At 55.8% G+C, this 64,420-nt stretch overlaps 19 protein-coding genes across 19 annotated transcripts in view; 10 read left to right on the forward strand and 9 right to left on the reverse strand.

The window, feature by feature from the left end:
- The window catches only part of N656DRAFT_826474 (uncharacterized protein), a 2,465-nt gene extending 1,605 nt beyond the window's left edge, over positions 1-860 (forward strand). Inside the window, exon 2 of the mRNA XM_064818483.1 lies at positions 1-860. This exon is cut by the window's left edge and continues 1,217 nt beyond it. Within this exon, the coding sequence (XP_064674269.1) occupies positions 1-710 (710 nt within the window). The 3' untranslated portion in view covers positions 711-860.
- A 130-nt stretch (positions 861-990) lies between these two features.
- Positions 991-3,332, forward strand: N656DRAFT_834498 (uncharacterized protein; the record flags this gene model as incomplete). Its single annotated transcript, XM_064818721.1, has 5 exons — positions 991-1,454; positions 1,527-2,798; positions 2,887-2,981; positions 3,062-3,142; positions 3,240-3,332. The coding sequence occupies exons 1-5, from the start codon at positions 1,160-1,162 to the stop codon at positions 3,330-3,332; spliced, it is 1,836 nt and encodes a 611-aa protein (XP_064674270.1). The 5' UTR covers positions 991-1,159.
- On the reverse strand, positions 3,242-5,313 carry N656DRAFT_266258 (uncharacterized protein). The gene is made up of 3 exons (XM_064809058.1): positions 5,088-5,313; positions 3,900-5,007; positions 3,242-3,820 (listed from the first exon to the last, which is right to left on the reverse strand). The coding sequence occupies exons 1-3, from the start codon at positions 5,169-5,171 to the stop codon at positions 3,648-3,650; spliced, it is 1,365 nt and encodes a 454-aa protein (XP_064674271.1). The 5' UTR covers positions 5,172-5,313; the 3' UTR covers positions 3,242-3,647.
- Positions 5,314-5,966: 653 nt separating this feature from the next.
- On the reverse strand, positions 5,967-6,838 carry N656DRAFT_794977 (uncharacterized protein; the record flags this gene model as incomplete). The annotated part of the gene is made up of 3 exons (XM_064817369.1): positions 5,967-6,616; positions 6,691-6,714; positions 6,778-6,838. The coding sequence occupies 3 exons, from the start codon at positions 6,836-6,838 to the stop codon at positions 5,967-5,969; spliced, it is 735 nt and encodes a 244-aa protein (XP_064674272.1).
- A 491-nt stretch (positions 6,839-7,329) lies between these two features.
- N656DRAFT_775022 (RNA-binding domain-containing protein) lies at positions 7,330-8,424 on the reverse strand. Its single transcript, XM_064814383.1, has 3 exons — positions 7,936-8,424; positions 7,453-7,858; positions 7,330-7,394 (listed from the first exon to the last, which is right to left on the reverse strand). Exons 1-2 carry the CDS (start codon positions 8,200-8,202, stop codon positions 7,616-7,618), a joined length of 510 nt encoding a protein of 169 aa, XP_064674273.1. The 5' UTR covers positions 8,203-8,424; the 3' UTR covers positions 7,330-7,394; positions 7,453-7,615.
- A 185-nt stretch (positions 8,425-8,609) lies between these two features.
- Positions 8,610-9,945, forward strand: N656DRAFT_266710 (uncharacterized protein). The gene is made up of 3 exons (XM_064809060.1): positions 8,610-8,876; positions 8,929-9,572; positions 9,634-9,945. Exons 1-3 carry the CDS (start codon positions 8,754-8,756, stop codon positions 9,707-9,709), a joined length of 843 nt encoding a protein of 280 aa, XP_064674274.1. The 5' UTR covers positions 8,610-8,753; the 3' UTR covers positions 9,710-9,945.
- Positions 9,946-13,086: 3,141 nt separating this feature from the next.
- On the reverse strand, positions 13,087-15,201 carry N656DRAFT_765615 (uncharacterized protein; the record flags this gene model as incomplete). Its single annotated transcript, XM_064813418.1, has 2 exons — positions 13,087-14,928; positions 15,169-15,201. The coding sequence occupies 2 exons, from the start codon at positions 15,199-15,201 to the stop codon at positions 13,087-13,089; spliced, it is 1,875 nt and encodes a 624-aa protein (XP_064674275.1).
- A 2,516-nt stretch (positions 15,202-17,717) lies between these two features.
- On the forward strand, positions 17,718-18,767 carry N656DRAFT_702133 (uncharacterized protein; the record flags this gene model as incomplete). Its single annotated transcript, XM_064810996.1, has 2 exons — positions 17,718-18,212; positions 18,276-18,767. 2 exons carry the CDS (start codon positions 17,718-17,720, stop codon positions 18,765-18,767), a joined length of 987 nt encoding a protein of 328 aa, XP_064674276.1.
- A 1,527-nt stretch (positions 18,768-20,294) lies between these two features.
- Positions 20,295-21,715, reverse strand: N656DRAFT_765617 (uncharacterized protein; the record flags this gene model as incomplete). Its single annotated transcript, XM_064813419.1, has 3 exons — positions 20,295-21,326; positions 21,388-21,521; positions 21,580-21,715. The coding sequence occupies 3 exons, from the start codon at positions 21,713-21,715 to the stop codon at positions 20,295-20,297; spliced, it is 1,302 nt and encodes a 433-aa protein (XP_064674277.1).
- An 897-nt stretch (positions 21,716-22,612) lies between these two features.
- Positions 22,613-25,848, forward strand: N656DRAFT_266760 (uncharacterized protein). Its single transcript, XM_064809061.1, has one exon. It carries the CDS (start codon positions 22,917-22,919, stop codon positions 25,479-25,481), a length of 2,565 nt encoding a protein of 854 aa, XP_064674278.1. The 5' UTR covers positions 22,613-22,916; the 3' UTR covers positions 25,482-25,848.
- N656DRAFT_724341 (uncharacterized protein) lies at positions 25,653-26,576 on the reverse strand. The gene is made up of 2 exons (XM_064812536.1): positions 26,335-26,576; positions 25,653-26,256 (listed from the first exon to the last, which is right to left on the reverse strand). The coding sequence occupies exons 1-2, from the start codon at positions 26,430-26,432 to the stop codon at positions 26,079-26,081; spliced, it is 276 nt and encodes a 91-aa protein (XP_064674279.1). The 5' UTR covers positions 26,433-26,576; the 3' UTR covers positions 25,653-26,078.
- Positions 26,577-26,851: 275 nt separating this feature from the next.
- Positions 26,852-29,348, forward strand: N656DRAFT_266784 (class II aaRS and biotin synthetase). The gene is made up of 3 exons (XM_064809062.1): positions 26,852-26,968; positions 27,176-27,555; positions 27,612-29,348. The coding sequence occupies exons 2-3, from the start codon at positions 27,186-27,188 to the stop codon at positions 29,060-29,062; spliced, it is 1,821 nt and encodes a 606-aa protein (XP_064674280.1). The 5' UTR covers positions 26,852-26,968; positions 27,176-27,185; the 3' UTR covers positions 29,063-29,348.
- A 663-nt stretch (positions 29,349-30,011) lies between these two features.
- N656DRAFT_794986 (uncharacterized protein) lies at positions 30,012-32,706 on the reverse strand (the record flags this gene model as incomplete). Its single annotated transcript, XM_064817370.1, has 5 exons — positions 30,012-31,594; positions 31,643-31,799; positions 31,855-32,022; positions 32,092-32,355; positions 32,416-32,706. 5 exons carry the CDS (start codon positions 32,704-32,706, stop codon positions 30,012-30,014), a joined length of 2,463 nt encoding a protein of 820 aa, XP_064674281.1.
- A 4,911-nt stretch (positions 32,707-37,617) lies between these two features.
- On the forward strand, positions 37,618-39,549 carry N656DRAFT_787002 (uncharacterized protein; the record flags this gene model as incomplete). Its single annotated transcript, XM_064816564.1, has 5 exons — positions 37,618-37,877; positions 37,937-38,132; positions 38,186-38,877; positions 38,930-39,281; positions 39,337-39,549. 5 exons carry the CDS (start codon positions 37,618-37,620, stop codon positions 39,547-39,549), a joined length of 1,713 nt encoding a protein of 570 aa, XP_064674282.1.
- Positions 39,550-41,755: 2,206 nt separating this feature from the next.
- N656DRAFT_765622 (uncharacterized protein) lies at positions 41,756-46,363 on the reverse strand (the record flags this gene model as incomplete). Its single annotated transcript, XM_064813420.1, has 2 exons — positions 41,756-41,848; positions 41,939-46,363. 2 exons carry the CDS (start codon positions 46,361-46,363, stop codon positions 41,756-41,758), a joined length of 4,518 nt encoding a protein of 1,505 aa, XP_064674283.1.
- Positions 46,364-49,658: 3,295 nt separating this feature from the next.
- On the forward strand, positions 49,659-50,542 carry N656DRAFT_787004 (uncharacterized protein; the record flags this gene model as incomplete). Its single annotated transcript, XM_064816565.1, has 3 exons — positions 49,659-49,909; positions 49,969-50,265; positions 50,323-50,542. 3 exons carry the CDS (start codon positions 49,659-49,661, stop codon positions 50,540-50,542), a joined length of 768 nt encoding a protein of 255 aa, XP_064674284.1.
- A 995-nt stretch (positions 50,543-51,537) lies between these two features.
- N656DRAFT_702002 (succinic semialdehyde dehydrogenase) lies at positions 51,538-53,280 on the forward strand (the record flags this gene model as incomplete). The annotated part of the gene is made up of 3 exons (XM_064810986.1): positions 51,538-51,663; positions 51,731-51,821; positions 51,896-53,280. 3 exons carry the CDS (start codon positions 51,538-51,540, stop codon positions 53,278-53,280), a joined length of 1,602 nt encoding a protein of 533 aa, XP_064674285.1.
- Positions 53,281-53,525: 245 nt separating this feature from the next.
- N656DRAFT_794991 (uncharacterized protein) lies at positions 53,526-55,285 on the forward strand (the record flags this gene model as incomplete). Its single annotated transcript, XM_064817371.1, has 3 exons — positions 53,526-53,707; positions 53,763-54,778; positions 54,858-55,285. The coding sequence occupies 3 exons, from the start codon at positions 53,526-53,528 to the stop codon at positions 55,283-55,285; spliced, it is 1,626 nt and encodes a 541-aa protein (XP_064674286.1).
- A 2,228-nt stretch (positions 55,286-57,513) lies between these two features.
- On the reverse strand, positions 57,514-60,138 carry N656DRAFT_787006 (uncharacterized protein; the record flags this gene model as incomplete). Its single annotated transcript, XM_064816566.1, has 3 exons — positions 57,514-59,245; positions 59,282-59,534; positions 59,574-60,138. The coding sequence occupies 3 exons, from the start codon at positions 60,136-60,138 to the stop codon at positions 57,514-57,516; spliced, it is 2,550 nt and encodes an 849-aa protein (XP_064674287.1).
- Between the last annotated feature and the right edge of the window lie 4,282 nt (positions 60,139-64,420).

Here is a 64,420-nt window from a genome sequence, read left to right on the forward strand (position 1 = left end):
CGAGCCCGGCGAGGTCGAGATCATCAGCTGCAGCAGTGACGCCGGCGCAGGAAGTTGCGCAGGCATCCGCACAAGCATCTGCACAGGCACCCGCACAGGGGACTCCTGGGGATGCTCCCGTGGAAACTCCTGCCGAGACGCCGGCACCAGCGCCTCAGCCCCGGAAGCGGGGACGGCCAAAAGGCAGCAAAACCAAGAAGGCACTCCCGCTGACGGAAGCTCGTCTGGTATTGGCAGACGCGCCAGAATCTCTGGCTGGCCAGGAATCGATGGGCGCTCAACGTGGTGACAACACGCTCCTTGCATCCCAGGTACATGACTCCTTTCTGGATGGGCCATATGAGCAGGGCTATGATGTTGCAGCGCAGCAATCCAAGCCCGGCCAGCAGGCGGCACCGTCCGGCGCCATCGCCGTCTTCTTCCGGCTGCGTCCCGAATCGGCTGCCATGTTTCCGGGCATTCCTACGCAGTGGATATGCCCGCTCAGCTCGCCGAGCATCGCTGAGGTGCGGGCGGCCGCCGTCGAGAAGGCACCAGGTGCCGTGTGCCTGGGGGTCGAGGGCATTATCAAAGATGGCAAAGGGGGCGAGCTGCCGCTGCCAGTGAGTGACGAGGCAGAGCTGGTCACTTACCTGCAGCATGTCCAGGGCTATGGGGCGCCAACGTTTAATGTCCATATTGCGCCTCGCGGGCCTAGACAATGGGAGTAGCATGCTTTGGCCTGAACTGTGTCCGGCCGGGTAGCGGGAGTTGATGGAATGTGCTGTATTGTCTACTTGGAGAAGATGCCCTTGTTGTGGTAATGCAGATAAAATAATACTGTGCATTCAACGCCAAAACCATGTACTAATGCCATGCCTGAGACTTTCTCATTATCATCTTAACCATTGCGGTGCTTAAGCTGTGGTGCATGTTTGTTTGAGTAGCGGGATGCCATGCCGCCTTCGGGTTGTCGAGGTTCCTGCACTTCAGCGGGGCCGCAATGCTGCAACTTCACTTTTTTTCCGCTGTCGCCGGCCCGCCAAGCATTCTTGACAATCCGCTTCAACAACCCTCGGGCAACAACTTCCAAAGCAGTCGGCGATACGGCATGTGGCTCACATAGCCTCTAAATCAAGAGCGCGACACCAATTGATCCTCGACAACGCCGATCCGAGCCATGTCGCGGCTCGCGGGCAGGACGCCCAAGGGCCTGGGCCAGACTTTGAGGGCTTCGGCTTCAGTCGGAGCTCGACGGCCGACATGTCTCGCCCTCGCCCTCGGTACCGTGCCGGCCATGGCGCGCTACTCGTCGACAGAGAACAACAACTTACCTAGGTCAACCGGACCGTCATTCAAGGGCCAGCTGACGCACAGCATCATGAAGCGGTTAGCCCAGGAAAGGGAGGATTTGGAACGCCTGGCCAGGACACGGCCCCAATCGAGCGTGGCGAAGAACTTTACTCTCACTTTTGGTAGGGACGGAATCCGCGACCGAGTACTGTCACTCGCAGCCCTGAGTTAACCAAAGAATAAAATTCCAACAGTCATCTTCTTCGTCGGTTCCGTCTGCTACTTCCTCGGCACCAAGTACCCGCGCGATGTCGACCCCAACTCGACCCTACCCTTAAGCGCAACACGACCGCCGAGGCACAAAGTTGCGCCTGCCCATCTCGAGTCCGCATGGGCCGACTTTGTCGAAATCGTGGGCCAGGAGAACGTCAGCACCCTTGAGGACGACATCGAGCAGCACGCCACGTCGGAGTGGTCCTCACATCAGTCCGACCCCTCCCACAAGCCCTTCTGCGTCGTCTACCCGTCCACGACCGACGAGGTGTCTCGCATCATGAAGGTGTGTCACCTCCGGCAGATCCCCGTCGTCGGCTACAGCGGGGGCACCAGCCTCGAGGGCCACTACACGCCCACACGGGGCGGCATCTGCGTCGACTTTAGCCGCATGAACAAGATTGTCGCGCTGCACAAGGACGACCTGGACGTGGTGGTGCAGCCGGGCGTCGGGTGGGAGGAGCTCAACGAGCACCTGGCCGAGCACAACCTGTTTTTCCCGCCCGACCCGGGCCCGGGCGCCCGCATCGGCGGCATGATCGGCACGGGCTGCAGCGGGACCAACGCGTACCGCTACGGCACCATGCGCGAGTGGGTGCTTTCCCTCACCGTCGTGCTCGCCGACGGCACCGTCATCAAGACGCGGCAGCGCCCGCGCAAGAGCAGCGCCGGCTACGACCTCACCCGCCTCTTCGTCGGGTCCGAGGGCACCCTGGGCCTCGTGACGGAAGCGACGCTCAAGCTGTGCGTCGCCCCCGCGGCCACGTCGGTCGCCGTCGCCAGCTTCCCCTCGGTGCGCCACGCGGCCGAGTGCGTGGCGCGCGTCGTGGCCGACGGCGTCCCCGTCGCCGCCGTCGAGATTCTCGACGACGACCAGATGCGCTTCATTAACGCCGCGGGCGCCACGACGCGGCCCTGGCGCGAGGCCCCGACCATCTTCTTCAAGTTTGCCGGCACGCCCGCCGGAGTAAAAGAGCAGGTCGACATTGTGCGTGGGCTGGCCCGCCGCACGGGGGGCCAGTCGTTCGAGTTTGCCCGCGACGACCAGGAGCAGCGCGAGCTGTGGAGCGCCAGGAAGGAGGCGCTCTGGAGCACCATGAGCCAGCGGCGCCAGGGCGACCACGTCTGGACGGGCGACGTGGCCGTGCCCATGAGCAGGCTGCCCGACATTATTGAGCAGACCAAGAAGGATCTGAAGAATTCGGGTCTGACTAGCTCTATTGTGGGACATGTTGGGGACGGGAATTTCCATAGTGCGTTTCCCCACACCCCCTCTTTCACCCGCTTAACATTGCATGGAGTGAAGCGGTACACGGACTAACTGCGAGGTTTTACGTATAGTTATCCTACTGTACAATGACGCTGAGCGGAAGCTGGCCGAGGACTGCGTCCACCGCATGGTGAAGCGGGCGGTGGAGATGGAAGGGACTGTGACGGTAGGCCCCGCCGTCCTGACTGACGCTTTGATCTAGGATTTGGATCTGTCTACCAGGGCCGCAGCTGACGGTATTATTAGGGTGAACACGGAGTCGGCCTCGTCAAGCGCGATTACCTACCCCACGAGCTGGGCGAGAGCACGGTAGATGCCATGAGAAAGGTGAGCAAGAACAAGAACCGCCAAACTGCGGCAGTTTCCCTGCTATAACACCTCCCCGATTAACCGCCTGCTAATCTGTAATTCCCAAACTGTCCAGATTAAAGCTGCCTTTGACCCACTCTGTCTGCTCAACTGCGACAAGGTTGTCCGTGTGCAGAAGCCTGCCCGCGGGGAGGTGACTGAGTGGTGATAGTAGCCATGTATAATGTGTACTTCTACATCCCGCCTAACTTGGAGGTCAATATGTATGACGCTGCCTTTGTTCAGCTTCCTGTGTCTCATCAGTTGTTGAGATATAAGATTTGCTGATATCGCGGATGATGCGATATCTGGTACAAATTGGTACATATTGGTTGGTGATATGTTTTCCCCAATGCACAAATTGGCCGGGCGTCCCTAGGCCTGCCGCAGCGGGGTGAGGTTGACCTTCTGGAGCCTCGGTGGCATACGGACACAGCCTCATGGGGGTATCAGCTTGTTACAACATCCAAATATACACACAATATCACGACCCTTGACCGGTGAATTCGGTACCCAGCTGGTGGTGCTCAGAGCCGCCTGCACCTCCATGATTGCCACCCTTTTTCTTCTCCCTCTTCGCCCAGCGGAGCCCGCAAGCATTGCAGAGTGTCTTTGGGCCACTTGGTCCCTTCCTCCATTCGGGAGACTCCAGTGTGCCTGAAGAGCAAGGGTTAGCGTTGGCATACACACTAGTTGACTAGCTTTGGGGCTCGGGGGTGTTGAAGCGGGGCCTTACCGCAATCCGTGCATACGTATTCCTCGGCCACCTTGATTTTCTTCTTCTTCTCCCCTCCGCGGCCGTCTCTATCGACCGGAATGGCAATGCCAGCGTCCCCCTTGATCAGGGCCGGACTGGCATTGCCAGCTATGATGCCCCGGCTTCTCTCTCCCTCCTGGTACCTGAGACCAGTGAGCATCTCGATCGTGTCGCCTGGTCCGATCGACGGGGCTCCAACCCCCATTCCCTCGGGCTGTCCCGTGTCGTGGGATGGGCGCCTATTATAGGGGGAAACGGGGGGATCCATGCCCGCATGGGATGACTCCTGACTCAAGGACCACGCCCTGTGATATTCCTCGGTCTCGTCCTGCTCGTCCTTCTTGAGCTCGGCAATCTTCCGCTTCAACCGCTCGTTCTCCATCTTGTGCTCGAGGAACGAATCCAGCAGGGCCGCGTTCCTGGTGGGATAGGGCCTAGCCATCATGAAGACGGCTTGGCAGAAAGGCGTCTGGTTAGTCGGGTTGGGCGCATACTTGGCCGCCGCAATGTGGGCGTGGCCGACTGCCTCGAAGACGGTGTAGCGCCCATCCTTCCTCCTGAGCCTGTAAAAGATGCGAAACGGAATGCCCGATGCTATCGACTCGTTCAGCTCCGAGGTGAGCAGGCCCACGTCGTCCGGATGCAGCAGGTCCCGCAGGAATACGCCGCGCAGCTCGGACGGCTTGTAGCCTGTCAGACGCTCGGCGCTTAGCGAGGCGTGCTTGATCCTGCCGTTGGCGTCAAGGATGTGCAGTAAGTCGTGCAGCTCCCCTATCACCTTGGCGGGCCAGTTGCGGCGCCTGGTGAACTCGGTCAAGGCGCCCGCAGTGCCTGGATTTCCGGGAGCAAGAGTCTCGCGTGGCGGAGGGCGCACATCAGACGACCTGCTCGCCGAGTCATCGGGAGAGAAGGTGGACTGCTGGTCCGGGGTCGCCGTCGACCCCGGAGGAAAGAGTTGGACCGTCCTCGGCGTGAACGACTGTGGTTGTGGTTTGTTGGATTGGGCGCTCATTGGCACGTTGTCTTCAAAGGGGGTGTATATCGTGCGGTCCAGCAGCGACATGGCATCGCTTGGATCGGCGTTCATCTACATTTGGCCACACAAGACGGGGTCAGGTCAGTGTGACGACTTGCCCTGGGCGAACGAAGAGAAATCAAGCGGCGGACCTGCGGGGTTGATAACTCAGAGCCCGCGTCTACCGGCATTCCATAGCCGAACAGGCTGGGAGGCAGAGCGGCCCCGTAAGACATGACGGTGGCAACTTGCAAGCAGCCTCAGCAGGATGGTGTCGGTGTCGGTATCGGTAGCTGGCTAGATTGCAGCTTGGGAAACAAGAACCCTGGGGCTAAGCAGTGTAGCAGCATATTAAGTGTATTAACTGGCTCAGACTGGTTTAAGAAGTAATGCTTCTGGCGATGCGCATTATCGGTCAAGACAAGATGACGGAAATGAGCAAGGTCGCCGCCCAACAAAACAGCGACCGTCAAGCTCTGGACGCATCTAGACGGAAAGACAGAGGACTCGGAGTCGTTTCGTCAAGGGACTTGACGATCAAAGTAGCCCGCGGGGCATGAGCGGGGGTTTGTGCGATTTATGGGGGGGAAAGGGAAGATGGGATTTACTGTGTTGCAGGATGGGAATCTTTACCTCCCCACTCTTCAGCATGCTCGCCACTAACAGCCCACAGCCGACAGCCCAACAAACAAAGCTTCCGGCAGTGACCAGACCACAAACGGGAAGGTCTTGAAGTTTGGGCTTCATCAACCCCGTTGGCATGTGTAATGCCTAGGTACCTAAAGAGCCTAGGTACTCTTCTTATACGAGGAGAGTTCGGCTCTCTTCCAGGTTCTTTTGCTCAGCAATGCGAGGCGATCACAAGGAAATCTCGAAATGGTCTAGAACATGCCGTCCCGGCGCGGCCCGGGCGGAATGTTTGAATTGTCCATCGGAGTGCAACGCAAAATCAACCGTCACTCAACGATCGAACTGTCTTTGGCTACCCAGTGAGCGCTAACTTCATTAAAACCATCCCGGTTTTCCCTGAGTTACTGCACGAACTTGCTGGCCATCCCAAGCAATCCTCCGAAACCGCCACTCCCTTGTGAGGACCCGCTCCCATAACTCTTCAGATACATCTTGAGCGCCAGCTCCCCGGCCTTCATGACCGCACTCTGCTTGTCCTCACCAGCTGCTACATTCCCCTTCGCCGCTTGCTGGTCAAACAGTTTGGCCGCTTGTGCCATGGCCAATCCCACGAACACGCTCTGGCTCTGGCTCTGTCCCTTTTGGTCGCCCGAGGTGAACAATTTGAGGGCCTGAACAGCGGCTGCCGAGCCCAGCTGGGACGCGGACGTGGAGCCCGAGTCGGCCTCGGAGCCGCCAAAGAGTTTACGGTGGGATTTGACCGCGTCTATTCCGCCGTTATCAGCATGCATGTCACAGACGAGGTAGGCAGATGGTGAAGGGAAGACTGGGGAGCACAGGGCGAGACACGCACCCTCTTCATCAATGTCCTCCTCAGCAACCTGCTGCTTGTTTTGGATCACTTTGCCCAGAATGTCGGAAAAGAAGTTCGAGTCATCATCCTTGGCGTTGCTGGCCGCGTGGTGGGCTGCGTTGTGGACGAGCTTGTCGTCGTCCTCGTCATCTGGGTGGGAATAGCCACCAACCGCCGGGTACGCACCGCCGTGAGTGGCTGCACGGGTAAGGTGGATGGTTAGCAGGCACGCCTGAGCGATACAGGGCGTAGAGGACGAGGAGAGGGTGTACCGTTACCGCCTGTATGGTGCTGGCCTGAGAGTCAATGAGAGTGATTAGCTGACTCTGCTAGGTCAAGGGGACGTCTGGCGTAGCTACCTTGACGCTCATCGTCGTCGCCAAATACCTTCTCCACCGCTTTATTCAGGAGCTTATCCATGTTCAACGTCTGGAGATTCAGAGATAAGTAGGAATAAGAGACAACAAGCGTCCACGGTATGCTTCTACAAAGGAAGGGGTTCGAGAAGTGCGAAGGTGCGAAGGGAGAAGCCGAGGATAGGAGAATGGAGCAACTGGAGATGGCGGGGTAAATCAGGCAAGCTAGCTGCAGGAGGTGAGGTGAAACCACTACCCCTCAATACTCCAATGAGATGCTCCCCATAAGGCTTCTGCTGCGCAAGGCTACTCCAAAGTCAGGGAAAACCAACCATACAGCATGCCTGCTAGAGGGCACATCGCGGGTAGATTCTAGCATTGGGCAGTCAGGTGGCACCGATGTTGCCCGTACTATTTCCACTATGGCGACTCCGCACGTTGCCCGAGTAGACCTAATCAAAAGGGGAAGCAGTATCGTAGGCGAGTCTCGGGGCGGAGTCCGTCCTCTGGTGTATCTTCTGGTCTAGCATCTGCCTGTTCTTTATCACGTCAATCTTTTTTGCCTCAAGCCCCAAACACTTTCGATCCCGGATAGTTGCTGGAGCGACTTTCCCGCGGTCCTGCAAGACCGCTGTTAGCCGTCGATATAAGGTACTGTAGCTGTTGACTTGAGCTTACCGTCAAGTGATTAAAGCAAACAGCCGACGTGTCTTATGCCCCTTCGATGACACGACGGCTGTCTTTTTTTCATGACACCCTTGCCATAGTATCCAGCCAGCCCAGGCTAGACAAAAGCTCTCAGAGCCCTCTTGCTCATAGCATCAGCCATCTTCGCCTCACTTCACAAAACATCCTCCTTTCCGCCGCCTGGACTCCGGCTTCGACTCCTTCCGCTCCTTGCCCCACGGGTGGATGCTCTTGCCGGACCGCTCCCACCTCCGGGCCGCGTATTCGCCTTGCCTGGCGGGGGACGCACAAACGCAAAGTCCACATTCACTGTCTGATCCAGCAGTTGCGTTCCGTTGGCGCCATCAATGGCTGCCCTCGCCTCCTCCAGAGTCGTGTACTCAATCAGCGCGTAGCCCTGAAACCCACCCACATATCAGCACCGAATCTCTCAAGAGAACCGCCTGAACTATAAAACCAATAGTAACAGCATACCTTGACGTAGCCCGTCCTCCGGTCCAGGTTCAAATGTACGTTCCGGATCTCGCCAAACTCGCCAAACTTGTCGTGGATGGCCTCCTCGTCGGCCTCCTCGTGTACGTTGGTCACCATGATGATCCAACCTTCGATTGAACGCACCGCCGTCGCCTTGGTCTGTGTCTGCATCGCCGCGAGCTTTGCTGAGCTGTTGTCGTTTGCTGACGACGAGGCGCCCGCGTCAAGAGCCTGAGGCTCGTCGAGTTCCATTTCGTCGGCAGGCATTTTGGGTCGTCTGCTTGGTTCAGTCTCTCGTAGCTGTTTGGATGAGGGGTCGGGGTATAGGATTGGAGATGTGCGCGAATGCGGCTCCTAATATTCATGGGAATCGGTGCTGGTTGGTGCCCGGGCCGAGTAGCAACTAGGAAATGTGGTGAGCTTGGGTTGGGATGGGATGGTTGAGTCCAATTCAGTCCAATTCGAGGGGCTCGCTGCAACGCAAGTGGAATTCTCGGCGAAAAGAAGTGGGCCCAGCCATTGTGCTGCATTGACGGTCTAGTTCGCGGCCCCACCAGGCCGCTGCTGCCTGGGCTCAGGTCCCGTGAAGACGCGACAAGCACTTTCCAAGACCCCTGTCCTTCCACTAGAACTCGCGACTACAACGCGTCTCGGCAGCACTTCAGCGACCTCAACGGCTGTCCAGTCCCTGCGTCACACATTTCGGACTCCTCTAGCTTTTCATCCTGCGTTTGCGAAACCGACGTGTGCATGGAATATCGCCTTATGGAATACATTGTCCACAGCCGCACTTCCCACAGTCCCCACACAACAACGCCATGTCCAGGATCGAGAAGCTTTCCATCCTTGGTGTCCGGTCCTTTGGGCCGCAGCACCAAGAGACCATCGCTTTCAATACTCCCCTCACGCTAATTGTTGGCTACAATGGGTCGGGAAAGACGGTGAGTGTTGGATCAGGCGTTTTCGCGGTTCCTTCTACTGACGTTTTGCCAGACCATCATCGAGTGTCTCAAGTATGCCACCACCGGCGAGTTGCCACCCAACAGCAAGGGCGGCGCCTTCATCCACGATCCTGATCTGGCCGGAGAGAAAGATGTCCGTGCCCAAGTCAAAGTCTCATTCCGCTCGACCGTAGGCGAGTCCTACGTCGTCACACGCAACGTACAGCTCATGGTCAAAAAGACCACGAGATCCCAAAAGACCTTGGAGGGGAGCCTGCTGCTGCGGAACAACGGCGAACGTCACGTCATCTCTACCCGGGTCATGGAGCTCGATAGATTGGTTCCTGAAAAACTCGGCGTCTCTCCAGCCGTTCTCGATGCCGTCATATTCTGCCACCAGGACGAATCTCTGTGGCCCATGAGTGAACCAGCTGCCTTGAAGAAGCGATTTGATGAAATTTTTGAGGCCATGAAGTACACTAAAGTGATCGACAATCTGAAGGTCCTTCGCAAGAGGAAAGGAGAGGAGCTCAGAGAACTCAAACTACAAGAGGCACAGGACAAGGCGAATAAGGAGAGGGCAGAGAAGGTTGACAGGCTCATGGCCCAGCTCACTAGGGAGATACAGGAGGCGCGAGACAAGTGCGATGAGCTTCTCCACCAGATGGACGAGGAATCCGTCAGGATCAAAGAGAAGTATGAGCAGGCCAACAGCTTCCTCAAGATCATGAATGATCTTCAAACTAAAACCGAGAAGCTCGAGTACAAGAAGGATGCAATTGAGGAACTGCGGGGCCGTATCGAAGAGCTGCCAGAGTCTGATCAGATCCTGAGAACCACTCTTGACGAGTACGAGCAGACAATCCAGAGGATTATTGCCGACAGAGACAAGAAAGCCGGACAATTTCACGACGCCCAAGCCGAACTCAAGCTGACTAGAGAGAAACACACGGCTAAAACCGCAGAGCTAGGAAAGCATCAGTCCGACAAGGACAAGTACGAGCGGCAGCTCGTTACGCGAGATAGGATGATCCACGAGGCTGCTGAACGCCATGAGATTCGGGGATACGATGGGGAACTAGATGACCGGACCATCACGGCCTTCTACGATCGCATCCAGAAGATTCTCAACGATAAGAAGCGCGAGTTGGAGCAGGTACAACGTGACAATGCAGATGAACTCGACAAAAAGACAGCCATAATCACAGAGCTCGAAAGCCGCAAGGCATCGGTGATTCGCGATCGTGCGTCTGCCACGCAGCGCATCATGACAGTCGGGAAAGAGTCCGCCACTATCCAGAGGGAACTGAGCACGCTGGAGATTGACGAAGGTGCAGAGGCAGTGCTCCGAACTGAGATGAAAGAACTTGAGGGCAGGATCGACGTGGTAAAGGCCGAGGAACAAACGGCAGACCTGGATTCTCAGATCAGGCAGGTGAACGATAACATCTGGAACCTCGAAGCACAAGCCGCCAAGCTTGCGCGGGAACTCGTCGACTGCACGAGGCTGGCATCTGAGCGAGCCCAGCTTGACCTGCGCAAGAAGCAGCTGGCTGAGCGCCGGCGGGAGTTGGATATCCTTGCAAATACCTGGAATGAGAAGTTGTCAACCCTGATTGGGAATGCTTGGAAACCAGAGACTATTGAGTCCGACTTCCAGAACACGCTCAGGCAGCAAAATACTGCCGTATCTGAAGCCAGGAAACAGAAAGACTCGACCCAGCAGGAGCTTAAGCAGGTCGAGTACAAGTTGTCCAATGCACGGGAACGGCATAACAAGCTGTCCGCCGAGAAAGAAAACTGCAAAACCAACGTCGTCAAGGCACTCAAGGTCGCCATCGAAGTGATCGGGGAGATAAAGGAGGACTACGACGACGGCCGCCCGGCTACGATTGAGGACTACCCTAGAAAGTTGGAGACCGCCCAGAACGAGTTGGGCGAGATTGAGGGCGATCTAAAGCTGTACGATGCGATGAAGAAACATTTTACCACTATCAAAGACCGGGCACTAAAGTTCAACAAGTGTTATTACTGCGACAATGACTTCAAAGAACACCCAGCAGCTAAATCAACCTTGATGCAAAGGATAGCAAAAAGACTCGGCGACGAAGACAAGGAAGCTCTGATACAGGATCAAGCCACTCTTACTGAGCAAATCAAGAACCTAAAGGCTGTTAGACCTCAATACGACACGTACCAGCGACTGCAGAATGAGCTGCCGTCGCTGCGAAAAGACATTGACCTGAGCTCATCCCAAAGGGAAGAGCTGGTTCGCCGTTTAGAGGATCAGGACCTTGTCTTCCGAGAGGCCGAGGATAAGCGGCAGGAGATTGACGGCTTGGGTAAGAATGTCCTTAAAATTTCGCAGACGCACAAGGATATTCTCGATGCCGAAAGGCAGGTTGAGAGATCGCAGCAGTCCTCTAGCATCACAACGCGCAGTCCCGACGAGATCAACGATGAGCAAACTACATGCGCGGAACAGATAAGGGTGGCCCAGGCAAAGCTCGGCAAGCTAACTACCGAGAGGCAACGCCTGAAAGACCTGGCTGCACAGCTCGAGGTTGAGAGACTCGAGCTGAGGCACAAGATCAGCAGTGCTGTCCAACAGCTTGAGCGGAAGAAGAGCCTCCAGGAATCCATTCGCCGGTGCAAGGAGGAGCAGAAAGATCTGCGAAACTCCATTCAAGAAGCCGATAAGGTTTTAGAAAGCCTCGAGCCCGAGATTGTCAGCGCACGGGCGGCCCTGGAAGAAGTCCGGCAACAAGGGCGCGCCAAGGAGCAAAGGGTCGCCGAGGAGCGAGATGGGATTGCGACGACGGTCAGCGAGCTCAAGATGATCAACAGCGAGATTCAGGAATACCTTGACCGGGGAGGCCCTTCAAACCTTGCGTCGAATCAGAGAGTCATTACCTCTCTGGAGGCCAACATCGCCAACCTGGAAAGCGAGATACGCGAGCTGACGGTGCAAATCAATAAGCTAAACAAGGAAATCGACAACAGCGACGCGAAGAAGAGGAACATTGCTGATAACCTCACCTACCGGAAGAACATGCGCGAGCGCGATGTGCTTGAGCAGGAGATCGAGGAGCTCGAGGCGCGAAACGCCCAGGAGGACTACGACCGGCTCAATCAGGAGGCACGGTACCTCGAGTCACGCCGCGGAAAGCTCGCCGCTGATCGTGAGCGGCTGATGGGTTCCATGTCAAGCAAGGACGAGCAATTTGCCCGCCTGAGCGAAGAGTACGAGATAGAGCTGAAGGATGCCAAAGCCAAGTACAAGGAGTCTCACATCAAAGTTGAGACCACCAAAGCTGCTATAGACGACCTAGGTCGGGGCACGGCGGCGCTCGACCACGCCATCATGCAATACCATTCGCTCAAGATGGAGGAGATTAACCGCACCATTGGCGAGCTGTGGCAGAGCACATACCAAGGCACCGACATCGACACGATCCAGATCCGGTCAGACGTGGAGGCGGGCGCCGGCTCGGGCACCGGAAAGCGCAACTACAACTACCGCGTGTCGATGGTCAAGGGAGACACCGAGATGGACATGCGCGGGCGGTGTAGCGCGGGGCAGAAGGTGCTGGCGAGCATCATCATTCGCCTGGCGCTCGCCGAGTCATTTGGCATCAACTGCGGCCTGATTGCGCTCGACGAGCCAACGACGAATCTGGACAGCGACAACATCCGCAGTTTGGCCGAAAGCCTCCACGGCATCATCAAGACGCGCCAGTCGCAGAGCAACCTGCAGCTGATTGTCATTACGCATGACGAGGAGTTCTTGAAGCACATGCAGTGCAGCGATTTTTGCGACGACTTTTACCGCGTCAAGCGAGACGAGAAGCAGAATAGCATTATTGTGCGGGAAAGTATCACGCGGATCATGGAGTGACGGCGATTTTCCTTGTACTATACGGAGCATGTGGGAGGTAGCTAGGCTGGGTTTGGGGTTTTGCAGGTCTTGTAAATAGTATGGCGCTTTTCAGGGGTAGATTTCATCTCTAATACTGACTCAACGTGCCATCATGTGGAAGTAGCAATAAGCAGGAAACCGTGGCCTAACCCCTAAACTCCAGGAACCCAACCTTGTTTGTCATGAGATAGGGTTGATACAACAAGCGCCAAGTAGCAGCGCATCGTACTTTCCCCCTGTTTCATTCCGTCCCAGACGAGGGACAAGAGCCGCACCCCTTGGGTTATCTAGTTAGGCCGCTGCGTCCTCAACCTCCTGCTCCGCTCCTAGCTTCTCCTTCCCTCCACCATCTTTTGTTGTATCAGCAGCAGGTTCATCCGTGGTCGAGCCCCCCTTCTCAGCTTCAGCGGGCGGGTCTTTGCTGGGCCCAGCGACTGCTTCGTCCCCCGCGGCTAGATCCGTCAGGACCAGGTCACCCTCTGCATCCCTCTTCGGCTCGGTCTCGGCGTCGGCCCCTGCAGCGCCGCTGGCAGTATCGGACGGCTGGTCAGCAGTCTTGATTTCCTCCTCCTTATCCTTTCCCTCTTGAGCCTGCTGCTCGGCGGTGTTACTGCTGCTGCTGGCCCCGCTGTCGTCTTCCCTGACCCTCTTCCTGCTGGCCCCCGCAGGCTCCAGCTCCTCGGCCGCCTCACGCTTGGGGCTGCGCGGGACAATCTCGTTTTCCGGACTTTTGCTCGCCCGTCCAGGCTTCTGGGTCTGCTGCCCCGCAGCGCTGCTCCGCCCCACGGCAGCTTCCACGTCTATCCGGGGCCGCTCGACGGTGGTGGTAGGGGCAGCTCCCTCAGGCCCCGGCGCGGGCGGGCTCTTTCCCTCGCCTCCTCCGCCACCGTCTTCCTCTCCATCCTGGTCGCTCATGTGCGCGTCTTCGCTGGCAGTGCTATTTGCATCGGCAGTACGGGAGACCTGCTGCTGCTGCTGCTGCTGTCGATTTAGCTGACTCAAGGGGACCACCCCGGCGCGCTGCTCCTGGCGCAGCAGCTCGCCTTGGGTAACCGCGCGGTTGCCGGCGCCGAGCACGGCGGCCACGCCAGCACCGGTAGACGGAATCCCGTTGACCGACACCGACACAGTCTCGATACGGCCCATCCCGTTGGGGCCCTCGATGGTCTCGGTGCTTTCGGTGCGGACTCGGCCCTCGAGCGGTCGGCCGCCCCCGCCAGCGGCGCCCTGTTGGAAAGCAAACTGCTGGCTCTGCGGACCAATATCCACGGGCCCGATCGGCGGCCCGCCGTCTTCACTCCCCGCCTCGCTGCCCGCCTCGCTGCCCTCCCCGTCCTCACCATCCTCCCCGTTAGCCGCGCCTCGCCGCCGCGTCAGCCAGGGAATAGGCGTCAGCAGCGCGCCGCCGAGCGCCTCGTCCGAGCCCACCCCGACACCGCCGCTACTACTCCCTCCTCCTCCTCCTCCACCAGCGCCACTACTCGCGACACCGGCGGCAGCATTGGCATCGGATCTGCCATGGCTGTCACCGCTGACACCGTTGGCCAGGATCGACATGGCGCTCATGTCCGGCACGGCGGGGGGCAGGGGGTAGATGTTGGCGCCGCTCGTCACGTGCACCACGCGGTCCAGCGCGTGCAGGTACGCCACCACGCTTCGGTAGTGTTGTTTCGGGCGCAGCACCAGCTCGGCCAGCCGCTGGATCGTGTGCGGCGGGTACTCGGCGAAGTTTGTTCGTAGCACCGACACAATCTCGTCGAGCATGTCGGCGATGGGCTTCGGGAGCTGCGGCGGGGTGGTAGTCGCGGAGTCGCTGGCCGGCTGCACGGGGTGCGGTTCTGGTTGTGGTTGTGGCTGGGGTTGGGATTGAGATTGGGAGGGTGCTGGTGAGGGAAGGAGAGCTGAGCGGGTGGTGATGGAGGTCGGGGCGTTGCGGGCATTGCGAGCGACTAAGCGGGATGGCGGGCTGGTATTTTCCTTGTTTCCCTCCTGTGAGGACGACGATGTATCCGAAGAGTCTGCGGGCTCAAGCGGGTCTGAGGAAAGCAGCGGGGCAAGGAAGCGCGGCGAGGGAGGTCGTGCGATCGGTCGTGGAGGAGGGATGTTGGGGATGGTGAACTCGGTGTGCGCAATCTAAGGGGCAACGGGCTAGGTTAGCTTGAAAATGCAGAAACAGAGTATCTGGAAAGTATAGATGCTCGCCTTCTCGATACGCGCAATGAGCTGGGGCAGCAGAGCCGGCCAGACCGCGCTGTGAAGTGGGATCTACAGTTAGCGACAACTTTCTTGATACGAGTATGATATGGGTTACGCCCAATGGCTCTCGGGCACTCACTAGTAAAAAGACCCGTCTAGGGCAGCCCTCTTCAGGACATCGTCGACGAGCTCAATCTCCATTTCGGCCATCTCGATTGATGGCGGGGGAATACGGGACTGAGACGGCAGCTTGTCGCGTGCTGCGATCTCCCGAGAAGCGCGACAAGAAGCGCCGGGCTGGGATAGGCAGGGCTCTGACTGATATCGCGGACAATCCGCACTGTGGATTGCGGTTGGTTTCAATACTATTACGGATAGTCGCGCGGAATCCCTCAACGTTGAACTGGCATCCGTAATTCCGTATTGAGTGACCGTTGTGCTGTTTTAGAGCCGGGAAGGAATCTTTAGAAAACTCTACATCTACCTGATATAGTACCATGTGTTGCCGTCTTTCGAGATTGTTTGCCTGTTGCTCTGTTTATGTTGATCATGAGCCCAAGAAAGATTCAAGTTTTGATACGGAGCGTAAAATTACATAACTGTTGCAGTGTAATCCTAACAAGGTTGACAGTTCCAATTACGCAGTTGCCTACTATGATAACCTTGAGGTTGATCTGGAATTCTCTGCTTTTGCTTTGCTGCGGAAAATCGGGTCCAATGCAAGCCAATGCCGACTCAACGCATCCCGCATACCGGGTCCGCACAGCCTCTCCCCAACGTCCTGACGCCTCGGTCCAAGCCCGTTGAAACTATCAAAGCAAAAGTTTCGGGATAACACAGCCTTCTAGCAACCGACAGCAAAGTCACAGTCTCATCATCTCCGCGTTGTAGCTGCTACTTCCCATTCCATCCCCAGCTAGCATCTGCAGAAGATCGACAAGAACAAACGAAACCAACCGCTCTTGGCCTCCTGACTCCAGGAACTGGTGCCCTCCCCCCGAGAAGATGACAGCTCAACTCGTATTGAGCGAAATGTAACCTTGACCGTGTAATGACTTGCAGCGTGTCCTGGCGGGGGCGTGCAACAACCAAACAGGCAACTGGAAAAGAAAGAATCAAGATCAGATGAACTCACATACAGGATGGCCGCACTTGGCCTACAGAGTACTCTTTTGTCAATTGAGGCTGCTCTCGGACCCAGACCCACGAGTGTCAGAATCCTGTCACGTAGTCCTAGCTGAGTGGTTGGGATGCCAGTATCCGTATCCGTATACATCATGACCTAGGTAGCCATCAAAGTCCTATCTCTCTTTGTTTGGTATACAAGTGCAAGAGCTGGGCTGGGTTGAGAGGCGGATTGGCGGCAGGGCTAACAATTGACAGACTCTGCCAAAGGCTGAGCCTGCCGCCATCAATCCGCTAGTTCAGGGGACTAACGTGTAAAGTTACCGTTTGATACAGTACAGTACACCGCCGACGTTGATTATAGTACTAGTAGTCCTAGTGTAGGCAGTCATCATCTCAGGCAAACTGTGGGGTGGCCTATACATAGCTGAAGGCCGGCCTGGCGGACCACACGACCTACCCTGAGCAGATGATGGTCGCAAGATGAGTACATGAAGAGAAATCGGAAATTGATGATAAATGTAATGCTGAAAATAAAAGTTCGACCACATATCCGTACATGCAGCATTATGACGTGGTTTGGAAATTCCAGAATCTATCAATCACGGGCACAGGGAGCCACCAAGTTCGACGGGAAATCGGGGTCCCGCACAGCCTCGGAACCAAGACACACTGATTGGGGGAAGTTGCGTGCCGGCTTTCTCTGCCCAGAGTGCCCAGAGTTCTGGGATCTGTCCTGGGGCAGCAGACACGACATCCTACCACTTCTTGGCCGGTGCATACACGTAATAATAAAGGCCTGACATCCTTGGCTCCCTCTTTTCCAATCCGTTCGTTGTATCAACTCTAATCCGCCCATCCGATCTCTGGCGATTTGTCGCAGCGTTCCCAAGGGACCACCGTACATTACGCCAAATACCAGTCAAGGAGCTGCTTGGCCTGCAGCCTCCCTAACATAGAGTGTGTCCCGAATAGCGCTTCTATTCGCCAAGTCCCTGCGTCGCTCCAACATATCCAACTCCTCGACGTGTTTCAGCCTGCCCTTTGCGGACAGAATTTCGAGCAACGGAACACCCCTGATGCAGTCGGCCCCCATCTCCATTCTCCAGTCGCTTCGCTGCACCCAATCTACTGCGTAGGCATCGGCAGGGAGACGGCTGGACAATCGCTCGTTTTAACATCAATCCTCAACGAACCACGAGAATTTTCGGCCATCTGCTTCGACAACCAACGCACGTCAACCGCATCTAACGACTACTGTACAACAGTATCCGCGAACCCGCAAGGCCATAATACTCCGCCCGTCCTGGCGTCGCAACGAGATTTCCGCCGGTCATATTTGGCCGGCTCGCAGCCCATCTCAAGTTTTGACGGGACTGGCCCTTACTATCGAGACAGCGCCATGGTGCCTCCAGGCCCAGCCAGCTCCTCCCGGGGCAGGCAACAAAGCCTCTTTTCGACCGAGTTCCTCGCGTCAAAATGGGCCAAGTTGTTTTTCCTTGTCGTTGGCCTGCAAGCCCTCATATGCGTGGCTTTCGAGGCGTAAGTTTCTGCCTCTGCCCCCAGACGGGACCGGCTCGCTACGAGGTCGCCTTCCTGCCATGCTAACAACGGCACGATGCAGCTACGTATTTGGACGCTTCCAGTTCAGCCTGGAATACCAAGAAGAATCCAACATGGATGACAGTCTAAAATCCCAGTACCGCACGATTCCGACCTTCTTGACGCTCTTCATCTTCGGCTTTCTCTACATCCTAGTTCTGTCGTGGGATGCCCTGCGGCTGAAGAACACAATTCAAATCATCGGCCTTTGCGTGGCCAATCTCGCCCTGTTCATCTACACGATCCTCCAAATTGACCAGATCAACAACTCGATCGCTCGCTTGCTAAAGGCCGGCCTGCTGAAGCCGGACGAAGCAGATCAGAATGTTTGGGCCATGTGCAGGCCATTTCTCGTTGCGATTCCCGTCATTATTGGCGTCGTCACCATCGCCATGAGCCTTATCGCTTATCAGCTCTACCAGGAGTTTGCCTGGGACATACTGAAGCAGATCGGCGCCGACTACCGCATGAAGAAACGCTTCCTGCACTATCAGGTATGTCAAGGCGTGGAAATGCAAACGCCAGTTTAACTAGTGCTGACGACGATGGCCGTCCAGATTTACATCGCCCTACTGAAATTTGATTTCTTCTTCTTCCTCGGCTTCACTGTTCAGTTCGTAGTCGTTGTCACCGGAGTCAACCCCGTCGAATTCGGCTTGCACGTGGCCGCCATCCCGGTGACAATCGCGATTCTGCTCTGCGCCGCCTTTTCCACCCGCCGCGAGAACATGATCGGCGCTATCCTGGTAGTCCTGCTGTACTTTGGCGGTCTTGCTTACTTCTTCTTCAAGCTGGTGCGCATCTACCAGCCGGGCCACAGCCAGGACTATGACGCCGTCAGGCGCTCGCTGACGGCGTTTGCCGTCCTGACCATCATACTCATCATCTTGACCATCATCAATGCATTTATCTGCATGAGCAACTTTGGCAACGGGCTGAAAGACCATCTGCTCAAACCAAAGGGCCAGGACCCGGAGAAGGAGGATGCGAACTCGTATCAGATGCACGATCAGAAGCCGCCGCTGACTAGCCGGATGACTATTGACTAAGGGGGCGGTTCATGGTCTCTTTAGGAGAAAGACCACGAAGCGTGGCGGTTTTCGCCCGCAAACATTAACGACAGCTTTACGAACTTGGAGTCCTTTAACTGGGAGCCATTGAAGCTGGGACGGAAGAGAAAGGCGAACCCTTCTATCTCTTCCGCCTTGCTTTTGGAAACCGGGAAGGTGGATAGCGGACCCATCCGTTGCGAGGGTCACATACAACACATGGCAACACATCACAACACATACCCCATCAACAAGAGATATCCCATCAAGGTGTTTTTGCTTTTCTTCTCGGTGCATTTTCTCCCTTTTTTGGTCTCAATGTATGATACGTTAGGCGTTTTTACCCAGTCTTCCCTTAAATATTAAGAGGGTACAGACATGGGATGGAAGGGTGGAAGGGGAGAATGGCGTTATCTCTCCATTTGAAATCTTTTTCACACTCTTCGCGGGCAGTGGCTCGGGATACCTATAAGGAACCTGCTCACTCGCCCGCTGGCTGGCCGGGAGACAGTGACGTCGACACAAGTGTGTGTGTTTTATCCGGGGGGGGGGGGGGGGGGGGGGGGGGGGGGGGGGGGGGGGGGAAGGAAGGTTGGGAGATGAAGGAGGGAGGGAATAAACGAGCTGGAATGCGAGCCAAAATGGCTGTGTTTGAGCGTTGGTGACAATCTGGAGAGGGGTAGCGGTGGCCCTTGGTGATTGCAGCTAGAGTTTCTGTTTCCTCTCATAGTCGAGCATGAAAGGAAAGAAATAGAACTCTTACACTCCAGAGTAGTACAACAAACTCGGCATGTGAATGGATGAACTAGTCATGACAAGGATGAGATGGCCATGGTTGATACCGGCTTTGATACGAGAAGAGAATGTACTCTAAGGGTCCGGAAATTCAGATCTGAACGCCTTGACCGTTACCTGTTGCCCCTGACTGCCGCCCACCTACCACAATGCAAGAATGATCAGAGCCCACCAGGAACCTGAACCTAACCCTGACCAAACTCCAAAAGCTAACAAGCGACCATCGTCTGTGAATCCACCGCTGTCCCGTTTGCATATATATACAGAACTCCCACACCACTCCCAGCCGTTACTCAGGAGCGTCGCTGGAAAAGGAAACAGAAAAGCAAAAAAGAAAGGAAATCCGCTGAGCGGGTGGTAATGCTGTATGACCGCTGCCGGTATTAACAACTCATCGACTCACCCCAGTCCTACTGTGCGAACGCGTCAAGGAGCAAGTCAGCCCCTCCATTCCGGACTCGGCGGCAGGGGCAGCGAGGTGGAGTGCTGTCGGCGTCTGGTCAGAAATGAATCGTCCAGGCTCAAATCCAAATTGCGTCTCCAAAAAGCGCCAAACTCCATATTGGAAGCCTCAAGGCGTACTCCTTCCCATGCGTCTTCCTCGCCAATCTGTCTCTGCACCGATACCAATGCCACAAAAGGCGAGAACGGCGGGGACTCGGGCGCCTCCTCTTGAATCGGCGACAGCCCGCGCTGGCCCTCGAATTCGCCATTGTCCCCCGGCCCTCCCTCCTAAAGGATAATCTGCCTGGCATCCTTCAACTGCCCCTCGCTCGGGCAGTAGGGACACTTGAAGCGGGTCCCCTTGCACAGCTTCTGGAGTGTCTCCCGGGCCAGCATATGGCCGCAGGGTATCACCATGGGCGGGTTGGCGTCGGTGGTCTGCTCCTTGGACACGGGGCAGACAAAGATGCTGTGGTAAAGCATGCTCTCGGGCAGGGGGGTTTCAAACGGCAGCTCGTGCGCCGTCGTCCACTCGGTGCCCTTTGCGCGGGTCGCGAGCATGTACTTCATCAGCTGCGGGAGCGCCAGCGCGCCCGCCGTAACGGCCAGGTACAGCGGGGACTCGGCCGACAGGCCTAGCAGGCTGCAGAACTCGCGGGTAAAGGACGCGGCCACGTCGCCAAAGGCGCCCTCGATGGAAAATATCGACTTGTACGGCGATTCGGGCAGGTTCGGGGCGAAGACCATGGCCGAGGCGAGCTGTTGAATTTCGCGCACGTGGCGCTCCTGGAAGCGGTCGAAGTGCTGCCGTGCATACGCCAGCGCCCCGGCCCAGCCGTTGTGCTGGTCGTCCGGCAACCTGTTGACGCCGGGCCCTTTGAAGAGCCACACGAATTGGAGCTTGCTCAGCTCGAATTCGAGATTGCTGCCCCGTGCTTCTAGCTCTGCAGAGTTGGCCCTTGCCCACTCGATCGCCGGCAAAAGATTTCGTGCTTTCAGCTCTTGTAAGATGGTGTACATCTCGGCGAACTTTTCTTGTAGCTCTTTTGAGTGCAGCGATGAGAGGTCGTAGTCGTCGTCATTTGATAGCATAGGGGTCGTGGACCTGGCCGCACCAGCGTCCTCCACACTTTCATCCATGGGATGGTCGAAGTCGTCGGAGCGTTCGTGTGGACTGTCGGCCTGGGCTTCCTGGATGAAGGCCTCGGCGACTGAGAATTGGCCTTCCCTGAGGAGGTGCATGGCAATCGCGCGGTTTATGAGAGGCACTTGGTTGGCCATGGCATCGTTCTCTGTGGGTAGCGGTTTTAAAGGAAAGTACTGCGAATAAAGAGTATGAGATCCATGCAAAGACCCAAGCGGGAGGGCAGATATGGCATACCTTGTCCAATGACTTGCCGACCTTCTTGTGTGATGCCGATGCTGCCTTAAGGTCATCGTTTACCTTTTCGAAGGCCGTCTTGATGGGGTTCTGAAGCTTCGTCATGGTAAGACTTGTGGTATGAGGATCCAATTCTGCCATGGAGTCAGTCAGTATGGATTGCCAGGGGCAGCGGGACGTTGGAATGCTCACTCTCGGCGACATGTTCCCGAGCCGTGCTAAGCAGCTCAATGATCTTGTCGACATCGTCTGCTGCTGCCAAGAGCCTGGGAAGCTTATGCACGCTGGACAAGTCTTCCAGCAGCGAGTCCAGCTTTGAACTGTCCATTGCTCACGAGTCACGAGTGTTTGGGTTTGCCTCTTGGGGTAAAGATAATGCGCTTAGGATTAGGTTCAAGGTCGACTGCTGGGATGCCGCGGAAGAAGAAGCACCGGCATTGTCTGACCCGTAGATAATTACTACTTTGGCTGTATTTGGTGTTGCCCAACGTTTAGGGAAGAACGGACTGGGAGTTGGGCATTGGGTGTATGTGGTTCGGTGCTGTCAAGGAAGACGTATTGATGCCTCCCGCTACATGGAGGTATGAACTTGGTGCCACTTCATTTGTGGTGTGTCAAAGCCGCTAACGCTAAATAACGATAACGTTTGATGGCCCAGGATTGAAGCGTTGGCTGGAGTGACGTGCCTCTCCAGCTGCCGAGACTGAGAGCCCACCGGGACCCCGCTGTAAGTTACACTAAGGGTGTGGCGCTGGCCCGTGCATAACTACGAATAGCCGCTAAAGTACTCCGTACGCATAACTTACGGAACTGCACCAGGGTGTCCGGCTATGAAAATGCGGGCCATCCAAAGGGGAATCCAGTTGGCCGGTCTGAAGGAATGCAATTGCATCACATGGCATTGACACCTCCGTCTACCTAGGCTGGGAGAGCTACACCAAACTTCGAACCTGTCAGGGTGAAATCACGCATAGGCTGCGCAACTCTACAGCAACATTATTTTCCTCCACATTCTTTCTCCTTTTCGAATTTGAACTCTTGACAACTTTAATTAAACTGCCGGCTGGCTGCATTCTCTGTGGAGGCCTCCCTCACCGCCGCGAGCCGGCCCCACGATGGGGCTTGCATCGCTTGTTCCTGTTGTGCGAGGTTTCCATGTCGGTCACGGTGTTGGCATGGATACAGCAACCCAGTTCGGCCCAGCCAGACGCCATTGCCGTCCCCGCAATGCCAACCACTGACGTCGCCGTCGTGACGCTACTAGTAGCACACTTGCACCATGTCTCGCAAACTCACATTTACCACGGCAGCCCTGGACGGCAGGGTCCATCGAGAAGAAGAGTTGACGCTGGCCCGCACGCTCACACAACGATCTCAACAGCACAGCGCGACCACTGCCAGTCTTCCCGTCCCTGAGACGCCCGACGACGCTGCTGTTGCCGCTGCCATGGATGGCCCTCATGCAGTCACCTTGAATTCTAGCTCCAACCGCCGCCGCGTTGCTCTTCCGGATCCGCTGGCCTTCAAGTATGTCTACTGACCTCATCGCACTACATCCCGGACCATTCGTACCTGACCCCTTTTCTGGCAGGTTTCTAGAATGCGACCCCTCGGTGACAGTTGCCGAGCGCAGACATGTCCTCCCCGGCTACGAGCTTTACCTGGTCGAGCAGTGGGCGTGCTCGCGCCAGTCGCCCACCCTCGTCATTGTGACCTACACTGGCGACCCGAAGCATTCAGTCACCGTCGGCGTCCTGGAGGTACCTGCAGAAGAAAAGGATTGGTCCGCCAGATTAAGATTCTATTTCAACGCAGTCCATCAATATCACGCACGTCCAAAGGAGACGGGCATCGGGGAGCTCATGGTCACCAATCTCAGCAGCTTCCCGTCCGCGCTTACCGTCATTCCGGTCCCGGAGGGCGACATCCGCAAGTACCGCCAAGTGTTCATAGTCAACGAGAACCTCAAGCGCTTGGGGTGCTCTGGCCGATCCGGTCTAACCCTTTCAGACCCCACGCCAGCGACTCAGGCCAAGTTTATCCAGCTGTACAAGATTAGCGAGAGAATACCCTTTGTTCAAGCCGTCCTGGAGCTGGTCAAACTTTGCCAGCTAGCCCTCTTCATCTTTGGCTTGCTTGACGAGACGTACGTTGACGGTCTGCTCTGCGACATCACCGAAAAGGCCATCAATGACTGGTGGACAGAGATTGGCTCCGAGTATTTCAATATTGAGCCAACAGATGGCATACTAGGGCCCACTACTGTTGCTGCCCTCCTTGGTACACTGCTGGGAGCAAGGAATCGACTCAGCTACTCCGGAGCGCCCGTATCCAAGGATGTATTTGACATCGAAAGCACCAAAAAGGGAATTGGAACCTTCCAAAAGTCGTTGAAACTGGAGAAGACACGGCGCCTTAACCGCCAGACTCTTCTCAAGCTACACAGTGTGACCGCAAAAGCAGCGGCGGGTGAAGGGGGCTGGGGTGTGCAGAAAGCGGTCAAGTCGACGGTTGCCGAAATTGGCGGCAAGCGAGGTGAGTTCGTCATTGGCATGGTGGGCGGCCGGGACAAGGGCAACATTGGTGACATCGAGACGTTGGACCTGGCCAAGTTCATCAGTCTGGCATACGGCGAGCGGCCAAAATGGCTCTGGCACGGCAAACCAAGGAGGGTGCCCAAGGAACACGAGCACGATCATCTTGTGACGACGTTTGGAAAGGAGCTAAAAGACGAGGCCAGCCCTCAGCCCGGCGGAAGGAGAACCCAGTCGGCTCCAGTAGAAGATGGGCCGGAGGCTAAGAAGAAGGAAGATGCCCCCGCATATCACGCACCGCTTCAGCAGACTAGCTCGCTCCCCTTCGTAACTGAGACGCCTGCCGACAGAGATGCCCTACGGAGAACCGTTTTCAAAAGCGTGGCCGGCAAGGTGAGCGATGCGCGCTCAGGGTTGGGGCGCATCAGGGATGCTGTCGGGGGCGGTTTGAGGGGGCACGTCAGCCGCCCATCCAAGGATGAGACTCTGGACACAGGCGTGAGCGGACACTCGTCGCCCAGTATAGCAACATTGGCTCAGTCGTCTGCCACCCTCTCAAGTCCGGTGGGTGTCACCAGGGCGTTCACTTGGAGAGTCAAGCCTGAAGAGTACCTGGCCGCCATGAGGAGTAGAGAAGGGGGAGAAAATATGCCTGCGATGACGAGCTCCAGTTCGCACGAGATGGAGACTCAAAGTAGCAAGGACAGCGCAAGGCCATCGCAAGAAGTCCCAGACAGGGCGGAAGAGAAGCAGGCATCGTTGCAGGCTGAGCGTGCGGACATGGCCAAGGAAGTCCGCAGCACCAAGGTCACCGGCCCCGGCTTTTCAGTAACCGACGGGGATCTCCAGGGCCCCGTCCTAGCAGCAGAACGCAGTTCCGAAGGCGTAATAATGTCTCTTGTACGCCGGCACAGCATCGACAGCCTTGCCTCTCTCGGCCGTTGCCCCAACGAAGCCCGGTACCCGCGGCGTCTCTCCTTTAGCGAGGCCGAAGAAGCTATCTCTTGGAGCGAGCTTGCCAGTATCACACATACTTCCGACTGGATATCTGCTTCGGTCTTGCCAACACAGACCGAACTAGCCTACACCCTGTACAGCCGCCTCGAGTTGATCCAGACGGACCTGGCACCTTGGGTGTCGGCCAAGCTGGCAGACGCTGAGGCAGTCGACCGGACATTTGGGGCGCAGGGGGCTGAGGTACAAGCGATGTACAAGGCAGTGAGCGAGACGTACCAGCGCATCCGGCACAGCAGCAGCGGGCTCGTGGCCGAGGAGCGGGCGCGCCTGGCCGAGGCGGTCAAGGACCTCGAGGTGCTGGTTGCGAAGCTCGAGTACGAGATCGGCGCTCTCGTGTCGCGGGTGAATGAGGTTGAGGACGGGGTTGCAAGCTTTGAGGCGCAGGTGGAGGACTTGGAGCGAAGGGCGGACGAGCTGAAGGCGGTGCTCGAGACAGAGAGCTGGCTCCATTGGTTTGTGAGGACCGTGACGGGCATTGGAACAGGACCTAATATCACGAGGGGGCCGAGTCAGAGAGACGTGAAGGCCGCTCAAAGGAATTGATGATGACCAGATTACACAAGCATCTTTTCGTTAGATCAGCATGGGTGGGGATGTTCGGAGTCCCGGATGGCGTTGAGTTATACATTTTAGCCTGGGCAGAGGGAGCTGAGTGGGTTTGAAATACAATCATGGGTCGCATCACATTGCATTACAAACGAAAGGCACAAGCATGGAGATTGGCAGTGGTGATATCCCTTTTCCCAATTGTCTGCTTCTGGTCACGCCGGACCGCTCTAGTTTGCTCACCCGTGTCCACTCTGTGTTTCTATCATACATATCATAAACCAATTCAAACACTGCCAAGGCGCGCTCTAGATCAGCACCAGAACCAGTCCCAGAAGAATTTACCAACCCCAGTGAGAGTGAATCGTGTCCCAGTCCCGGTTTGTAATATACACATTAAACCAACCTCCTATGCCCTAGCGCCCCAAAAGCAACCCAGCCGGCTAAGGGGGACACGGTAGAAGGAGCGATAGTCAACTCCTTGCCCACGTCACCCCTCACCAGATCCAACTTTGGCGCTTTGGAAAGCAGCATGCTCAGTTCGATGTGAGGGAGGGTCTTGGATGTTTTGATGATTGTTATTTGCCTTCCCTTTTACATCCCCCCGCCGAATCCGCGCGCGGCCCCCTCACGCTGCAGCTGCTCCGACACGGACTGGTGCGCATCGAAGAACTTGGCCGAGCACCGGTCCAGACAGACGGCCTCGCCCTTGGAGAGGTCGGCTTCGCGGTATGTCCGGTCGAGGCACTTTGCGGAGCAAATCTTGAGCATCCTGGTACGGGGAGGGAGAGGTTTGGTTAGAACTTTTGAATGGAAGAAAAAAGGGGGAGGGGAAACAGAGTTATCTTACCGGTTATGCATTTCAGTCAGGACTTTGAGCTCGTTCTCGACGGCGGCAATCTTCTCGGCCGAGGTGGGCTGCGGTTTGCCGAAGCCGAAGAAGGACATTGTGGTTTTTCTTTGTATTCAGGACTTGGTGGTGGTAATGGTGGTGAAGTCTTTTCGGTCGGTCAGTCAGGAAATCTGGCTGACTACGGATGGATTGAATGGTTCGTCTGGATCAGCTCGTTCTTTTTGGGTGTTCAACAAAAAGACTGTAGGTTTGAGACTTCGTACGATGATACCGATAACTACGGAGTACCATAGAGCGCGACCTGGGTGTTGCAAAGGTCCAATTGCAAACCCATGGAACCTGGAATATTGCGGGTCAGACGCGTAATTTAGCGGTAATTCTTTGTAAATTACATGGTGTTGGCATGGCCAAAGCATCTTGGCATTGAAAACTACAGTACTGACGGTGACCAATTAGTCAGCAATTGCAGCCGTGCGACTGGGAACGTTTTATTGCAAAACCATCAAAATGTTCCCAGTCGCGTTGGAGGTTGAGAAGGCGCAAGCAGAGACCTCTGGCTCTTGCACTTCAGACAACCAGGGACTCCTTCAGGCTCGGGTCGTCATTGTTCACTTACATCACTTAAGCAACTGTAAGTCATCACACAGTCCCTATCATACACTATAGATCCCTCGCAGATGCCCCAATCTGCAAATGATGAACCACATTTCTAAGAACCGTTGCGACTGACGCACTACGGTGCGCATGATCACTATTACTCACTTTATCTGACTTTCTTGCCTCATCCTGCTTGCTTGAATTTTGACCATGGGTGCCGAGTCCCGGCTGACCTCTCTAGATGTGATGCGATGAGGTTAAATCCGGGATTCCAGATACCCAGAAACTCCCGGTTTTTCTCTCTCGCCCTGGGGCAACTCCAGAAACTGCCGGGAGAAGCAGTCTCGTATCCCCGTCTTGAGCACAATGGAGCTCCCATGCGCATCCCTGAGTTCCGCAACAAGTATGCCGGCATTGAGAAAGCCGTCGTCTCGGACGAGGAAGTAACCCTTCACGGCCGGATCGAGTCTGTCCGCGTGGGGGGCAAGCTCATCTTCATTGACTTGAAGAGCGAGTTTGAGCGTATCCAGGGCGTATGCAACCTCAACAAGTTCGAGGACGGCACCAATGCGGATCAGCTCAAGCGGGTCGGCAAGGTGCTCAAAAGGGGCGACATCATCTGTGCGTGAGCACCATCGTCCCGCTTTCTCGCCGTCCCTTGCTGACGGTGGAAACAGCTCTGAGAGGCAAAGCCACTCGGACCACGTCAGGCGAGCTCAGTATCCAGGCGACACGTATGCCCCGGCTGCTGGCTCCGAGCATCCTCCCGCTGCCGACGACGCTCAAGGACCAGGAGTCGCGGAGAAGGAACCGCCACGTTGACATGCTCGTAAACCCTAGAACGGTAGACATCCTACGTCTCCGGTCATACCTCATCAAATACCTTCGCGATTTTTTGCACGAACGGCATTTCCTCGAGTTTCAGACGCCCATCCTAGCAGGCGCCGCCAGCGGGGCTACCGCCCGGCCCTTCACCGTCACCGCCAATGCTGTCTCGACGGACAGAAAACTCTCGCTCCGCATAGCCCCTGAGCTCTGGCTCAAACGGCTGGTGGTAGGCGGCGTAGACCGCGTCTTCGAGCTCGGCCCGGCCTTCCGCAATGAAGGCATCGACCAAACCCACAACCCGGAATTCACCATCTGCGAGTTCTACCAGGCCTACTCCAACCTCTCCGATCTCATCTCCCTCACCCAGGACCTGATCCGCGGCCTGGCTGCCCATTGCCAGAGCCTTATTTCTACCAAACTCACCAGCCTGCCTGCTATCGACCTCACCCTCTACGAAGGCCCGTTCGAGCAAGCGGAATTCATCCCTACGCTGGAATCCGCGCTGGGCTTCAAACTGCCCGACCTTGATTCCGCGAGCGCCTTAATCGATCTACTCGCCGAGTTGAAGGCGAGGAATATCCCGCTTTTCCCACCCAGCACAGACATTTCAACAAATACAGACTCCTCAACCAGTCCTACAGAGGGCATGACCCTCCCTTGGCTTCTAGACAAGCTCGCAGAGCGGTACATCGAGCCGCTGTCGGCCGGCCGGCCGCTGTTCATCACCCACCATCCGGAATGCATGTCGCCGCTGGCCAAGAGCTTCGTGTGCGACAAGACGGGCCAGACCGTCTCGGCGCGCGCCGAGCTCTTTGTCGGCGGGCGCGAGCTGGCCAACATGTACGAGGAGGAGAACCACCCGGGTGCGCAGCACGCCAAGTTTCTCGGGAAAGCATGGGCCAGGACTGGGGTCTTGAATGGGGGGATTCCCGACAAGCCGACGGGTGGGGACCGTGGTCGGACTGAGCAAGGAGGTTTGGAAGCCGAAGACGGTGGCAGTAAGGGAAAAGAAGAAATCTTAGTAGGAGAAGGAGGCGGGGACCCAGGATCCGAGCTGGTGGATCAGAGCTATATCCGTGCTCTCTGCTCGGGCCTGCCGCCTACCGGGGGGTGGGGGTGCGGCGTGGAGCGGCTGGTGATGCTCTTTGCGGGGACGAACAAGATCGGGCACTGTCTGAGCTTTGGGAGCCTGAGGGATGTGGTGGGCACGTCGTCCCATGACCCTCGTGGATCATTGTTCCCTGCCGAAGATGAGCAAAAGCACCGGACGCGGAGGGGCAGGAGAAAGGAGGTTTCTTGAGCCTGAGGGGGGGGCTCACTGTTTGAGAAAGGGGGCGGACGTGCCAGTGGTGAGACCAAGCCTGACGCTGAAGCAGATGATGCACCGGCTTGCCGTGATTTCTTGGGGAGCAGTGCTCTAAGACGTGTGCGGGAAGATGTAAGATATATGGTGGACATGTACTGTACGTGTACGCATGTATATGTGTCGGGAGAACTCATCAGAGTGATGGGCTTGGGTAGACTAGATGCTAGATGCTGTGTATTTTCTTGCTTTCGTTCCAAGACCAAGTTCACACCACGCGAGACCATCGGGCATTACATGTCACGGTTGATCGTCATTCACGGGACGGATTCCGAAGGTGTAATAAACCGAATGAAGAGTGCCTAAACCCAGTACTAAGTTATCTATGAGAGTCGATGGCCCGAAACCTGGCTCTCGGTGCGGCAGTCAATCCGATGCCTCCCTCTGTGCCACTGGCCCAACTCTCCCAGACTCGGTAATTCCTATTTTCTCAAGTTCCCGGAAGACGGTTACCTTTTCCTATCCTTCGTCGCTACCGTGCTTCTCTCTCCGAACTCCTGGTCAAATTGACCCCATGTCTCTGCCAGATCAACGATAGCCCATGCCCCAAGCATCCCGTGAATAGTAGGGACGTGAAGAGGGCGAAATAATCCCATGAAAAGAGGAGGAGGGTGACGAGTTCCCTCCCATGCAGGTCAATAGCCTTTACCGTTCTGCCTTTTATCCCAACATTTTGATGAAGGGATGCAGAGAGAGGCGAAACGGTGAAATCAAGAGGGTAAAAAACCAAAGGAAGGAAGGAAATAAGAAATGTGACGCCGGCCAAACCATCGCGGATACCGCTCGTGATGATGGAGGACAGCATGTATAGAGCGGACCACAGAGAATCACGCCGCTGAGGCATGTCCTCGGCGAACCTCAGCCCACTGCGGCCATGATAAGGGGACTACCAGTACGAACATTTCCTGACCGAGGTATGCGGAAGCCAGGCGCGCGAAGCTTCCTCGATGAAGGCCCGGTATTCGTGAGGATTGACTGACTTGTGGATGACGGGCTTGTCCAGGTTGAAGGGCTTGGAGCCCGGAGTATACAGAGAAGCCAGATCGTCTTCGACGTGGGCATTGTGCTCTGTGTAAGTCTTCTTGTCAAATTCATTCTGTGCGCGCCACTCAATGTCCATGGCAAGTGGCCACTCCTCGGGGGAGACGCGAGCCCTGGATAAATGTTGCAGGAAGCTCAATTCATCGAATAAATGAAAGCGGTGCATTTCATCTTTTGGGTCGGCAGATCTGGCCCTCCACGCTTCCAGGTAGTATATGTCAGTCCGCCAGGTCCAGCGCCAGCGGAGATTGAACATTTCCTGGGGCTCGGGACCTTGTTTGATGTCTTGGTAGATGCTGACGTCGAGCTCCTTCTTGCAGGGATCTTCATACTGCGGGCCTCCCTTTCTATAGTCGAAAGGACCAGTCGGGGGTTGCCTGGACCAGCGCCAGCGAGCCATCGACCGAATTGAATTATCGAATCCGTCAGACTCTGGAGGTGTGTATTGCGCATTCCCGGGTTGAGGCCGAAAGCTCAGGAAGTACTCCCAGGCCCAATCCGCACACCTCACATCGAGAAGCGCCGCATCAAGTGTACACTCTCTATACTTCAAGAGGTCATCAAGCGTGGACCTTGCCGGATCGAGGCGGAACATCCATCTATTCATGGCACTGAGTTGGAAGAGCCGAAGATGGCTGCACTCCATTTCATCGACATACCGGCTCATGTGGCAAGACCAGCACGCCCCGAGGCGACTAGGGAACAAGGACCAAGGGTACGTGAAGCCGCATTTGACGCAAGACTCGCTCCTTCGCCAGTAGTTCATCGCATGGTGATCCTTTCCACGAAATTTTCTCTGGTGATAGGGGATTCGGTGGTCGCCTGGCCTGAAGTCATCTCCGGTCAAGGCGGCCGTGATGTCGTCGGCAAAGTTCTGCATAACCGTGTCTTGGACGGCCTCGGTAGCGCGTTTGGTCAATTCTCTCTCACGTTCGCGGGAAAGTAGCGCGTCCCTCGCTTTGATTGCCCACAGAACATCCGGTCCTGGTAATTGACGAACGAAGCTCCAAAAGGACGAACTGTCGCTGACCAAGTCCATGCCCACCAATCTTGCGAGATCCCAGCACTGTAGGATCAGCCCGAAGACAGCCTTTGGAGTGTGGAATGTCGGCTCATTGTATGTGACGCCGTATGATCCCAGGCGCGTGGAGGTTTGAGGACCGCGGAAAAAGTAAGGGAAAAAGTCAAGGCGGATGTACTGCCTACGCAGCTGCTTGTCCTCGTCCTCTACGCTCCGTGGATGGCGTTCGATGACTTTCAGGAGTGGCTTGAGCTTAGACACGTCGAGCAAAAGACAACGGGTGATGATAACCGTCGTTAGGTTGGGCATCGAATTGACCATCAATTCGAATAGACGGACATCAAGGAAAGGGATCTGGTCCAAGATGATGCTCCGAGAGGTGTGGGGAATTGTGGTAATGGCGGCGCCTATTGCGTGTTAGTCCTGTGCCATGTTTCAAGTAATTGAAGACGTACAAAGATCGACAAGGTTACGGAAGTCCTTCATGTAAGGCTTCTTGGGGCACTCCGGCTCATCTGAGATGGGGGTGACGATTAGGGTGCTGCTTCGGATGCCGTCCCCGTTGACAAAGCGGCCGGTTGGGAAGGCTCCTGAATTGAAATCCCAGATTTCCTATATGTCAAAGTCAGTCTTGCTCTAGGAATGAAGGGGGACGGGAAATACGGACAAAACTGTGCGGGACAAGGGCCGCAATACCCCGGCAAGTTGCCGCAAGGGCAGTGAGGTCTCCGACGCTGGGAATGAGGAAGTCGATGAGGATTGCTCGGAGCTCGGCAATCTGCAGAAACTTGACCAGACCCTCATTCTCATTCGGGTCTGGCTTGGTGGCAGAAGCCTTTGGAGACTCAGGGAAGGTCAGCGCCAATGCCAGGGGAACAAGAAGGGGACACAGAAGCAGACTTACAGCAATGAGCAACTTGGAAGACTGAGGAGTGTTCCGAATGGCCATCCTGGCCTTGTATAGGTTGGAATGGCCTCTTCTCCTGTATTCCTTCTCTGCCTTCTGCAGAGCCTCAGGGCTCGAATCTCCGAAAATAGGAGGCAGCTTGGCCCGACGACCTCGGGCTAGTGCTTTGTTAAGCTCTGCCATGACATCCTTGCCTTCGAAGGAGTGCCATTGACGGTCGTAGTTGAAACTGAGGAGAGACTTGTCATTTGAAGGGCGGGGCTTGGGACGAGGTTAGTAATGAGCCTAACGGAACATGAAACAATGGCAGATGAGACTAACATATCTCTGGTCCAGAGCCCAGGGCTTCACAGCACGGAAGCTTTGTGACATGTTCGGCGAGAGCAAGCCGAATGAGAAGTCTGATGAATAGGAAGCCGTCTTGTTCCAGCCGTTATTCCCAACCTGCTTGCCCTGGGGAACGTAGCCATCAGGGAGCTCCAGCTTGGGTCCCTGGGCAGCCTGTGGTTTTCCTGGCCCTGGCCCCCCGTGAGGAGTAGAGTTATTCTTGCGGCCTCTTCCGCGGTTTGTGGGTTTCTGCCACATCTCGACAGATGGTTCTTGAGGTGTCATGGTTGAATATAAATCAAGGGAACGAGTGATGGTTGAAGAGGGTTTTGGAAGCTCTGTGAGAAACGAGTGATGTGATTCCGTTCGGTGAGTTGGTGGTGAGCAAGGAAGGGAGGCTAGCGATTGCTGGGGATGGGTGGCATTTATAACGGTGTAGTGTAAGCTGCATGGAACAATAGCAAAGGAATTGGCTATTGAGTGGAATATCGGGCTTTGCTTCGCTAGGACGTTTGCTATTGTTTCGGGTGCTGAATAGGAAAGAGCTACTTAGTGCGTGCAGCCTTATTCAGAGATAAGCCACTCCATGTCAACAATAGCTATCAATACACCGCGTGACAGGGCACATACCTCTTTTGTTGGCACTGCCAGCTCGAGCGTTCGATTTTCACGGGATTGATGGTGCAAGATGAGACAGAACGCCTTGGAGGGCTGTGGGCGATGGATCAACAGTCAACAACCGCTCGGCTTTTGAAGTTGAGTTCGAGTCCGAGAAGGAACCATTGTACCAATCTCGGTCACTCTTTTGAAAAGTGTCATTCACTGCTTAAGCTCTTATTCGGATTAAACGAGCAGGTGGCAGGTGGGCAGGTGGGCGATAAGGTCTTTGCAAGTGCCAGGTCTTGTGGTCAACTTACACCAGTTGATTGATTGCTAACATCTACATGATCGTAGAGTTGAGACTAAACCAGTCTCTTTGCTCGCTCTTCGAGTCATCCCTGCCCAAGAATCAGAGCAGACAAAAAGATGAAATTACAGGACTCTGAGATGCAGAATCCCTACGGAATGGTTGAAAGTAAGCAACCCAGGCATCAATTTCGCGTCCCTTTCCATAGCCCAGAAACGAGACTCAGAAACTGAAGATTATCCCCCAGCTTGGAGACGTTCAAGGTCACGACTTGGATCACAACTAATTGGCCATCTGTTCACCTCAGATATGTCACCTCAGAGGGAAGGGCGCCAAAGATCTGACGTCTGGATTCTGACGTCTGGACGACTCTAAGTCCGTCATAACCGACGGGTTGGGTCGAGCCGACGTTCTGTTGTCGCCCCTGACTGAAAGGAGTAGGTTCCCAACAAAGCGACTGTTGCACCAGCAACCGTGATCTGCTTGCCTTCAGTCGCTGGCGAGGAGCGGTGAGCATCCCAGCAGCCAATCCTCTCCCGTTTTGTCGACCTCGGCACACACAGGCCGACGATTCATTGTACAGTATTGTAGTGTGCAATGCAGTCGGTCCAGGTAGTAGGTCCAAGCTAAGTTGGCGGGAATAAGCAGAGAAATGAGGGGTTAAGGGGGGACGATGAGGTTGCTGATAAAGCCTACCATCCACCCAGTCACAAATCCATTTGGCAGAATGGCACATTAACTTAACGTTAGATCCCGCAAGCGCGTGTATATCAGGTGCTATCGGAGATCAAAGGCGAGGGGTGGATAGTATGTATGTACATAATGATTAGCCTACCTTAACTTAGGGTCATGGTCGGTGTGGAAGATCGAGGGGGTGAAACGGCGCATTCTGTGTAAGAGATACTCCGAAGAGATACTCCGTAGCGACGAGCCCGTTGTGATGGCTGCATCTACATGAGATCTTCTTTGCCTAGTGCACTTGCGCCCATTCCTGCATGCTACCGTGATACGAAATGCGGGTGCCGGCGAGTCGCGTGCCACCTCGTTTCGATACCAAGGTTGTGCAACCACCGTGGTGCTGTCGTCGGCATTGGCCGTGCTCCCGGATTTTGGCATTGGCTGCTTACTAGGAACCAGTGCTTGGATATCTCACTGCGTCGGAACTGTACAGCTGGTTTCCGCCATGACGAAGCGCAAGCATCTGGGCGAGATTCGCAAGACAACCTAAGTGACTCTGAAAACGAAGATCAAATCGAGGCAGGAAAAGAAGGGGATCGGCCTGGTAGCAACTGAGCATTCGCCCACCACCACACACCTACCTTCCCTGACTTATCCTGCAGGAGACGTGCATGAGCGTTGAGTGTGGTCGGATGAGGACTGAGGTCAGGTGAGAGACGAGTGTGTGTGGTGAATTCGAGCTTTCCCCCGCACATTGCATCAAGCAGGAACCAAGGGAATCGCAGCCAAATGAACGGTAGAGGAGGTGCTGTCGTCGAATTCTAGCGACGATTAACGTTAAGGGGATCGGAGAGTGCCCGGTAGTCGAATAAAAGGTCATATTGAAACAGGTGACCGTGCTCTCCACGGACAGGAAGGCTTTATTCTGTTCACATTGGTGTTGAGTTCAGGCTTTCTCCCTGAGGCTGATGCCGCTTCTCAGACGGAAAGAGGTCGCGGCCTGAGTAAGCTAACTTACGTACCTACCTACCTATTTCCCCGAAGGGGACTGGAAGGAGCTGTCATGGATGAGTACGATGAGTGCTAAACTGCTAACATCATGGATGCTGTCAGGTAACAACTGAGAAGCATGACTGCACCTTTTGACAAGAGACAGGACTGTCAAAGCCTATACGAAGAAGTGGGATGCTAGAGCACAGAACTTCCAAGGTTGCGCTTTCCAGTTTCTGTTCACTTGTCAATGTCGCCGTTACGCACCCCACCCACGGGCATCGAAATCTCGAAGATCTGGGTCAAGTGAAAACCAATCGGTGAGACTAGCCGCAACTGATTAGCGAGTTTTGGCCGCCGAACATTGCTTTTCCAGGTTATCCGTTTTCGCCTTATCGCTCAGCTGGCCGTTTATTATCGCCAGAAATTGTTTCATCTGACGGCAGAGAATGCTGGTTTCATGTTGCTCTTCCGCCTGCAGTAACGGTCGCGTATACAAAGCACTCGCCAGCAGAAATCACTCGTCAACTGGATATCGCAATCAATGTGTGTAGCAATGTGAAGCTGCTTTTAGACGCATGTAGGGATCGCTGAGAAGGAAATACGGATAACGTTAACATTGACCCACTCCACAAGATATTGTGATTATCTGCAAGGATACTTCTGTACTGTACAGTACATATCACAGTACACTGGAGCTTTGACCGCCGAGAGGGCAGAAGTCGGCCTGCCCCTTTTCTCTTGCCAAAAAGGGGAACATCCGCATCGTCCTCTGTCCTCCCGTCTCTGTCCGTATGTACTGTACAGTACATACAGTACGCTCTCACTCGACAACATACGGTGTATCTTACCGTAATGTTACTCTTCAACGGAATCGAACACGGTACACTAAATAAGGCTCTGAACTGGACTAAGCTTCTCTACACGTGTAGAAGCCGTACATACATAAGGTACCCAGATACATAAACGTTATGCTATCTTTAGTTGTATCAAACTTACAAAGCCCGGCGGTCCTGCGGAAATCGCCGGAGCCTCGTCGGCACCGGAGTCATATCTACGGAGAACGGCTCACTGTCCGGAGGCCATCGTAACGGTGGCTTTTATCAATCTGAGTGGCAATGGGTGGACCTTAACTCATTTCTACTAAGGTACTCCGTACGGCGTGTGTGTTTTTCATGTTTTGCCAGGAACACTATGCTCCCATAGCGCCGATCAATTTCTACAGGTGTGGAGCGGCGGATGTAAGCATGCGAGAGGCTAACGTGAGCTAAAAGTTCACACTTCGCTCCCTATGCAGGAGAGACATGACGATGCACGTTATGCGCGACGTGGTTAAGATTTCTGGCTGCGTGCCAAATTGCAGGATCGGGGTTCAGGATTCGTCCACCATCGCGAATTTGGGTACGGACAGACTCCTGGGGGCCCCTACGGATACACGATGTACACTACAGCAAGCAAGCAGGTAAGCAACTGTCTAACGTTACGGGGCACGCAATGCAGCGGCGTGGTGAAGCAGGTTGCGCTGCCGACGGGAACGGCTGAGGTTGGTGGAGACGGTGATTGATGAGGGCAAAGGGGCATGTAACCTTCCCCCTGCTTCACCCTACCACTAGCAGGAGACTTACCATTGTTGATTGACGGTGAGACAGGACTGCATCCTGGCAAGGTAATACTTTGTCCTGAACGGTGAGGCCTTTACCTTGGTATGGACTCTCTGAGGGCAAGATAAAGGGGGAAAGAGAGCGGTTTCAATGAGGATGCCGCAGCGGACTTCTGATGCGACTGTAATATGCCGGCAGTCTGCGGTACCTGCTCCGTAGCTAAGAATTTTTTATTTGTGGGCTGACAGGACCCCAAAAGACGCACTAACCACCAGTCTGGTGCAGCCGTTGTGGGCCGTGGGTTGTGGAGCCTGCTGGTGGCTGCAGCAGAAGCGCGTGCGAACGAAAGCGCAGAAACGGATCCCTGTCCGAAAACGGTTGGCGCAATCTCGTCTGAAATTTGACCATTCACAACCTAACGGCCGACCTCGCCTTTGTCCGCTGGAAAGGAGGAGCACTGGAGCGTCTTTCAGCGACCGTGATTGGGGGCTTCGGTCCACAAAGCTCGCCAATATGTATTTCGCAGCAGGGTCTGTTTTCCGTTTCAAGACGTGCGGGTGGATGAGCGAGAAGCCAGCCAGTCAGAGCTCGGGGGCTGGCAGCCGACGGCAGGGCAGCCTTCAAGGTTGGGAGCTGCCGAACGGGGGCGCTCGACAAGGGCGGTCCTGCCGTTTTCACACACGAACCAGTGAACCACTGATGAGCCCTTGCCCATCTGCCTCGTACTAGCACGCCGCAATAAGTACCCCCAGCGACCATCACGCGGCCGACTCTCCCCCCTCTTCCTCTTTTTCCTTTCTTTTCTCTGTGCTTCCCACCGCATCCCCCAATCCATTGTCTCGTCACCGAGATTTTTCTTGCAATACCCTCAAGAATCAGTGCAGGCCACCTGTGATACTAATAGTAAATCACCCGCTGGCATCTGTTTTTTCTTGCTCTCTGTCTTCTCAGTGATACCCTATACCCATTTCTTTTTCTCTCGAGATACCCTGCTTTCCGAAGCAACAATATTTTTCCGAAATGGCCGACACACAGAAGCCCACCGAAGTCCCGCAGGAGACTCCTGCTGTCACGGAGCCCGTCGCCGAGGCGAAGCCCGCCGAGACCAAGCCCGAGGAGACCGTTGCTGCTGCCCCAGTCGCCGAGACCCCTGCTGCTGAGACCAGCGCTGCCGCTGAGACCCCCGCTGCTCCCGCCGAAGAGGCCAAGAAGGAGGAGGAGGTCAAGCCCGTTGAGGAGGGTCACCTTGAACACAAGGGCCAGGGCGCCAACTTCCCCAAGTATGCTCTACCAAACCTCGCCATCGCCGCGAGACTCTCAAACTAACGCGTGTCATAAGGAACTTTATCTACTCCAAGCAGCTCTTTTGGTTCGGCTCTGAGCCAGTTGACCTGAAGGCGATCTCCTCTTTCAAGGCCGACAAGGTTGCGGAGGTCGCCCACCATGTGACCTCCTGGGCTGCCGAGACTGGCAAGGGTCTCCTGTTCTACAGCGAGAAGGGTGACAAGGCTGCTCCCCATGGCGTCATCCAGCTCGTATGTGAGCCACCGTAGACAGTACTTGGCTATGAAACTAACCATCTATCTAGGCCGAGGCTTCGGAGCCCGTGACCGAGGGTGCCAACAAGTTCCACTTCACCGCCAAGGGCCACAAGCACACCTTCAAGGCTTCCAACGCTGCTGAGCGCGACAACTGGGTTGCCCAACTGAAGGTGAAGATTGCTGAGGCTAAGGAGCTCGCTGCCACTGTTACCGAGTCCGAGACGTACAAGAAGACTCTCGAGAGCTTGAAGCCCACTCCTGTCAAGAAGGAGGAGAAGCCTGCTGAGCCTACTCCTGAGGTCGCTGCTGTTGCCACCACGGAGCCCGCCAAGGAAGAGCCCGCTGCCACCGAGGCGGCCGCCGCTGAGCCTGCCAAGGAGGAAGCTAAAGAGGAGGACAAGGCTGAAGAGAAGAAGGAGGAGAAGAAGGAGGAGCCTAAGCGCCGCTCAGCCAGCCGCAAGCGGACCTCGATCTTTGGCAGCCTGCTTGGCAAGAAGGAGGAGAAGAAGGTTGAGGCTGAGAGCAAGCCTGCTGAGGTTGAGGCGCCCGCTGCCGAGACCAACGCTGCCACTGAGGCTCCTGCTACCGAGGCCACCGCTGCCGCAGCTGCCACCGAGCCTGCCGCTACCGAGGTGACATCGGAGACGAAGCCCGAGGAGAAGGCGGAAGAGAAGGCTGAGGAGAAGAAGGAGGGCGAGACCGCCGAGGCCGTTAGGCCTACCCCCAACAAGCGCACTAGGTAGGCAACTCCAGGACCTATGACTTTGCCTCGCCTGCTAACCATTCCAAAGCATCTTCGGTAACCTCTCATTCGGCAAGAAGAAGCCTGCGGCTGCTCCTGCCGAAGCCTCTGCTACCAAGGAAGCTCCCGCCACCGAAGCCGTTGCCGAGACCGCGCCTGTTATCCCGGCTGTTGAGACCACTGAGCCCCTGTCAGCTGAGGTTGCTGCTCCCGCCGCCGCTGCCACGGAGGCTACCGAGACTCCTGCGGCTGTGAATGGCGAGACCAAGAAGGAAACCAAGGCCGAGAAACGCAAGAGCTCTCTGCCTTTTGCCTTTGGCGCCAAGAAGAAGGAGACTACTTCTGACGAGGAGAGCGAGAAGCCCAAGTCTCCCTTCTCTAAGCTCCGTGCTACCATCAAGGTTCGTGGTACTTAAGTTTTGCGTACCAATAACCCCTACTGATCCTTTCTTTCAGGGCAAGGGAAAAGCCGAGAAGCCTGAGAAGGTTGAGGAGACCCCAGCCGTCCCAGCCGCGCCCGCCGCCGAGGCGGCTACCGATGCCGGCGCCGAGGAGACTGCTAAGCCGGCCGAGACCGAAACGGTTGCGGCTGCAGCTGCCGTCCCGGCTGCAGAGGAGCAGCCTGCCAAGCCTTTGGAGGCCACCCCGGCCGTGACTGCTGCCGCTTAGGAAAAGGCGCCGTCCGCTTCCTGAGTTTCCAGCCCGGTCATGATGCATGAATGTTCGACGGGACAGGGACGAGATGCCACGAACGTAAAAGAATAGAGCGAATTCGCAAATGATAACCGCAATCAATCATACACGCCACCACTGAGAGAGAAACACAACACATACCCTCACTTTTACTACTCGGGTTTGGTCGGAATCGGATCTGCATTTCAAGATACCCAGTCAAGATTGGTTCTCTGATACCCATGAGCGTTAGCGTGCGACCGACGGCAAGATTGGCGTGGCTCCTGCGCGCCTCTTTAGAGCCCGCCGTTTGGTGCAAATTGGCCCCCTGATTACTCACTTTCCAAAGTTGAGTGATTCCTCTTTCGGGACACGGCCGTTGGGTTGACGCTGCTGCTACTGCTGCTTGCTTTTTCTATTTCTGCTCTTGCCCCGCTTGACATCTTTCTCGGTACAATGTTGTCTTTTTGCTTTCTGTCGTTGTCTCCTTTTGATACCCAAAGTATACCCCTGCCCATCCCTTGGCAAAGAAACAGGCACTGTCGTTTGGCTTTGGGTCTCAATCTGATGAAATGGACGACGGACGGATGGGTCGATGAGAAAGGTGGAAGTGAAACGAGGGGCAAACAAAATAAAATACAAAAAAACATTGGGGAAGGAGATGACAATGACAAGATTGTCGGGATGGCGGGATGATGAAGGGGATGGTGAAGAGGGTAGTCGAGGGTGGACTTGGGGCAGTGTTTGGTCCTTCTCTCCTGTACTCGCCACGTAGGGTGAGGATATGGAGTAGGCCGGCCACGGCCAAAATCTCTAATAGCTAATAATTTACCTCTCGGCGTGTCGAGTTCGCTTATAAGAAGCCCTTGTCTGTCACTGCGTGTTTTCTGGTGTGTGTCAAGTACCTAGCAGAAGTCGAGGAGCTCGATCGATGATGTAGTAGTAATAACGCACAAGAGCGATATACAACACATGAGTTAATATCCATAATTATCTTCCTTTTCCGGCCTCCCTGTACGGAGTATCCATCCCGTTCCACGTTGACCCGTTGGCTTTTCTTCATATCAAGAACCAACGTGTAGAAGTGTTTGATGAAGCAGGCGCCTTACAAAAGTATTGACGAGACTATGCGCCAATAGCTATCCGCAACTGCCACAAGCTCCTGCGTGGGTTAGATCTTCCATCTTGCTGCAGTATTGTTCTATGTGCAAATACCTTCAGGATGGCAGTTGCCATGTATTGTACCTGGCCCGCGTCAGGCATCATGATCGACAAAGACACCATTGCCGTAGGTGACAGTGTCCGAGTCCCCTGGCGTTCTGGCTTCATGTGGGTTGGGATTCACTGTATTGTGATACCATGCCGTACCAGGATCTTCCTCCAGTGGATGACTCTCAGGGGTTATTGCATCCAATCCAATTGGCATTCAATTGCATCGCAATCCCACTCTTGGCGGCAGAAAGAAGACCGCGATGCACACTTCCTACTAGGTACTCTGAGGTACTAAACACTACTCACATTCCGCTAAACGCAAACGGTGACGTCGAATCATCCAAGTGGCTCTAGAGGTATCACGATAACTTCTGCTCCAAAACCCACCCCCAACACCAAAATCTCGCTCGCTCCCACTAGTCACGTTGATGCTCCCGACTCCAACCCCAACTCCGTGTAAATAGATCGATGGCTGTCAAGGGTGGTATGATCCTTTCCCGCCTGCCCCAGGTCCTCTGCCTCTCAAGTAGCACGGCAACTTCCGCGCAGTGTCGGTGTCGTGTACTCCCTGTGCCTAAAACATAACGGCGAGGGTTCTAAAAATGTGGAAAATAACATCCACAGATTGCAGTTCCATCCATCTCGCTTCCTCGATCCAAACCGGGGCCACCCGCTGCGCTCACGGACGCCAACAGCGGAGGCAGCAAAACAACGAACGCTAGTCCAACCGCCCGCGATGAAACCAACGTCCCTGTAGTTAGGTACTACCGATCCAAGAAAAGGGGTACAAATTAAGGTCGTATCCCGCCTTGACCCCATTTCCAACTCGCGTAGCGCTGAGTACGGGTTCAAACGGGGTTTTCTCGTCTGCATTGTGTTTATCCAAACCGCTTCTCGACCAGAGATATTACTCGCTTCCTCGTCGTCTCAGCAAGAGGGAAAGCAAGTCTGAACTTTCCGTGTTCAATTGTTACTTTGGCCCCACAGAGTGTCAGGGACACGGCACCATATTGTACTTTGCGACAAGCTCTTCGATCTTGGGGATCAGTTCAGGGATGCGGAAGGGTTTGGAAATGACATCATCCTGCAACCGGTCAGCAATCCCATTCGTCATTAAAAGGGGGGGAGTGTAAAAATAGCAAAGTACAGAAGAAGAGAACGTGGGAAAACTTACAACACCCGCGGCCTTCGCGTTCTCCACCTGCTCCGGCCGGGCGTACGCGGTGACGGCGATGATGGGTATATGGTGCGTGATGACGCCCTCTTCCTCGAGCCGCCTAATCTCGCGGGTGCAGCTCATGCCGTCCATGATGGGCATCTCCAGGTCCATCAGGATGACCGAAATGTCCCGGCTATGTCCTTGGTCTGCAGCACCTTCGGCCGCCTGGAGCTCCACAGAAGAAAGCCACTCTGGTTTGTTCTTGGCGGCAGCCGTCTCGTTCCAGAAGCGAGAAAACCGTATCGCTGCCAGGGCTTCACCACCATGGTTGGCGACACTGGTGTTGTTCCCCGAGAGTTGCAGCTGCCGCTTGAGGACTTTCTGATTGACCAGATTGTCCTCCACAATCAGGACGTCCAGGCGCCGAACATTAGAGTCTTGCTGAGAAGTAGGTGGCGCCGGTTGCTGGAGTATGGGGTCCGTTGCAGGCGCATCGGTGGTGGAGACGGCTTGACTTTGGTCCGGCGGTACCGTGCGCAGAGGTGAGGCTGGAACGAGACTGGGCGCAGGCATGCCGATCGGTGAGATGGCCTGAGGGGGGTCTGTTTTCCGGCTCTTGATGTAAAAGGCAAATGTGCTGCCCTGCCCTTTTGTTGACCGAACTCCGATTTGGCCGCCTTGCAATTCGGTCAGGATCCTACAGATGAAAAGACCCAACCCGGAACCACCATACTGAACGTGGGTCCTCGGACTGGTTTGGGAGAACCGCTGGAACAGGGTTTTCTTCTCGGCATCGTCCAGGCCAGGCCCAGTATCAGTGACAGCCAAATGGAGGTTTATCTTCTCGCCATCGGCCCAGTCCGCATCGTCCGTGAGGTCGTCTTGGTCTGCGTGCCGCGGAGGAATGTACGACATGTCGTCCCCGGCGACGCCCTTGGATGCCCCAAGACTAATCATGATGATCCGGGTCGGGCACCCTTGCGTGAACTTGATGGCATTGGTCATCAAGTTGATAAGGACCTGGCGAAGTCGCGAGGGATCCAGCTTCACCCAGTCGATGCCTAGATCCCTGTATGACTGCTCGATGCAGAACTGACCCGAGATGTCATTGGTCGTCAGTTCAGCCTCGAACATCTTCAACACGTTCTGCACTACTACGACTGGCTGCACGTCGACGGGTGTCACGAGCAACAAGTTCGAATCGAGCTTGGACAGGGTCAGAATATCGTCGACGATCCGCTTCTGGTGGTTCGCGCAGAGCGAGATGGTGCTGGCGGCTTCGATGCAGCTGTCAACCAAGAGGCTCAGGGAGCCGGGACTGTCTGCCGAACCCTCGCCTTGCTTGTACCGGCTCAATGACGAAGATATCTCGTCGGCACACTGCAGGATGGCGCTCAACGGGTTCCGCATCTCGTGGCTGGTTATGTCGATAAAGTTCTCTTGCTGGCGCTTCAGCTCCACTGCCTCCTCTCGCCTTTGCTTCTGAAAATCTTCGGCCCACTTCTGTTGCGAGATGTCCGTGATGCAGCCAAAGATGCTCTTGAGCTCGCCGGCCTCGTCCTTTTCAGGATATGCGCTGAGCAGGGCCCAAATATCGACCCAATGGCCATCGAGAAGCTCCTTGGAGCCCTTGAAGCGGAATTCGTGCGTCACGGCAGTCTTTTCTTCAACGAGACGGCGCCACGCACTCTCGGCACCAAGGCGGTCCTCGTCACGGATGTTCTGCATCCAAGCGTCCAGCGTGGTTGTCGTCCTGTCCAATCCAGAAATTTTGTACCACATCTCGTTGCAGTAATTAATGTGGCCATGACTGTCGGCAACGAACAAACCCACGGGGCCAAACTCGGCCATCCTTGCGAATCGATACTCGCTCTCGACGGCCTCCTGAGTCCGAAGGTGGAGCTGCATCGAGAGCTCCTGTCGATCCAGCGCTGCCAGCCGTGCAGCCCTCTGGCCCCGCTTGATCTCCTCCTCAAACAGGACCACGGACGCCAGCGAGGTGGCGAGCTGGCGGGAAAGCAAGCTGACAAACAGCTGGTAGTCTCCGTCGTAATGCCTTCGAGGATTTACTCCTAGAACGATGAAGCCGACTACCATGTCCGCCGTCGTGGTAGGATGAACGGGAAACACGACGACATTTCGGCAGGCGTCCCCAAATCCTCTCGGGGAAAGCCCTTGGACGAGCTCGACGGGTAGAGTACAGTCCTCTTCGCTAAGTATTATAGGGGAAGCCGACTGTGTCATCGAATCCCTCATGTACGGCGCAAAACCCTCTTCGCTCGTGCGCAGATCTATTGCGGTGACAGCGCAGGGGTGGCCATCAGGAACGCCCAGCGATCCTTCCAAGACAATTTGAGGCGGGTTGGCGAAACTACCGGAATTCATGGATGAGACATCGCTCTCGGAATCCTCACCGACCGAGTACAGGAGGGCAAACGGCACGTCAAACTCGTTGTGCTCCAGACCCTTTCTGAGCTGCGCCCAGAAACCCTTGATGTCGCGGGCCTGCGATGTGGCGATGCCGATTTCGCGGAGCGTCAGCATCCTCCGCTCGTTGATGCGCCGCCGTGTGTTTTCGAAAGCAGGGTTGTAGAGAGCCACCACTGTCCCATCACTGCCGACCAAAGGTATGATTGCCCAGTTAAAGAATGTCTCCTCCAGGAAGCCGTGCCGCGAGATAAAGAGGCAGTCGTCGTACTTCATGGTCGCTTTCCCATCGTTCCAGGCGTTTTCAAACACTGGCTCAATCTCATCCCAAATCTCGGCCCAGGCGTCCCGGTACCGCGCTCCCATCAGCTGGGGATGTTTCTGGCCGGCGAGGGATATATAAGCCTCGTTGTAGATGGCAACGTAGTCTTTGCCCCAGTACAGGGCCGCTGGGTGAGGACTTCCCATGATCATGTTTGACATGATACGGAGTTCTGCCGGCCATGACTCGACAGGCCCTAGAGAAGTGGAAGCCCAGTCGACCGACCGGGCGAACTGGTGGTGAGGCGAGAGGCTAGGGTCGTCTGGGGGTATTCGCGTCCAGTCGAAGATTGTCTGCACTTGAGGAAGGTTGGGAGTCGCGAGGGCGAGGCTGTCAAAGGGTGGGACAACGGTATCGGCAACGGATTCGGACCTGCTTCGGGGTTCAGATTGGGCGCGAACATGACCGCCCACAGATTGTCCAAAGTAATCGCTGCGAGACTCCCTCGGTCCGCGGTACCAAGGCCCGGTCAATCTCTGGTCCAGGGGAGAAGACTGTGGAACTGCCGAGCTGGGCGACGTCGATGTCGCTGGAGCTGTGACGTTGTTTCCACGTATAATTCGAAAGCGCCTTCGGAGGGTTGAACATGTCCAGGGAAGCCCCGCATAAGCCACGGACGGCGGGCCAGTGTATTGGCCTGCGCTGTCCCGGACCAAGCTGAGCGCCCACGCCCGGAAGTTTTGGAATTCGAGGCTCTGATCCGGCCCCGCGCTATCTTGCTGCAGCAGTCCTAGAATACCAGGCGCCGTTCTCAGGGCGGCGTTGGCAAACATTATGTGCAGCGGACCCGGACCGAAGTTGGCCGAGTCGTTAAAATCGAGGATGAACGTCGGCCTCTCGTCCTGCTCCAACAGCTCGACAACGCCGATGCCCTGGAGCAGCTGGATCGAGGATGGCAGGGGCCAGCCATCCGGACTGCGCGACAAACTGCTCAGGTCGGTTGACGACCAACTGCTTGGCGTACCCAAAGACCTCGCAGGGCTGATTGTACTAACCTTTGCCTTGGGCAGGCGAAGCGTAGTGATCCCGTCGGGATTCTCGCGGTCGCCGAGCATGGAGGACGACGTCTCGGGTGCAGGGACGCCCGGCACACGGTTCATTGCGGGCTTGGACGAGCTCGAGAAGAAGAGGGGCGAGCGGAGAGGGGGGCGGGCAAAGGGGTTGCGGTCTCGGCTCGGAGGCAAGGGCGGCAGAGCGAGACTACCGGGAGCCACAAGTCGAGGCTTCTTTGTTGGTGAAGCGAGGGGAAGCGTCGCGCAGTTGTCGGCAGGCGGCCTTTTGCCCAAGGCGGCTGACGGCGATCCGGGCGTGGGTTCGGTTTCGGGAGACAGCCCCGTCGGGGCGGGCCCAGCTCGGATTTCGGACGAGGGCGCGTCAAACCCTTGGATACGACTTGCTAAATCGGGAGCTGCCTGACCATGCCGGCTAATGTCTGGCAGCGGAGCCGATTCGGGAATCTTTCGATGGGTTTCGGTCGTCAGCCGGGCGGCGATGCCGTCCAACGGGCGACTGATGCTGTGGTGGACGGGACGAGCGAGAGAATCCGGGGAGCCGTAAGGGGCCAGGCCGGACAAGGGGGCGCGGAGTGAGCGTGGGGAGGCGGCAGCCGAGGGAGTCTGCGAACCTGGAACACGGGGACGGGTGTGGTGCGGAGGGGAAACACAACGCTCAACCGTGTCCTCGAGCGTCATGCCCGCTTGAGCGAATGGCAGGGCGCTCTGTAGATGCTGTGATTTTTTTTTTTCTTCTTCTGTTCTTTCCTTCTTTCTTTCCCCTACCTAGTTAAACGGCAACTGGACAGGAAGGTACCGAGGCGAGGAGCCCCCCAGCAGCAACCTGAGGATGGATCTACCTTGTCGCTTTCACTGTACGAAAGTTTGGAGAATGAGTAAGTTGGTGGCTGTTGAGATTTTGAGTTGTGTCCGTCCGCCGCCAGAAATGAACCACCACAGCCCTCTACCAGTCAGTTAAGAGCCCAGTGATGGACCCATTGGCCACCGCGAAGACCGCGGGAGAAGGAAAAGAGAAGGGGGAAAAAAATAAAAACGAAAAATGAGATTCTTCTCCGGACTGGAATTAGAGATCGCGGGTCGTGGCGAGTCTTGGCTAGGATGATAGCGGGTATGGCCCGTATGGGATTCTAGGCGCACGCAGGCAGGAGCCTCCCGTCCTTTACTGTGTACTTGTCCTTCAGGTTCATTTGTTTCTTTGGTTTGAATCCAGAACAAAGTGCAGAAATCCGATAGCCGTAGCGGTTCTCTCTGCTTCTCTCGGCTTCCCGTGATTTTCAGTCCTATATTTTTCTATTTTTCTGCCCTCGGGTATAGCATGCAAATTCGCATGAAATGAGGTGGGAATTCCACTTTCCATGGGGGATCTGGGACTTGTGGAAACGGCCGGCGGAAGCACTTACTCTAGACTACCTAGCTTAGTGTAGACAGGCGCCACAAGGCCAACGCTTCAGGCATATATCCTGTATCTCTAGTGGAAAGAAGGCAAGTTAGGCCTCTATTAAGGGCGACCGATAGCATTCTGCCACTGGGAAAGTACCGTATGTTCCAGCTGCCGCTACCTGTCTGCACCTGAGGTACTGTCTACCTTGGGTACGAATATACTACTTGCCATCAGTCTCTCCCGTCGCTTTGGACTCCTGCAAACGAGGGCAGCATTTTTTTTCTTCAGTGCTACTAAACTAACAGAGGCGAGCAATACGACAGCCACGCTCGAGCCACGGTAGGCGGATTCCGCAAGAACGGTTGCTTCCACAAAGTGGACTCGTGAGGTCGCAAAGAGTTCGCCCAGAAACAGCAGGCGGCGAAAGCGAGCGGCATCAAATTGACAGGGGGTCTCACGGTCCATGAGGGTCTGGAGCGGCCATGGTGGAACCAGAACCCCAGTCAAAGCTCAGGTCATCTCATCAATGAGCATCGGCTTGTTTCCGTTGGGTCTCCACCATTGCCGACACGGCAGCAGCAGCATCCGGCAGACAAAATAATCCGTCCGCCTGCAATTGGAAATCTCTGCACCGCCGCACCGGCCATTGCGGTTGCTCTAGAACCATCCACGGTCCTGAGTTAAAATGTCTTCACTTCCGTGTTTAGCTGCGCTGAGCGGGCTGTTTCCTCCGCCCCGGACCTCCCCCTGGCATCATGGAAACATAAGTGTTCAGCCTTCACTTATAGACAGGGGCATGAGCACGCCTATGTCGGACGCGTGGAATTCACGGTGCGCTAGGTTTTAAGAACCGATCTGTGTTGGCCATGTCTTGTACCTTACACCACAATACCCTTGAGCGCTGAATACTGCGCCTGGAGCAGCGATGGTGATATACCTATCCCCTGTATGTACGGATATTTAGTAGTGTCCCAAGCGGAGGAGTTACAGTACATACTGGTACACGTGTTGGGACAATTTCGTTTGCGCAAGTCATGGGCTGCGATCGTACGACACAAATCTTGCGTTCTGGATCGGCCGATTTTCGCCCTCAGGCTGACATGTGCTTGAAAGACCAATCAGAGATCACTATGCCCCGGAACTTCATGGTCTGACAATTCATCATGAAAGGGCAGTCTGCAACATCGGCATTCCTCAATTCCCATCATGCCACGCTGTTTACCTCACAGCACGTGATCTTTGCGGAATCTATAAGACATGTTCATTTCTAGCGTATATACGGATATAGGGTAACGTTACGAAGGTACCCCGTATCTAGCACAGAGCTTGGCGTTGATGGAGAAATTGACTACCTTATACATCAGTTAAGGACTCTCAGATTTATATCACGACTTAGGTATGTACTGTATCTTTGGTGCTGTCTGTATGTACACCATTTACGGGGTTGCCACTGTCGTTCATCAGAGTGCTCCTTATGGAATTTACATATTGCATTACACTAGACATTGACCTACTTAGGCATTCCCAAGCTGCTTCGAACGGAGCGAGGTCGAAACAAGCTTGGGGCGCTGCCGAATTCCTTATCTCTCGGCATCGATGGATTTGCGGCTTGTGCTGTTGTCAACTGTTTACGATACCTAATGACTTTGGACTGACGAATTTCCCAGCCCTCGTCCCAAAATCAGGGCAGTTCATTAGGTACGCTAACGTTATGTTAAGCCCCACAGCCTCCGGTTTGCCGGCGGCCCGGCGCACGGCACGATGCGCCGAATTCAGCTTCCTGAGCCAGGTTCCTCCGAACGTCGGGTACTTTGGTGGATGTAGCCCAGTCACTCCAGTCGTTACCTAATCCCGGGCTTGGCCACCAGGACCGCCCACATCCCAAGATGAGAAGAAACTTGCACGGCCGTTCAGTAACGACACCGCGGACTGGGCTATGGTACGGAGGTACATACCTCAGTGGTCACCATTCCCATGTCGACGGCAGATGCACTCAACGGCGGACAGGGGCAGCTCTGGCGTCAAGTTCGAGGGTAGCACCGGCGCTATTTGGTTCAGACAGCTGACAGAAGAGCCCCATAAGCTTGTTCCGGCCCGTTGCAGCTGTCTTCTCCGCTCTTTGTCCCTCGCGAACCGCCTTTGTAATTGGCGGGCCCGGGCGCTTAACACGGCGACGCTGTCAGACCTTCTCAGCCCTCTTATTGGGTGGTGGGCTGTGATTGACCTGCAACCTGCATCTTCAGGCTGCTCGGATGGGCGCCTTCACAGGTTTGGGCGGCAGGAGGTGTGCCCTCCAGAGCCCGCCAAAGAAGTAATTGGGTGCTGCGCTTTAAATGGCGGCTGCCCTTCCCCTCTCTTTCACAGCAACGCCACTGCGAACTGAGCTCTGCGACGTCGATTATCGCCAAATTTGCTGTCGCCGGTCGATGACGAAGGGTTGAAGGGGCTATTCGGCTGCCCCAACCTGCAGAAGTTCAATGTAAGCCGCTCCTAGCGGTTTCCGGCACTCAACGGAACCCCGACAGCGAAACGCGCAATCCCCCGGACAGATCCGGTTGAGAAGTACAAAGAGGAGAACGTCGAACAGAAGAGATGGCTTGGACATACAGAATTCTCCGCCGGCCATGGAGGGCCAAGAAGCCTCTGTATTGGGGAATGATACCCGAACTGGGCGGCGTCGTTGCCCTTCTTGTCCTCTTCGCTCTTCAGCAGCCTGATGCCTTTCGCACTCTAGCCTGGAGCATCGGTTACGACAGAGGGCTCAACTCCAGCCCACGCGTCCTTCTCTACGCCTATGCCAATCACAGGCCACTACCTGCCATTCCGCTTGTCTGGTCACAGACGTGAGTGATGCCGAGGCTAACGAACCTGAGCACCCGAGCTGACCAGCAACGTCGGGTAGAATAACTGACTACAATGTCGCCATTTCGATCGTCTCCCTCTTTACCCTCCTGGCAAAAATGATTGCCACCATCATGAAGATCTTTTATCCCGTCTTCGGCACTGTCCTCGGTCTCTCTTTGACGGCTTTGTATGCTGTGAGCGTCTATGGCCAAGCTGGACCCGATTACCTCGACCCTCGCTATCCGAGCCCGTCGGCCTGGTACATTCGGCTCGGCTGCGACATTGCCGCACCATATGGCGCGGTTAAGAAGTGTCAATTGGCCAAGGGTGCCTTTGCCATGACCGTCTATCTCCTGTGCGTATTTTGGAGCCTGCGTCATATTTGGAGGGATTGTGCGCTGACAAACGACAGGGCTATCTATGTCTTCCAGACTTGCTTCGCTATCTGGGCCATGATCCCCAACAAGGAGCTCGACATGGAGGATGACTCGGACGACGAGAACGAGCATGGTCCCGCCAATAGAAAGGACAAAGGAGTTGAGATGCAACCCACGCCGCCACCTCTGCAAATGCCGTTCACACCGCGGACGCAGGCATTCCATGCGCTAGAGAACAAACTTACTTATGCCTAGGGTCGACGACACCCTTTGGCCATTTACATGCTGAATGTTTTGACCCCTGGCGGGATAGGAGGGGGTGGAGGGAAATCGGGATGTTGGGGACGCCTGTTCATGGCTTGTATGTCTATTTCAATGTCTCACGGGAATGGCTTGGGGGGTTGGGATTTCATCGATGGTCATGCATTTCCTTTGTCGGATATCCACGCATGAAGCGCACTCAAAGTCTTCCTGTTCCCTAGGTCACGGAGTTGGGTTTGGGCTCCCAAATATACTGGACTGTCTTGTCCTAGAGCAGCTGATGATGCATGCAACCCGCTTGACCTAGCCCCTTAAGCTCACGCGCTTTCAGCTCCAAGGCGCGCGCCTTAACCAGTGCCGACTGAGAAATGCAGCGAAGACGGCGAGAGTGCGATCGAGACCCTTGAGAGCCCCGGTGTCCATGGTTGTCGCGGCTCTAGCTTACAGGCAGGTAAGGCACGACACCTGGCCCCCTCATCAGAAAGTACAGTACAACATATCCACAGCTCACAGGTTTGAGAAGAGTTCTCAGCAGGTAAAGATTGTGTAGGTCTGCGAATCCGGAAACGGACTCGGACTCGGGTGAAGGATTGCCGACGTTAGGCGGTTCCGGTTCCCCACTCATCATCCAGTAGTGCCTCGGTCCCTGGGTTTTGTAACCTCGAGATACCCACTGTTAGCATACGTCATTGGGACGGGAGCTGCTGCAACACTCAGGCCAAAGCTCCCGAACTGGGAAATAACAACTGGGCTCATCTTGTGTCTCTGGAAGGACCTACACTAGCACCTGCAGCTTTCCATAGTGTATTTCATCCGTTGTGAGCAGAGAGTGCCTGCTCGAACTACTGACAACAACTGACAAGTGATCCAGGTCGTTCTTGGCTTCAGTTGCTCTCCGCATTACAGTACATGTGAGACCTCTGTTCTCGTAGAACGGCACATACATACGCGCATCCGGCGTCCCGAGCCGACCACAGTCGTCTCGTCAGATGGCTTTCGTGCAAAAGACGCTCTTCCCCGCCTCGCGCGCTGCAGTCAGGTCCAGGTTCCAGAGGTCAGCTCTACCAGTTGTAGTCCATCCATTCCTCCGTCTGGCCTCAACCATGGCCCCAAAGGTATGCCAGATTTATCCATGGACGCCGATGTGTGAACAAACTCAGATTTCTGACCGCGCAATTGCAGCTCAAAGATCCGTCCCTCTTCAAGCAGAACGTCTGCTACGTGAACGGCGAGTGGGTAAAGGCCAGGTCGGGCAAGACTTTTGAAGCGCATGGTATCATCAGCCCGGCCCCCAGCACATTGATTACCCTGCCGATCCGAATCGTGACGCTCACTCCCCACCCATAGACCCAGCCACGGGCAACCTCATTGGCACTTGCCCGGAGTTCGACGCCAAGGACACAGAAGATGCCATTGCCGCAGCCGAAGAGGCCTTTGAGGCTTTCCGGAAAACCACTGGGCGCGAGCGCTCCAAGCTTCTCCGAAAGTGGTACGACCTGGTGGTTGAGAATGCCGACGACCTGGCGACTCTCATCACCTGGGAAAACGGCAAGCCGACGGCCGATGCAAAGGGTGAGGTGACGTACGCTGCCAACTTCTTCGAGTGGTTCAGCGAGGAAGCCCCGCGCATCTACGGCGACACGATACCTTCGTCAATCCCGGGGAACCGCGTGTGGACCATCAAGGAGCCCGTCGGCGTCTGCGGGCTCATCACCCCCTGGAACTTCCCCGCCGCCATGATCACGCGCAAGATTGGCCCGGCCCTGGCCGTCGGCTGCACCGTCGTATGCAAGACGCCGGGCGAGACACCTTTCACGCCCCTGGCCCTTGCGGAGCTCGCTCACCGCGCTGGCATTCCCAGGGGCGTGGTCAACATCGTTACGGCATCCGCGAACACGGCCGAGGTGGGCGAGGTGCTCACCACCAATCCGACGGTCCGCAAGGTCTCGTTTACCGGCTCCACCAACGTCGGCAAGCTACTCATGAGGCAGTGCTCTGGCACACTCAAGAAGCTGTCGCTCGAGCTGGGCGGCAACGCGCCCTTCATCGTCTTTGACGACGCCGACGTCGACCTGGCCGTGGCGGGCGCTGTCGCCTCCAAGTTCCGCTCGTCGGGCCAGACTTGCGTATGCGCCAATCGCATCTTTGTGCAGCGCGGCATCTACGACGAATTTGCCGCCAAGTTCGCCGCCGCCGTCAGCAAGTTCCGCGTCGGCAACGGTTTTGACGAAAATGTCACCCACGGTCCGCTCATCCACGCGCGCGCCGTCGACAAGGTCGAGGCGCACGTGCGCGACGCCGAGCAAAAGGGCGCCACCGTCGTCCTGGGCGGGCACAAGCTGCCCGAGCTGGGCCCGCACTTCTTCCAGCCCACCGTGCTGACGGGCATGAAGACGGACATGGCCATGGCGTCAGAGGAGACGTTTGGGCCTGTGGCGGGGCTGTTTCCGTTTGACACGGAGGAGGAGGCTGTACGCATCGCCAACGCCACGCCCGTGGGGCTAGCCGGGTATTTCTTTTCTAGGGATCTGGAGAGGGTGCACCGCGTGGCCGAGCATCTCGAGGTGGGCATGGTGGGCGTCAACACCGGCCTGATCTCGGACCCGGCGGCGCCATTTGGCGGTGTGAAAGAGAGCGGGTTCGGAAGGGAGGGCTCGCTGTACGGCATCGGAGAGTACCAGGTTACCAAGATGGTTACCTATGGCGGGATGGGGAAGCCATTGCAGTCCTGAGGTGGTAATATTGATGAAGCCTTAGTTATCCCGGTTGGTGATCTATCTTGTATTTGGCTGGCAATTGCACACTTTTATACGCCTCGCAGAACTGATTTACTTGAGATGAAAAGGGGGCATAACCCCACACAGGTACCTTAAGTGCTCGAAGCAGAATTTCATACCCCGGGATGCTTCCAAGACGATTCCCATCACGAAGTTCTTTCCACCGCCAGCATTTCAGCGACTGTTTGCACCATACTAAAATGACATCGTGTGAATCATCGACCGTTAAACTGTCGGTTGACGACATTTTTGCTTTTAGCGACGTGGAGCTTGTGCAGTACATGAAGCAGAATCGCCGTTCTGACGGCGGGTTTTGTCTAGAGGTTGACGGTTGGGAGAACCTGCCGGCCGATCAATGCAACAAGCTGGCCGAGATACTGAAGTCGTTATCCACGCCCTTGTTCCTTTCTGCCCTTCGCTTACTGACAAGCGTGTAGGGCCGGGGCATCAGGAGCAAACGATGAAGTGCGGTCATGCCCGGTTGACCTTGATGCCGTCAATGCGCGACTGCTTGCAATCTCGAACGAACAAGACACGCAGCCGCAACACTTCTCAGGATCGCCCGGCTACGAAAGATCGCCCACCCCCAGGATAGATTGGGATGAACGCGCAAAGACAGCGGAAATAGTCGCTTACAATGAGCTGATCGATGCCGGCGGTCGGGCGCCCTACCCTATCAGCCTCATGGAGAAGGTTTTCAAGGACCCGGAAGAGTATCGCGAAACGTTACTTCCGTGGCAGGAGTATCCCGAGTACAGCATACGCGACTGGGACAAATACGTGTTCCAGCTGCAACTGGGGAGGTGGCGGGTTTTCCGTATGTGGCAGAAAGACAACCGCGACATTGATGACGAGGAAGAAGAGTTCGCCGCATTCATTGCGAGGGAAAGGGCCGAAAGCAGATCAAACGACAAATTCACGCGTCGGCAGACGACGGAGAGCCGGTATCTTGAAAGGCTACGGTACGAGTTCAGAAGGGCCAAAGACGTAAAGAACGTCGATGATCAAGATGAAAGATTTCTAGCGTTTGTCGCCGAGAAGAAGCGGCAAAACATAAAGCTCGGCGTCAAATGGCCAGGAATGACGGACAACGAATATCAACAGGTCCTCAGGGTCGAGTTTGATAATCAGCGGAGGAACCTCCGCCTCTCCGTCGGGATCCCTCTGTACTGGTTGCGGGAGGACCACGGCCGAGGTGATTTCTCCGAGTATGTTAGGGAGGCGAAGCGCCGCCTTGAAAAACACGGCTTCAACCGGACATTCCAGCTTGACGAAGATCCGACACGACAGGACGAGTTGACGACATGGATCGAGTACCTAAACTACGAGTACTCGTGGTATGACCGGTACGAGCGATCCGTCCATCGTCTACAATCAAAGTACGACGGGACCTGGAAGGAGCTGGCGGACTCGGGAGTATTACGGCCTGGTGAGACGGACAAGGAGGTAGGCGGTATGGAGATTGCTGTTCAGCTTCAAATGGAAGAAGACCAGGCTAGGGAGGCAGTAGAATCCGCTGAAGCAGCCGCTAGAGCAGCTCTGTTTGGAGTCAAAGAAGGCCAGGACTGGGAACTCTCGATTTACCAAACCAGAGCGCATACAGGCACTGGCAACAGCCCATTCGAGCCTGATCGCCGCCGAGGACGCGTTCAGGACGGTAAAGCGACGAGGCGATCTCATTATAAAGTTCACCCACGAAACATGGGACTATTGGCATGCGAAGAGAAACCTACAACGCCAGGGTCATTTGCTGCGGTGGATTCTAGATCAAGTGCCCGTGATTGAAGCCGAGGCAAACGAGTACAGCGCAAGGGTCGAGAAGAGGGCTTTCGGGCACGATCAAAATGATGAAGTCTCGGATGTTGGAAGGCCCTCAAAGCGGATTAGAGGGTTGAGCCCGGCCGCGGATGATGCTGCAACTTTTGTGTGGGCGGGAACCACTGGCACGCAGTCGATCTGATGGCATGGCTCTTCGAGAATCACCAAAGCGGCCCAGACACGACAGCTGTCGTTCTCATTCTCGTGATGGGGTGGAGGCATCCAATCTTCGTCGAGGGGCTCGAATTGCGGCCTCGGCCATTCCGTAACTGCTTCGCACATTCTTTCCATCGGCAATGGGACGAAGGCAGAAAGAGGTGATAGCCGGCCTGATGTCTCATGCAAAGGGGGTCATTGACAGGGGGAGGGCGTCCTATATGGATGCTAACCCCCAAGCACTTTCAGTTTGAGGGAGGATATCCTATTCGAGCTCGGTCAGTTTGTTGGCGTACACTGAAGCCAACAGTTCACGAATCATGAGTGTGATTCTCCTACTGTAGTGTAGTATGTGTATGTGTTAGTGGCATCAACGTCCACGTAGTATCAAATCCCTCCAGTTGTCGAGGTGCCATCCATTCGATCCTCATTCAATCCCACGAATTGGTACCTTACAGACATTAGAATCCCTCTGGTTTATCATGAAACATGACAGAAGCTTATCCATCCATGCGGCCGCTCGCCCAGTTGCAGCCTTGCAGGCCAAGAGAAAGCGTGGCTGAGGCGCACACCACCCGCAACGCACCGCCTCCTTTTCCTCAGAACCAGACCAGATCATGTGTTCTTCTAGTCTATACGGAGGTACCTCTACCGTACAAACATAGTGTAGTTTACTTACCTCAGGTACGCACCACTTCCCAGGGACCTTGGTAAGCTGGGTAACGTAGCCGACCGACGCGGACAGTTGATGACGATGGGGCTAGTGTAAGCGGAGGGCCAGTATTTAACCTTGATGTTGCTTACTCCGAATACTGTACTGTACATACGTGCCTACTCTTCACCTAGGCCGTCTGTCAATACAGAACAGGAAAGAGAGGACGTCGACTTGGAGATCGACGCTACCAGTGATATTCTTCTAAAAAGACATCTTCTCATGCACTGAAGCACTCTCCCCAAACACACTAACGACCCTGTCTGTTGAACCAGTGCAACTACCTACATATCTCAACAGCATATTCCTCAGAACTAAGCATTCTCTGCTGTGCCAGTCGCACTACCGGTACTACTAGTACCTGCAGTGGCAGCCCAAAAAAGACTCCAACTGACTTGAGGCACCTACCTACAGTACAACTTTACAAAATCTACCCAAGCCGTTCAGCCTCGTTGAGCATAACACGATAAGATCCGGAGAACCGGCCCAACCAACTTTATCACAAAGAAGAAGAGACTTAGGCTTGGGGCGGGGAGTATGAATTGCCGATCGCAAGTCTTCAAAATCACTTGACCTGTGCTGATAAGCGTGCCTACTGTAACATCTCGCATCTTGTCATCTCGTGCTGATGTGATGGTCATCGGCTGCTCCGTCCATCTCGCTCGGCTGTGTCGGGTCGGGTGTAAGCAAAGGTGCCCCGAAAAATAAGCTACAACCTTGGAAGTTTGGCAGCACTGCAGTTGCCCGCGAAGGGGGCTGTGATTTACAGCACTACCTTGCTAATGCACCTGTCTGTATGTACGAAATATGCCATGCAACGCTCTGTACATACCGTAGGTACCTTATTTATGAAAGTTTAATCTGTACATGCAGGCGCAAGGCCAAAGATAGCTATTCCATGGTATGCCATGCCATGCGTCATCTGTCGGTCCGTTCAGTGATGATGAAAGCCGTAGTATACCACGAGGGAGAAATGTCCTGTAGAAGGCAAACAGTTTATAGTACGTATGTACTGCTGGTTCTGGTATCCTAATTCGCTATATACAAGACTGCACGATGGCACGGCTTCACAACAAAAAGGAATTCCGAGATGTGTGCTGTTCCATAAACCGCGACCATCAACTCGTTCGCCTCTGTCCACTTCCGTCCTGCAAGAAAACCGGCCACTCCATCCCACTGTTCCCATTGGAATTGAATAGGTAAACCAAGCGAAGAATGGGCATGTAATAATTTCGAAGGGAAGCAACTCCAACATAAAAAGGAATGTGGTATCAAAGAGAGAAAGTCGCCCCAAACTGCAGTACGCCTCCGTCGCCGGATAGATGCCCCGCCCCGTGCCATGGGCCGTCTAAACGCCTTTGTTTGATAGTAAAGCACCCTCAAACCAAACACTCCGTAAATGCCTGATACAATCATAGGAAATGGTGAGTAGCGAAAGGAAGAAGAAAGATTCGGCGGTTGAATCGTTATTGTTTGTTCGAGTGTATGCTGTTGCATCATGCTCAAATCCTATTCCCAACCCCGCCCACCGTCGGCGTCCCAAAGCCCGAGCCAGAGACGTGCTCGGCATGCCATGTCAGGAAATCGCCCAGGTCGTGGCTGAGGTTGAAGCCCATCGGGACCATGTACTCGTTGCCCTCGACGTCATGGCTGACCACCAGGTCCATCATGGGGCTCTGCGGCAGGCTCTGCAGGCTGTCCACGCTGGGGCGCCGGCTCGAGTCGATAGCCAGTCCGACGTGCTTGCGGCTCTCGAGGGAAAGCGAAGGCGAGTACGCCGGCGGTGGCGACAGCGGCTGCATACCAAACGTACTGCTGGTGCAGCTGCTGCGTCTAAATCTCGGTGCGATTGGTGCTGGTGGGCTAAGCCGCTGCTGCTGCCCCTCGTTGGCAGAGAAAACTCGATTCGCGATGGATTCGCTCGCTGGCGGTAGCTCAGCCGTCTTCTGATCAAGGTAAAATTCGCTGCTGCTCGGGGTCGGGGTAGGCGGATCAATCCGCCGGAACCCCGGGCTGCGGTTACCGCTTATCACGGTGCGAGGGCTGCTCATGGGGGTTGACACTGCCGAGGGTGGTGAGAGAGTTGGCGTGCGAGGGAATACTGGGGTCCACGGCTGCACCGGAGTCGGTGACGCTTGTTCGGGAGGGCCAACCAAGGCGCCTGGCCCTGAAAAACCAAAGCTGCCAAACCAGGAGACCATTTCGTCGAGCTCGTCGAGTTCGGCATCTGAGGGTCGCGAGTAGTCGGTCGGTTCGCTAAAAAAGTCGCCTGCACCGCCAAGGATGGCCATCTGGAAGGCTGTCCAGTCCAACGTGTCGTCCACAGCCGCGGCGAGCTTGCCGATGGGAAGGTCGGCCTTGGCGAGGCGGATCTGACCGTGCCGGAAGCCCGGCATGGTCAATGTGAAAGGGGTGCTGTCGAGGAACACATAGTCGTCCGGGTTAAGCCTGCAAGCAGATCCAGGCGATTTTGGCACCGAGGTTGGCGACAGCACGGCCCCTTCCGGCCCGGTTGCTACAATCTCGGGAATGGTGGGAAGGGGCGGCAACTGCCTGCTCGGCAGACGGCGGTGAAGAGGCCCTGTGATTATCGATGGCACTGGGGTCCCGACCATCTTAGCCTGGGCCGACGGCTCGTCGTCGGCCATTATCATGATGGGTAGCGTTCCTTCCTCACCGTCCTCATCGTTGTAGGCTTTTGTGGTGGGCGAGTCTGGCTGGTGTAGAGGTATCGATGACCCTTGTTCTGGCTGCAATTGTACCTGCACCGTTCCAGCCTGTTCTCGATCACTTCCCGCTCCTTGCTCCCAGGTTTGCGCCGTGGGCGTCTTGCATTCCTCCTGGTTAATCTCTACCTTTTGGATTGCAACAGAGGCACGGGGTGTTACGACGTCTTCACTTGCTGTTGTCTCGACCGAGTCGAGGTTCAGCGGCTCAATCGAGGTAGTCGATGCACTCCTTTTATCCACGTGTGTCACGCCCAGCTCCGGATGCCTCGTCCACTGCGCTGCCCGGCTCATTCTAATCTCCTGCAGCGTGCTCTCGGGAAGCATCTCATCAACCTCTATCCGGTGGTGGAAGAGCCGGAGGCCAAAGAGGTCTCTGGCGCTCTCAGTCAATTGCAGCAATGAAGATTGCCTTAGTGGCGCACGCGGCCGCCTCCGAGACTTCTTTGATTTTGCCCGTTTCGGGCGCGTGGCAGACGGTAACCTCGCTTGGGACGACGACAAAGGGCTTTTCACTGCTGTCTTTGTGGGTGACTTGGCCGACTTGGCCGACCTGACCGAGCGAGTTGACTTGACCGAGCCTTGACTGCGCCGCTGTGATTTCCTGCGTGCGGGAAGCGACCGTGGTGATGGATCCTTCAGCTTGGGGAACTTGTCCAGCGTAGATGAGGGGAGTTTGGCGTCGAGGAAGGACTGCCGTAACCTGAAAGCCTCATCTGTCTCCTGAATGAGTTGCTGAACATCGTCGGAAAAGTTAACGTTTTCCGCCCCGGTTTCGGGGGCAGCTACCGCCTGTGCTTGATCGCTGTTGGCCGTAGGCGTAGCCGGGAAAGCACCGGAGAGGTCTGCCGGTAGGTCCGGAGCCATCACTGCTTGTTGAGGCGGGGATGAAGGAGGCGTTAATTGAGCGTGATCTTGAAAAGAGTGCGCCGACACTGAGCGCCTGCCTTGGTATAGTTGATGATCTTCGAGTTGTTCGGGAAGAAGAAGCGGACTCCTTCGCGGGCTTCTTTGGGGGCTTGTCTCGGGGCTAGCCAAAGGACTGGCCAGGGGACTTCTCCCAGGGCGACGAGGAGGCGATGAGCGGGGGCTAATAGTAGTCACAACGTAGGCCGTGCCATTGTCGTAACTACACAAAGAAGTCGTTGACGACTGCGGAGTGTCGGGCAATGGCGGAATGCAGATGATACGATGCAGGTCTTCGCTCTTTCGAATGTCAATGCTTGGCTTGGAAGACCTCTTCATCAGGCTCATGGGCGGTCTCCAGGTTCTAATTTTGCTGAGCGTGTCCATGTCGTCGTCGTCATCGTGATGGAAGTAGGACCCCTCAAAGTCGTCGGCCCCTTCATGCTTCTTCTGGGGCTTTGACTTTCGGATGCCAAAAGCTGGCCGGGACAACATGGTGCTGTCTGTAGCGTCTAATGGTACTGCGGGTCGGCGGCTAAGAGAGAAAGAGAAGGGGACTGGCGGCACCCGACGTGTAGCAGCTCATGGCATGGAGATATGACGGTCTATCGTGAACAGGACCCGGGATTCTCAATGCCTAGTTAGGCCGCGTCTGCCCGTCACCATCAAGAATTCGTCAATGGGGGCCGATGGGCAAACTGTCGCGCGCTGCTTGTTTTCAATGAGCAAGCAGCAGGCAATGCGAGCGAAGTAATGTGTGACCAACAAAGTCCAAGACAATGGGGGCAACAGTGAGGAAGAGTGAGGTCAGAATCGCCAGGAAAGGCACGGCCAGGGGCGCTGGGGGAATGAGAGGCCATGGCAACATTGGAACGCCTGTAACTTATTAAACTGAGCGGCGCATGCGATGGTAGGCCATGCTGCGGAATGCCTGCCGACTTCATGGCGACCGCAGTACTGTAAGCGTACATAACACTATCCTACCTCGGACCCGCTTGGCCTTGCTGGGTGTCATGAAAGAGTGTGGGAGTGTGGTTGGGGTGGTGTTTGTACTCGAGTACACAAATTACAGGGGGAGTGACCTGGCACGAGCGTGGCCTTGTCGACAGTGGAGCCACTTGCAAACCTGCAACCTGCAAAGAATTGGAAAGCACGCGGACCAGGGCCCTGGCTGCCAAGAGGGCTGGGGCGCCTACAACGACGACCACAGGAAGGAACTCACCTTGGACTCTCTCTGCCCCTCTCCTGGCCCCCAACCTGGAATTCTCCCGGCTCGAAGCGGTTGTCCTTACTTTAGTGAACACTGCCGCAATTGGTCGCACTACACTGCCAACAGGTGGTGACCGTTGCTGACTGAGTGGTCGGTCCCGTAGAATGCCGCGTCCCAAAGAACGAGCGCGCTGAGAATATCCCGTCCCAAGTGCTGCACCGCCAGCTCTGGCCCCGGCAATCGGCTTGCGGGGAATAGCGACAACGAGAGAGAAAGTCGAATGCCTGGATTTGACCTCACTTTAGCACTGGCGCCTCGGATCGCAGGCACCAGCAAAAGTGTCTTAGGCGGGCTACTCAGATGGGGCAAGGCAGTGGGCCTAGGTCCGGAGCCGATTATGTTACATGCTGCGAACAATGGTACATAGCACGGAGCAATGCTGCCTCTATTAGACAGTTAGCATTTCTTATCTTCGGCTAAGAGAAACTACTGTGCCTAGAAGCAGCCAGGCGCTGCAGACTGCCAAGTTCCCCGTATGACATCCCGCCCGGCCGCTCAGCCTTCATATCTTTGTATAGCACGTCGAGGCGAGCGATCAGCGGGCGAACACCAGGCCCGGCGGGAGTAAGTATCGGGGGCCCAGGCGCGCCGTGAAGGCCGGACGAGCTGGAAGTTACCTGATGCCCGAGGCTACCTGACTTCGTACCACTGCGCGATTTCCCGAACAGCAGGAAGCGCGGGGATGGCACAGCGACAGAAGCTGCGAGAGGGCAAGTGCCTTCCGTACCTTCCCCGCCTAAGGTAGGTTAAAGGGGCTCTACCTAAATGCTGCATCACCAACGTTGGTTCTCAACGATAATGGACTTGAAGCTAACCTGCCCACGGCCACAACCACCAGCTCTTCGTGTTACCAACCTGAAGGTCTCAGCTGGGAATGGCTGCAAACTTCATGGACGGGACTGCCCCGCCCTTGTTGGACAGTGTGCAAACGTGGAACGACTGAGGAGCGCACTGCAGCCCAGTGGTTGATGAGTGCGCGGCTCCTGTGAGGATCCCCAGATCAGTGGTGATCTACGCTAAAAAACTGCCCCTGGGCGCTGCAGTGCGATCGTGCACCGTGCACCCGATCAACCCCATGGCGCCACTGGGAGGCTGGACGACTTGCTCTTGAAACTACCGGAACTACTGACCTTCTTCGTTAGCAGCCATTACAGCACCATCGCACAGTCAAGCAGTGTATCTTGACCCCGTCACCATCCATGCAGTCAATCCATCTGACAGCCTAGAAGAACGATAGAATGCCCCGCCCGGCGGCCGCAGTGTTGCGATGGATGCAACGAGCCCGGTGATGCCGCGAAATTATGATAACTGAAGCCTCGTCGACCGACCAGCCCGGGCTCCCGGCTTCGGTGCGGAGGAGGCCCGCACAGACGGAGAGCAATTCCATCGCATTGATCAGAAATCCTCAAGACCAGCAAGCCATGCACGCAATCCCCAGCTTGGACATTATTAGCAGCATCGATATCCTGCTGGCTAGGTTGGCCTGAACAATACGCGCGATCTACACCACACTAACGGCAGTGGCTTTTTCAAGGTTCTCCAGGCACCGAGTTAAACGGTCGCCCAGGGCAGCTGAGGTGCCCAGGTCCGCCTTGTCCACCTCAGTCCCTGGGCCAGCTTCCGACAGGGGCCCGAGGGGTTTCTCTTCTGCACACCATCTTACTGTAGCCCGTCTTTTAGCTGCAACTGCCGCGAAGGTGCATGAGGTTCAGTGGCTCCAGCCAACCAGATGCTCTGAGCGTTCTGGGATACGGCAGGGCTTCGCCACGCCTACCCACAGAATCGCACTTTGGGGAACTCGTGCTCGTCTCGTGCCTGTCGCTGTCGTCCCTTCGTTGCCCATGACAGCACTCCTATCCTTATCTCCGTGCAGCCAAGTCACTCTCCACTCCTCTCACCTTTGATCTCACCTCGGCCGACTCCGTAAGTGTACTCCACATGCTCCACCTTACAATCCATCCTCACCTCAACTGACGATGCTTACACGGTTGTTTTCAGAGGAGCAAAGAGGAAGGATGCGGCCCGTCCATGAGCGGAGGCGCCCCCCCGTTGCTTTAAAGCTGCCTTAAAGATTGGCGAGCTCAGGGTCTGCGATCCTGTAATTAGTTACTGTTATGCGGTTCCTGGTACTTAATTGGAGTTGCTCCCCCATGCCTGGTAACGAAATTCGCGAATATTCTCACTCTAACAGGATCTTCATAAGGCGCCCCAAGGGCACTGCTGTTTCAGAAGGCACGTGGGCTGTGCCGCAAACCCTCAACACACATCCTGAATTTGATGATGGGGGAGGATCTGAGGCTGTGGGCAATTCGGATTCGTTCCAACCTATACTAGGCTCTTGACTCTTCCTATCAGAGATGGTCCCGTCGCTCTGGATTGACGTGAAGGATCCTAACAACTCCTGGTCCCTCACCAAGTGCTCTCTTACTAACCGCCTGGCTCAGAAATTGGCCCCTTGTTGAACGGCCGCCTCCACACTACACTATATGTAGTATACAACCCTCTTTAGGCTCCCAAGCTCCGAACCAGAAACCATGGCAGGAGCCGCTCCCGCTTCCAACTCCCGTGGTTGCGGTTGGGGTTGCGGCTGCTGCTCCTGGACAGCTTGCTAAGTATAGTTGCCATGAGCCCGTTGGCCTGAGGGTTCACGACCGATTCCCTCCACCCCGGAATCTTCCCGAACAAAGCCCGGGCCAAGTTGCCTTCTCGGAACCAGTGAAGCGTGAAACCAACGCTTCGGCGGCCCAGTCTCCACCTTACCGGGAGAGAGAGCCCACCCGCTGTGCCGTTCCCGGCTGCTTGTTATAGTTCCCTGTGGCCGCCGCCTCCCGGCCCTCACACCGGGTCGGCCTTGGTTTCATCCTGTTCCTCGCCGAATCACCACTCACTTCGACCGGTTCTGAATCCTCATCCTCCTCATGACCTCATTTACTCTGGTGGCAAAAGAAGAAACAGAAAAGTCGTGCCGGCACAGTCATGGCTGGTTTGTTTGTTTTGTGTTCGCGTCCCGGCCGGATGTCCACACTGACTGGTCGGCTCACAAGATCTCGTTCGCCCTCCGTATGCTCCGTGACGTGGCCGTCTTGAGGAACGAGGACGCGGCGTGCGTCGGCTCGTGGACGTACTGTTTTTCTTCTGCAGGTTCGGAACTCGAAGTCGTCGTCTCGTCACCTTGCTCGGACCGTCGCCGCCACCGGCAGGAGATGGATGCTAGTAACGACCTGATGGTGCGAGATGTTGGGCAGGTTCGTTTATCTCGTTGCGTGCTCCCCGGTTCTTTCTCGAGTTTGTGGTAGCAGTTTCGCGCCATTTCCGGTTTAATATCCTTCTCTAGTAGATATAGCTCGTTGTCGTTCGCCGGTACTGTTTCCCGGGCCAAGCAGTTGAGGCTTGAGAAGGCGATGAGGGCTTAAGGACAACGATGGGAATGGCTCGGAACAATATCTGAGTCGGCCTGGGGATAACACCTCAAGAAAATTGCGCTGCGGGCTCTTATGTGAGCATCAC

This window comes from Canariomyces notabilis, assembly GCF_033297395.1.
Source record: "Canariomyces notabilis strain CBS 508.74 unplaced genomic scaffold N656scaffold_2, whole genome shotgun sequence".
NCBI lineage: Eukaryota > Fungi > Ascomycota > Sordariomycetes > Sordariales > Chaetomiaceae > Canariomyces > Canariomyces notabilis.

Excerpts from the sequence above, each read along its gene's own strand:
- N656DRAFT_266258 (XM_064809058.1), bottom strand. The coding sequence starts at position 5,171 with ATGTCTTACGGGGCCGCTCTGCCTCCCAGCCTGTTCGGCTATGGAATG. Across the intron at positions 5,008-5,087 it reads CTGAGTTATCAACCCCGCAG|ATGAACGCCGATCCAAGCGA; the intron begins GTCCGCCGCTTG and ends GGCCAAATGTAG. Across the intron at positions 3,821-3,899 it reads ATACGTATGCACGGATTGCG|GCACACTGGAGTCTCCCGAA; the intron begins GTAAGGCCCCGC and ends CTTGCTCTTCAG.
- N656DRAFT_775022 (XM_064814383.1), bottom strand. The coding sequence starts at position 8,202 with ATGCCTGCCGACGAAATGGAACTCGACGAGCCTCAGGCTCTTGACGCG. Across the intron at positions 7,859-7,935 it reads GGAGGACGGGCTACGTCAAG|GGCTACGCGCTGATTGAGTA; the intron begins GTATGCTGTTAC and ends GGTGGGTTTCAG.
- N656DRAFT_266710 (XM_064809060.1), top strand. The coding sequence starts at position 8,754 with ATGTCCAGGATCGAGAAGCTTTCCATCCTTGGTGTCCGGTCCTTTGGG. Across the intron at positions 8,877-8,928 it reads ACAATGGGTCGGGAAAGACG|ACCATCATCGAGTGTCTCAA; the intron begins GTGAGTGTTGGA and ends ACGTTTTGCCAG. Across the intron at positions 9,573-9,633 it reads TCCGTCAGGATCAAAGAGAA|CTCGAGTACAAGAAGGATGC; the intron begins GTATGAGCAGGC and ends AAAACCGAGAAG.
- N656DRAFT_266760 (XM_064809061.1), top strand. The coding sequence starts at position 22,917 with ATGTCTACTGACCTCATCGCACTACATCCCGGACCATTCGTACCTGAC.
- N656DRAFT_724341 (XM_064812536.1), bottom strand. The coding sequence starts at position 26,432 with ATGTCCTTCTTCGGCTTCGGCAAACCGCAGCCCACCTCGGCCGAGAAG. Across the intron at positions 26,257-26,334 it reads CTGACTGAAATGCATAACCG|GATGCTCAAGATTTGCTCCG; the intron begins GTAAGATAACTC and ends TCCCCGTACCAG.
- N656DRAFT_266784 (XM_064809062.1), top strand. The coding sequence starts at position 27,186 with ATGAGGTTAAATCCGGGATTCCAGATACCCAGAAACTCCCGGTTTTTC. Across the intron at positions 27,556-27,611 it reads CAAAAGGGGCGACATCATCT|CTCTGAGAGGCAAAGCCACT; the intron begins GTGCGTGAGCAC and ends CGGTGGAAACAG.